The sequence below is a fragment of the Polypterus senegalus genome, chromosome 3, assembly GCF_016835505.1.
Source record: "Polypterus senegalus isolate Bchr_013 chromosome 3, ASM1683550v1, whole genome shotgun sequence".
Classification (NCBI taxonomy): domain Eukaryota; kingdom Metazoa; phylum Chordata; class Cladistia; order Polypteriformes; family Polypteridae; genus Polypterus; species Polypterus senegalus.
The window spans coordinates 259,065,622-259,137,710 of NC_053156.1; the positions used below are offsets into that span (position 1 = coordinate 259,065,622).

Sequence of the window (72,089 nt, forward strand, 5' to 3'; positions counted from 1 at the left end):
AAAACAGTCCAACAAAGCTAACCATTCCTATCCACTTAAGTTTCTCTATTATAAAAGGAAATCCTTGGACAAGACTTTCTCTGAGGTAATTTCAACTCCCGCAACAGATTTCAGGAGATTTCAGAGAATTTCAGGTCCCGCGAGACAAGACTTTTTGCCAAGAGATTTTGACAACTCCCGCCCTCCTCTCAAACATTTACAACCATGCCCATGGTCCAATCACTTCTCATTCGTGTGCAAGCTATTGTCAGACACAGTTACTGCGCTGTTAAATCCAAATAAAAGACAAGAGTAGAAGACAAAGTAGGACGTTGTAAAGAAGTTCAAAAACTTTTGCGTGACACATATGCAGAGCAGGTTAGAGTTTATGAAAGTAATCAAATTTGAAAGTCTCAAAAAAATAATAATAAAGATTGCATTAGCGCTAACAAATGGAAATTATTACTCTGTGAAATAACGGATCAGTGAAAAGAAATTGAATACAGTATATGGACATAGGTGAGATGACTGAAGTAAGTAGTTATTGTTCGGCTTTAAACTTTAAGTTGGAGACTTGTAGATCATCTAATTTGTGTTGCCATCAGGTAAAAGTAGTGTTTCTTCCCAATGAAGAGGGCTATCGGCAAGAATTAAAAGATTTGTAGTTTGGTGAAAGTGAAATACACATATGCGAGCCGCAGAGACACAAAGTGGCTGGTGTATACTGCAGGCCAGGGGGTTGGCAAGCGAAGTGAGCAGGGGGCGAAGTCTAGTTTTGAAGGTTCCTAAACTCCTACTGTCTACCACACTACTTGGTTGATTATTCCATATGTTTATGTTCTCTGTGTAAAGAAAACCTCCAAATGTGTATGCTAAATTTACACTCTTAACAAGTTTCCAACTGTGTCCCCTTGTTCTTGATGAACTCATTTTAATATAAGTCTCAATTCACTGTACTAATTCCTGTTATAATTTTAAACACTTCAGTTGTGTCACCTCTTAATCTTCTTTTGCTTAAACTGTAAAGGCTCAGCTCTTTTAATCTCTCCTCATAATTCATCCCCTGTAGGCCTGGAATCAGCTAAGTTGCTTTTCTCTGGACCTTTTCTAGCACTGCTATGTCCATTTTGTAGCCTGGAGACCAAAACTGCACACAGTACTGCAGATGCGGCTTCTGAACACTGTCTGGAAGTTGATAGTGATGAATCTATCAGACCTCCCATTGTGTATTCAAACCTATCATTTCTGCTTCCTACATGTAATACTGTACATTTATTGAAGTTAAATTTATTCTGCCACAAATCTGCCCAAGCATGTATGCTGTCTTAGTTCTATGTAATGATTGAATGGATTCCAGACTATCTGCCAATCCACCTAACTTATTATCATCTGCAATGTTAACCAGCTTGTTATTTATATTCATATCAAAATTATTTATAAAAATTAAAAATAGCAACAGCTCAAACACTGAAACCTGAAAGTCACCCAATTCTGGTATGGTTCCTCCGACCAAAGCTCTGGGAGTGGTACACTTGTATGTGAAAGATACATCCTGTATGTGCACGCCATTCTCTTAAATAGAAAGGAACTGCAGCCTGGATGAAAGTACCTAAGGTTCCGCTGGAACATTAGAGGGTAGGTGACAATTCAGACATGTGGGCCATCTGATTCTAAACTTGGGGAGATGCTGAGGTCAAGAGAAAGGGCAGCATTTTTTTGGAATCTGTATGGATGATTTGTAATCAAAATAAGATAAGGTTATACCAGTGGCCACTAGGGAGAAATCTGGGGCCTCATGTATAAACAGTGCTTACGCACAGAAATGTTGCGTAAGAAGTTTTCCACGTTCAAATCATGATGTATAAAACCTACACTTGGCCTAAAGCCACGCACTTTACACGGTACCTCATACCTTGTCGTACGCAAGTTCTCCCCTCGGTTTTGCAGACTGGCGGCACCCAGCATCAAAGCAGTGCTACTGTTCCTGTGTGGTTACTCTTTTGTTTTCCTGATGCGGCTTTATAAATACACTGAAACTAACTGCATATTGTTAATTAGTGTAATGCATCTGATTGTAATTAACTTGTAACAATATAATGGTCCAGGGAATAGCCATAGTATTCCAAATACCATAACTGCTTTAGCATTGTTACTCTCACTGCACCTTCTTCTTCTTCTTCTTTTAGTTGCCACAGTGGATCATCTTTTTCCATATTACTCTCACTGCACCACTCAGAGTATTTATATCACTGTATCTGACTGGGGAATCACAGCAGCAGCTGATCGAAAAGAGAATTATCGGTATACAGCATCAAGCACGCGCTGTCTCAGCCATGGCAAAACGTTTCAAAGCCTTTTCTGTACAGACCTCATGTTTCAGAAACATTTTCATCCCAAGAACTTTAAACGCACTTAATCAATTGCTCCTTGTAGAACTGTTTGTACTTATAAGTACAATCACCCCACTGTAAACTTGAACTACATTTATAATATCGCACAACCTGAGCCACTTTATAAAGCGCGTATTTACATATGATGACGATATCATTTTTAAGGTGAAATGCAGCAAAATATGTTTATTATATTATACAGATAAAACTTTAACTTCATTTAAATAATCTATATTCTTCACTGGGACTGGCGTGAAGGATAGAATAATTAAACATGTTCTACGAAGATATTTCAACGTTCCTTAAACGTTTTGAAGAATCGGCGCTCTAAGGTTACAGATGGCTTAACGTCTATTACAGAGCGGATTGTGTGGCTATTAGTTACTTGGAGAAAGAAAAGCAAGGACTGCAGGGGCGGACACGCCAATATACAGTATATTGAATATAAAACAGAAAGAGAAAATAATGACACAGCTAAAAATGCAGCGGCAAACTTCGACAAAAGTTAAATGCTTGTGTCATGAGCACGAAGCGGCTATGCAGTGTCTGCAACGGACGTGGCAATCCACCGTGCATAAGATACCATATTGACATTGGTGGGTGAAGGGGCCACCGATTCTTTCTCTGCCCAGGGCTGCCAGAAGCCTAGAGCCACCCATGAGTACTGCTGCAATAAATAATTTCATTGAAGGTCGCGCATAATCACTGTGCCGTGAAACCCATGTTTAATAACGTGCTTTAACTCCTATCATCATGAAAATTATATCACGTATACATCTCAGTATTTTAGTTATTCAGAGAGCTGTAATATCACAAATGTAATGGATTTTGTGTCCTGTCGGAGGAAGAGAGCCGGTTTAAGAAGCAAGTAGTTATTCACACACATAGAGCACATAGAAGATCACATACAAAACAAAGCATTCAACGTGCTACTTTAATTACGATGAGATTTGAGAAACTGGTTAATTAAATGATTTTAAGATGAAGTTTATGATGTTCTACTTTAAGGACAAAATAAACTACGTGATTAAAGTGGAAATTTCGAGATTGAAGTTGACATTTCGTGCTTTTTCCCCACTGTGTGCCTTTTTTTTTCTCTGTACCCTAATAAGCTTTCATATGACACTCCGACAGTGGGCTACGACTTGCCTTTTCACGGCGACTTTGATATCTGACAACTTCTCTTTTATTTCCGGTACTGTGCGACTTTGTGAACGTGAGCTTTCAAGTTTCTCCGACACGCTATATCACTCAATCAACTTCCTTTTGTTTGTTATACCATGGTTTAAATAAACAAATAGTATGTTTTTCCTTTGCCTGCACTTGGTATTCGCTGAAATTCTTATATTTTCCCCTGTGCTTTTTTTATTGTCTTTTCACAGAAGGCTGAACTTAAGGGCGATTTATATTGATTTGCATATTCAAAGAGGCGTAATTCTGGGAGGAGTTGGGGCGGGGCAGAAGGCACGTGCATGAGCGTTACTTTTCACGCTGACCGGAATTTATGTAGCAGAAGAATGCAGAAGTTGGAGTACGCACAGATTCCTGCATCTGGATTTTTCTGTGCGTAAGCACATTTTGGCTTTTCTGCTTACGTCATGTTACAGTGCGAATTCTACGCATGGCGTTATACATGAGGCCCCTGGTCTGCTGTTTCTGGAGTGAAATCTGAGTCACACCTGACTCTTAAAGTAATGATTAGGGTCGGCTGGAAGTTACCCTAGAAGGTGATTTAAGGCTCATTGAAAAATTGAGTCTAGTGTGTGGAAGTGTATTGATGTAATGATTCATCAAACTAATCAAAGGAAGGAACAAAGGAAAGAAGAAAGTGTGAGAGGTATAAGATTACATGTTGTCCTGTATTGGTTTACACAAAATCTCTCATCATCATGTATTTTATCAGTTAAAGTCCAGATAATTTATAAGTCTTTCTGGTTACATACATTTTAGCCTCAGTTACCTGGTAAACTTGACAAATTCACCTACCCAGCTTACCCTTCCTTACTTTTTCTACAGCCTTCTCTTCCAACAGATAATTAAATTCTTTACCATTTTATTATGTTATCATTTCATATTTACCTACATTTAATTTATTACCAAAGTGTTACACATGCAAGTTCAATATACGTCAAGGATTACCATTACCATCAAAGCTCTAAAGCACCTGTTTTATTAGGTGAACTACTGATATCAATGTCTAAACTGAATGATGTTTAAACATGTGCAGGTTTCAATCTATAAATAGAAAGACATATGTTTGTTTTTATTTTTCAGTATTTTCTACTGTAGTTCTCCTTGTGATTTATGAACCCCAGGGGAAACACTTCTCTTTCTGTGTGCACTGGGAGTCTCTTTTACTCTAGCAGTAGTGCTGATCTGAGAGAATGCATTCCACCCGTCATTCTGCTTTTCTGCTTGGAATGACTCTGTGGTATCAAAAAAGTAATGACACTCTTTGACATGCATTCAAACATAGTAAGTAATGTGGCATTCATTGTATTAATACCTGCTGCTATATAATAGTTTTCCCAAAATACTCATCCTTTGGAATCCGCTCTGCTGAGCACCCATGTTCATATTATTCTTGGATACGCTGTAAAAAACTGTTGTGATTTATTTTTTCCTCGGGCTTCTCACCTTCACTGTGTTCTATAAATAAATCCTATTTTAAACTAATTATTGTTTCCTGCAGCACAAATTGCAAATGAGTTAGATGAAAGGAGGTGCAGCAGAACTGATCAATTAGTGAGTGTTGGTATCAGGAGCAAATTGCTTTGTAAGCACAAGGCAGGATGCAGATGACTTAAACTATTGCATTTTTAGCAAATAAACAATTTTCGGATGGAATAAATGACTCTGGAAAAATAAATGTTATTTTGATATAGTCTTGCAACTGTTCTGAAAATGATTTAATATCTTATGTTTAAACAGGTGTAGATTTTTTTTTTTTTTCAGAAAGTGTAGTTGTGTTCTTTTCTGACTAAATGATTATTTTTACAAAATAATAACAATTTAAATCTAATCCTTAAGTTTATCAAAGGAAAAGTCATTTGTTTCCTGAACCTGCTTACTCCAATACAGGGTCATAAGGAACTGGGGCCTACCCTGGTAGCACTGGCTATAAGGCAGAAGCCAACCCAGATAGCCGTTGTATCACTGAGCAAATTCGTTCACACTGTCATTTACTCATACTGCTCAACTTAGCCTGTATATATTTGGGATGAAACAACATGACCAGAATAGGCACCAGTCTTCCCACCTTACAGGACCTGTACTATTCCAAAGTCTTGAGACGGGCAGGGAAAATCATCACCGACCCCTCAACTTCAGGTCACAATCTCTTTGAACTTCTCCCATCTGCCAGACGTCAAGACTAAACCAGAGGATCTTAATGTTCAATCTTCAGGACCCCTTTGGATGCAGATTTTTGATCCAACCAGTTAGTCATTGTTTCTTTTAATTGATTTCATTGTTTAATTTGCTGACCCATTTGTTTCCTTTTATTTTGCATTTAAAAATGTGCAGTAGCATCAGATTTACACTTATAGGAAATTAAGCCAAATTTGTATGTTTTCTATATACTTTAAATGCTTACTTTGTCTTTTTTAATTCACCTTTTCTGTGGAGATTGCGTCTCTAATTGTATCTGAATACAGAAAATTAATGAAGAGCAGAGCAGACACCAGTTCAAATGATTCAGCTACTTCAGTGTTACCCAATTGTTTGCTTATTAATACATAATTGTATAAATAACCAAAAAAAGAATTAATTCTTACCCATCAAACATAGACATTTCAGTATAATTCAGTAAAAATAACCGGTTTATAATTTTTGGATAGTTGCAAAAAACATAGACGTTTGGAAATACAGTAATGGCTTGATTAATTGTGAATTTCCCCTTGGGATTAATAAAGTATCTATCTATCTATCTATCTATCTATCTATCTATCTATCTATCTATCTATCTATCTATCTATCTATCTATCTATCTATCTATCTACCTATCTAATTGAAGTAGGAGCTGAAGTAGTTTGGGACAAAAAGCTGCAGCCACTGGGAGCCCCAAGGCCTAAACATTGAGAACAACTGAACTAAACTTCTGCAGAACAAGTAGATACAACAGTTTCTTTCCAAAAGACTCAACTCATAAACAGTTAATCTGGCTGTCCTTGTCCAGTTTGGGTCAACCTTCCCCTTTCTGGGCATCCAGAGTTGGGACCAGAGCCAGCATCACATCTGACGCCTTTCCAGTCGCTCCCCTAGTGCCTTACCCCACAGGGTCCTCTGTGGGGTGTAGCCAGATGTGTGGCCTGGAGAGGCTCAGTTGGCATGCACTACCCTCAGAACAGTCACAAACCGCCTTCCCCTACCACTCCTCTGTCAGTTATGGGGCACCTACTGTACAGTACCTGTCTGCTTCAGTAGTGTGGTTTCAATGCCATAGAAACAGAAAGTAGGGGGCACAATGGCAGGTCTGGTGCCTCACTATAAGGAGACCATGGTTCACATCATGGATCCTCCCTGTGTCAAGTTTCCTCTGGGTGCTCTGGTTTCCACCCATTGTCCAATGATATGTAGGTTAGATGAACTGGCGACACTAAATTGGTCTTACTGTGTTTCGGGTGTGGGTGTGTTCTCCCTGTGATGGACTGGCACCCTGTCCCTGGTTTGTTTCTTCCTGGTGCCCTATTCCAGCTCGGATAGGCTCCAGCACTCCCTGGACTGGATTATGTGGGACAGAAAATGACATGGTATTGTTCAGTCTGGGCACCCCCCTCCCTCAGTATTTTGCTGATGTGCAATTCAGTTTTTATTTCAGTACTTCTTGCACTTCCCTGCTCTTTGACGGCATACTTTATATTCTTTGTCTTATATTTATCTCAAGTGTTTACTTATCAATTGTGTGCATGTAAGTGTACTTGGAGAGCCAATAATTGTTATGCTGATTCTGAAATTAGATGAATACGTACACCAAGAACACACAGAGTTCATAGACAATGTCTAAAGTGGAATTTGGACCCTGGACCCCAGAGCTGGGAGGCCACATGACTATCCATTGTGTAACTGTCATAGAGGTTCTCTTATCTGTTAATCTGAGAGAGGGATTCACACTTTTTAGTCAGGTTATTTTTTTATTATTATTATTTTTTATGATTACATACAGTGCTTTAGGCTGAAACATTTTAATGCTAGACACAGTAGGATTGCAAAATCTTCACACAGCTTCCTCAAAGCCAAATCATTAAGTGATATTAACAAAGGGTAAGCTAAGCAGCTTAATAAATAATCAATCATTTAATATTTAATATTCTAGAATTAAAAATGTGTTTAAAGTGCAGCGAGTTTTCATTCCTTGCATCTTACGCCGCCTTCACTCACTGGGGAAGAGGATGCAGTGCGTGTCACAGCAAGCTGTAAAGCCAAGACATTTTTGTCACCAGTCCAGAAGCTCATGCGTTTTTGATGGTTGACATATACACTGTCAGGACCTGGCACTGTTTCAGAGTGTTTTTGACTTTCTTTTTATTAATTTTTGACTTGCCCCCTGCCCCTTCTTTGCTTCTTAGTGGATCACATATGCATCGGCATATGACATTTACAGGTGGCATCCTGTCTAGCAGTAAATAATGTTGAACTTTTATTATTGCTGGGAAAACATGGTCATTCTGCTTTTTGTGTGATAGGAAGAGAGAATAAAGACATTGAAAAGGGATATTCAAAAAATAAACAGAAAAAAGAACAGAAAAATGGTATTACAGGCCTCAAATTTAGAACTCAGTACATGCTCCAGGAATTTTTTTACTGCAAGAACCTTTTTGTCAAGAAAGTTAAAAAAAAAAAAAAGATGAGCATAGGACATTCAGCCCAACAATGTTTACCAGTCCTATCCACCTAATTGCTCCAAAATATTAAGAGGAGTTTTTAAGGTAAAGTGCTACTCTCCACCACACTTCTGGATAACTTGTTTCATGTATCTGTGAAACTTCCTAAAGCTGGTGTGAAATTTTTCCATAACAACTTTCCAACAGTGCCCCCGTGTTCTTGCTGCACTCATTTTAAAATCAGTCTTGATCCACTGTACTAATTTCTTTCATAATTTTAAACACTTCAAACATGTTTCCTCTTAATCTCTGTTTTCTTAAACTGAAAGGGATCAACTTCTGTAATCTTTCTTCATTACTCTTACCCTGTAGTCCTAACCTAGTCGCTCTTCTCTGGACTTTCTCTAGCACTGCTGTGTCTTCTTTGTAAAACTGCAAACAGTACTCTAGGTGAGGCCTCACTAGTGAGTTATAAAGTTTAGCAAAACCTACTTTGACTTTAATAACCTATTTTGACTTTTATCTGTTAATTCACAAAATGATATCATTTTGAAAAATCAAGAAGTTAAATCTGTTGTTTGTTCTCTTTAGAATTTTTTCATTGTCATTGTGTTGTCATTTGTTTGCTGTCTTTGTGGGAGCACCATGATTTTGTGTCTCTGGATTTTATGGGTGTTGCCATTTTGTTGCCCAGTCATCATAATACTGCATGTGAGGCATGCTATAAGGATGATAGTTAAGATGGTAGCTCACATAATCGGGTGTCCAAACTTTAAGCTTCTCTCTCTCAATAACATAAAAACATTGTCTTATTAATAGTATATGCAGCACATGTTTTTTTTCTTTCTGTCTGTGATTTCAGGCATTTGTTTTAGCTTTGGTGCCTTGGTTATTTTGACTTCAGCTATTGACCTCAGTTATCTGACAATTCCTTAGAAAACACATTTAAATTTATTTGCATCTCTGCTGGTCAAAAATGTATTTGCAACACTTTTATGCTATTTGACGTGTTATTTGACAGACATTTTTGTTTGTTTTTACATTTTCCTGCAGGGCATTGCTGCTCTTCTTTTGACTTTGAAACCTGCAGATTTACCTGTTTAATAATTGAGATCTGACTTTGTAGTAGAACATTTTACACTGAAGTACAAACAAAGCAATTTTCAAAAAACAGCATATCTTCTCTTTCATTTTTTTTTAATTTTATCAGTCTGGTAAATTATAAGCCTTGCACATGTCAAGCTGTGCATCTGCAACAAAGTAAAGGGTTTTCTTGTTAGGGTACTATCACTCATATAAGGCACACTAAAAGGTATAGAAAGATGTCTTTAAATATGAAGTACCAGAACAAAAAATAAAACACATATGTACAAGGATAATTTCAAATCTTTATGTAGTCAATGGGCCACAAATACAAATCTCAGTATTGTTACCCTGCTCTCACAATTGTTAAAATCAGCATAGGTTAGAAAAAAGCAGTGAATGTATTAAACAGAAATCTTTGAAGGCAGAAAACCTTTATTATTATTATTATTATTATTTTAATTTTATTAATTTTATTGTAATCATTCCATACAAATAGATACATTTTTAAAAAAAAAATAGGATGAAAACAAATTAACCCCTACCCCTAAGAAAAAGATCATGGCCAATGGAGTAAAACTTAAATCTTGTAAACATACCTAAATTGATTAGTTTAAAAGGGCAATAGAGATGAATGGAGAAGAAAAAGAAATGTGGAAAGAACAGCTTCCTCTGTGCTTTAAGAGCTTATTCGAAAATATTATTGATTAGATCCTGCCAGGTTTTGAAAAAAATCTGTACCAATCCTCTAACTGAGAATTAGATTTTTTCCAATTTTAAATAGTATAAAACATTGGTTTCCCACTGACTTAAAAGAGGAGAGCTAGGAGTCTTCCAGTTTAGCAAAATAAGTCTGCGTGCCAATACTGTATTGAATGCAACCACAGTTTGTTTGTCTTTCTTCCCTTTAAGCCCATCTGCTCAAACACAGCTGTTAATGGGTTAGGAGGGATTGTGACACCAAGGCTGTCTGAAAGGCACTTAAATATTTTGGTCCAGAATGATGTTAATTTGGTGCAGACCCAGTGAAGCTGGGACTTGATTGCAGTGTTTGCAGGTTGGATCTTGACCTGAGAAGAGTTTGGACAGTTTTAAGCAAGACAGATGTGCTCGATATATAATTTTCAGTTGAATAATTGTATGCTTTGCGCATATGGAGCTTGAGTGAATTTTCTGCATTGCTACCTTCCACTCTTTTTCTGATATATTGATTAAGAGATCTTTTTCCCATTGTCATCTTGAATATTTGAAAGGGAGGGACTGTAAAATGATTTTATATATTGCAGACTAAGTCCTTGAAATTGAGCAATATTTTTTCCAGCACGGAGGGGGGTGCAAGATGAGGAAAATCGGGCAGGTTCTGTTTAACAAAGTTCCTAATTTGAAGATAGTGAAAGAAATGTGTAGCTGGAAAGTTAAATTTGGATTGTAATTGTTCATAGGATGCAAAGATGTTGTCTATATAAAGATCTCTAAGCAATTTAATTCCAAATTTTTTCCAGATATTAAAAACTGCATATGTTTGCAAGGGTTGAAAGAGGTGGTTCTCTTGCAGAGGTGCCACAGATAAAAGATTCTCCATCTTAAAATGCTTTCTACATTGGTTCCATATTCTGAGTAAGTGAAGCACAATTGGGTTATTTGTATGTTGGCGATAACTTAAATTTGTTGGGGCACAGAGCAGGGAATATAAAGAAGTACTGCAGGATTTTACTTCCATTGCGGACCAAGCCTGTGTATGTTCATCTATTTGTGTCCAGGTTTTTATAGCTTGTATGTTTGCTGCCCAGTAATAAAACTGAAAGTTAGGTAGAGCCATGCCACTTTCTGCCTTAGGTCTTTGTAGGGTCACTCTTTGGATACGTGGATGTTTTGAGTTCCAAATAAATGAGGTTATTGTTGAATCTAATTGCTTAAAAAATGATTTATTAATGTATATTGGAATGTTTTGAAATAAAAAAGAAGCTTAGGAAGAATACTCATCTTAACAACGTTAATTTTTCCAGCTAGAGTGAGATGAAGGGTTGACCATCTATATAAGTCTTGCTTAATTTTGTCCTTTCAGACAGCAAAATTTTGTTGATAAAGAGCTTTGTGTTTACTTGTAATGTTAACCCCTAGGTATTTAAACTGATCTGCAATGATAAAAGGTAGGGTGTTAAATCTAATATTATATGCTTGAGAATTCACTGGAAAGAGTACACTTTTATTCAAATTAATTCTGAGACCAGAGATCTTTTGAAATTCTGTGAGTGCTGTTAAGACTGCAGGCACAAAATTTTGTGGGTCTGATATATACAGTACCATATCGTCTGCATATAGAGAAATTTTCTGTTCCAGTCCCTCTCTGATAATCCCTTCAGTGGTTCAATGGCGATTGCAAATAGCAGTGGTGACAAGGGGCATCCTTGTCTGGTACCACGTTCTACTTTAAAGTAGTCTGCACAAATGTTGTTAATACAAACTGAAGCTTCTGGATTGGTATACAGTAGTTTGATCCATGCACAAATGTTTGGGCCAAACCCAAATTTCTCTAAATGTAGTGAAAAGGTATTTCCATTCAATCATGTCAAATGTTTTTTCTGCATCCAATGATAATAATATTTCTGGGGTGTTTGACTTACTGGTGAGTATATTACATTAAACAGATGTCAAAGATTGGAAGATAAGTGTCGACCCTTGATAAATCCAGTTTGATCTTGTGATATAATCGAACGCAGCACTTTCTCCATCCTTCTAGCTATGATTTTTGAGAGTATTTTAACATCATTATTCAAAAGTGAAATTGGTCTGTATGATGCACATTGTAATAAGTCCTTATTTTGTTTAGGAAAACGGTGATTAATGCTTGGCGAAAAGTTTGAGGTAGAATTTGATTGTCTCTAGCTTCTGTAAATGTTGCTAATAAGAGGGGAGCTAGCTGAGTGGAGAATTTCTTATACAATTCTACAGGGTAGCCATCAGGGCCTGCTGCTTTCCTACCTTGAAGTAACTTTATGGCATCTAGTAATTCTGATAGCGCCAAAGGTTTATTGAGTTCCTCCGCACTAAAAGTATCTATTTGTTGTATTTGTAATGTATCCAGAAATGCATTAGATTGTGTGTTGTCTTCTTTAAACTTAGATCATAAGGATTTATAGCAGCCTCTAAATGTGTACATTATATTTTTATGGTCAATGATTTCATCTCCATTCGTGTTGGTGATTACTGGGATTGCATTGCGAACTTCTTGCTTATGGATTTGTTGAGCTAAAAGCTTATTAGTTTTCTCTCTGTGTTCATAGTAATGATGTCTTGATTTATAAATTAGTTGTTCAGTTTCTGTAGTTGTCAAGAGGTTGAGTTGTGAATACAGAGCCTGCCTTTTCCTATGTAGAGCCTCACTTGGATGCCCGGCATGTTCTTTTATTTTAGTAATTTCGCTTCTTAGCTCTGAAACTTTCTAGGTTTCACATGTATTCTTGTGGGAAAGATATGAAATAATCTGTCCTCTTAAGAAGGCCTTTAGAGTTTCCCAGAGTATTCCTGCAGAGACCTCTGAGGATATATTTGTCTCTAGGAAGAAGCTGATTTGTTTGGATATAAATTCTGTACAGTTCTTGTCTGCTAATAGAAGCGGGCTAAGATGGCATCTGCAAGGTGAGTGTGTGGGGCATAATGACTTTAGCTCCAAGATCAGAGGTGCACGGTCGGAAATAACAATAGAGTCGTACTTGCAAGATTTAATTGTAGGCAAGAAATTATCTATACTAATAAAAGGCAAAGCCCTCACTCACTCACTCACTCACTCACTCACTCACTCACTGACTCACTCACTGACTCATCACTAATTCTCCAACTTCCCGTGTGGGTGGAAGGCTGAAATTTGGCAGGTTCATTCCTTACAGCTTCCTTACAAAAGTTGGGCAGGTTTTATATCGAAATTCTACGCGTAATGGTCATAACTGGAAGCTGTTTTTCTCCATTTACTGTAATGGAGATGAGCTTGAACGCCGTGGGGGCGGAGTTTCGTGTGACATCATCACACCTTCACGTAATCACGCAGTACATAGAAAACCAGGAAGACCTCAAAAAGCGCTGAAGAAAACATGCATTATATAATTGAGAAGGCAGCGAAACAATAAGAAGCGAGCGAAAGTGACATATACAACCATATTCATGAGTTCTGCTACTGAAACAAAGCACGATGTAAACCTACACTTTAAATTAAGTTCATAGACAGGCTACGCTGGCGTTTGTAATTTAGTGCCTGCCCATATAAGGCCGTCCGTCAGCGGCAATCCAATAGCAAACTCCCACTAAATATTCACGGGTGAAGGACTGTGCTTATGGAGAGGAAGATGAGATGGTCAGGGTGGTGTTTGACACAAACTCAGCGAAACTGCGAGAGAAAGTTTTAAGTGCCAGGACTAAGGTAACATTAAATACAGCCACGGACATAGCACGAGATGGCACCAGCACAGCTGGGAACCTTCGATGCATGTACACCGAAGGCTCACGGAACTGACGAGTGCACAGATAAAAGGCAACAGTTCCAAAGAGCGCTGAACAAAACCAATTACACAATTGAAAAGGCAGCAAAAATATGAAGCGTCTGATAAGCATATTCATAAATCCAGCTACTGCGGAAACAAAGCACACGGTGGAAAAAGTCAATGTCCCGCTAAAGGAAGACAGTGTAAAAAAAAAAAACGTGCATGCAGTGTGTCAGGTCTCAGATAAAGAAGAAGACGAGCTGTTTATTGATGCAGTAAGAAACGAATCGATGAAAGAAACCTGTCATCTTTACAACGATTGACAAACACGGAATGTAACTTGAACACAACACATCCTACAAATACGAACCTGATTGAAAGAAATAATGATAATCAAATCCTTGATGACAGCAACACTCAGTAACACTCACAAAACAAATACTGTATATTGACAGTCATGTTACGCTATTTTTAAAATGTTCCCTTTTCTTTTCTAGCTTTTTAACACACTACTTCTCGCATGCGATACGCGGTATATATATATATATGTATATATATATCCCGATCTACATACTCGAATAATGGATACTTTATTCGCCATCAATGATTGTTTTGGTAAAGCCATACTCAGTGTATTCATTAGATGAACGGTAAAAAAGTAAGAGCGAGGGGAGGATGCAGGCTGTAGTGCGCGCCAACTCTATCTGAATTGCGCGATCACATTTCAAAAAATATATCTTTTCAAGTTCTATTTAGTCCATATTTGTCAAACTCAAGGGCCACGGGCCACATCCGCCCCGCGTAATTATATCCGGCCCGCGAGATCATTTTATATACTGTATTATTGTTATTAATGGCCCAGGTATATGAAGCGCTGGTAACACAATAAACTACAGATCCCATAATGCAGCGCTTCAGCTGCCTTGCCAACACTTACCGTTAATCAAGTCTAGCTTATGATGCTGCAAGTTATTGCGGCTAGCTCACACGATGCTGAGAGAAAAGTTGATTCTGAAAATAGAGCCTTTAAAACCGATGGGAGGCTGAGTATATGTTTACTGAACCCGTGTGTCTCATTTGTGGAGCTAATGTGGCTGTAATTACAGAATTTAATCTAAGACGGCACTATGAGACAAAACATCAGGGTAACCTAACCTGAATGCAATGCAGAAGATACAGAAAGCAGAATAATTAAATAAGAATCTGACACTTCAGCGGACGTTTTACCGTGCACAATCACAAAGTGATTTCAAGTGAAGCTGCTTTTATGGGAGACACAAATGCACCAGTGCACCTTGCCCCACTTTCCCTGTTGCCAAGTAATGTTAAACCAAGTCGTCACTACGGTGTTCCCAAATACGCACTTTGCTGATAAACTGAGCGCACTGAGTTTGCACGGCGCTTTGGTGACTTTGAAGAACAAAAAGTCCGTCTACATGCGGCTCGAACCTTGTGCATGTTTGGTAGCACATATCTGTGTGAGAAGCTCTTCTCAGTGATAAAGACTAACAAAACAGCACACAGGAGTCGCCTCACTGATGAGCACCTGCAATCCATCCTGAGAATCTCCACAACACAGAACCTCACACCAAACATAAACGAACCTGTTGCCAAAAAGATGCCAGGCGTCCAGCTCTAAAATGACATATGAGCAAAGACAACTGAATGATTTGATTTGTTATTGCTGAAAGGAACACATTTTATTTATATTTCCAGGTTTTGTTATGCAGCATGTTCATATTTGAATTTGTATAATTTTGACAGGATATATTTTTATGGAGAGCAAAATCTTTTGGGATATTTAAAATCTAAGTTTATTTTTTATATAAAATTACATAAGAGTAAAGAAATTTGAATGTTTGTTCTTTTAATGTTTACTTTATTTCTAACTTGTATAATTTAGACAGGATATATTTTTATGGAGAGCAAAATATTATAAGTTGTTTAAGGTTTGAGTTGATTTATTCAGGAATAATATTCCTGTCTGTATTACCATTCCTACCAAAGATATTTCTGTCGACTAAATAAAAATTCCTTCTATTTAAAATTTAAATAGAACTTGAACAAATACTGATAGTTCATAATATCCACGCAGACTTGCACGTAAGAGCGGGAGTTATCCATTTTAACAAGCAGCGTATTGCACTGATACGAAATAGTTGTGTGTGTATATATGTGTGTGTATGTATGTAGATATATATGTATGTATATATGTGTATATGTATATATATATGTTTATGTGTGTGTGTAAAAATATATATATATATATATATATATATATATATGACAACAACACTCATCACTCACAACAGTGACAAAACAATTACATTGACAATCATGTTACGTTATTTTCAAAATGTTTCCTTTTCTTTTTCATTGCTTCTTTAACACACTACTTCTCCGCTGCGAAGCGCGGGTATTTTGCTAGTTATCTATAAAGAAATAATCAATTCTTGAGTAGCAATGATGTATTGTGAGTAGAACGAATATGTTCTTGAGTTTGGATTTAGAAACCTCCAGGGGTCTGATAAGTTGTGGTCAGTTACAAACTGTGTAATTGTCTTAGCTGTGTTAGATGTCAACCCCCTGTGACAGGAGTCCTATCTAAGAGTGGGTTTAAAACACAATTAACATCCCTAGCCATTTGAATTTTATGAGTGTTCACATTTGTAATGGATGCAAATACATTTTACATGAATTCCTTATCGTCGACATTAGGTGCATAAAAATTTATCAAAATTACTTTACAATTAAATAAGTTGCCCATGACAATCATGTATCTCCCTTCAGGATCAGATACTACATCTGATGCTACAAATGAGGCTGTTCTATGTATGAAAATTCCCACTCCTCTAGTTTTCTTTGTAAAGCTGGAATGGAACATTTGGCCAGTCCAGTCTTTTTGCAGCTGAAACTGATGCTTGCTTAGTATGTGGGTCTCCTGTAAAAATACTATTTTAGTGTTTAAACCTGTTAGGTGAGAGAATACTTTCTTTCTCTTTAATTCGTGATTCAGGCCTTTAACATTCCAGCTCACACAATTAACTGTCCCATCATGGATTCATTGGTTCTGAATTTCTAATGTAATTTTGTAGTCTTAACTGGAAGTGAGACAGCTTTAACCTTAATTTCCAATTTCCCCACGAGTTATTGCCATGCAGCCTTTTGCTACGTTGATAGTTGTAATTATAAGGTTAAAAGGATAGATTAGATATTGCCTGCTCTCTTCCCCCCTTATGATCCCCCCACTCCCCCCCATTTTGCCTCCCCACGTGAATGCTGGACCTCACTTTACAGAGACCCCGTCCCTTGACCTACTGAGACTGAGCACATCCAAAACAAATCAATCCCCCCAGCAGCGGCGTTTGAGGATTAAAAGTAGAGATATCTATTGCCAATAAAGTCTAAATACAATATGCCTAAATATAATCTTTAACAAACTATAAGCATAAAATATAATCTTCAGCAATCTTAAAGTATTAAGATAATAAAACCCAGTGAATGGTGTTAAAAAGTGGCCCATGATAAGCATAGTAAATTCAAATGCAATAATAATGGTAACAATAAACCAAGGGTATGATATTAAACAGTTTCCTTTAGGGCAGTAAAAAAAAATATTAATTTCTTCAACACACACATCTATAACTGTAAGTAAAACATAAACAGAAAGCGTCTGAGTAATGAAAAGGATATATAATTATAATACCCATATCATTACAAGTGTAGTAGACAGCAGGTGATATCTACAGTACTTGCCATGCCATGACAGGATGCAACTCACTATTGTGTTTCAAGAAAGTATTAGGATCAGCTTTCTTAATTCCTTTTCTGCTTCCTCCTTGCTGGAGAAAACATGGTATTGACCTTGAAAATCACTTTCAGTTTGTCAGGATACAAGAGGCTGTATTTGATATCGGCTTGCCGTAACCACTGTTTAATGTTGTAGAAGGCTGCATGTTTAGCAGCATTTGCGGGAGAGAAATCCGGGAAAATACGAATGTGGTTATTTTCAAATACAATCTCTTGCTTGTGTCTGAGAAGTGCTATCACATCTATCTTACATACTGTTGTAATCTCTTGAAGAGGGCAATAAAAGACCTAGGTCTAAAGGTATTTGATCCGCGTATGCCATAAGCTGCTGCTATCTCGGTATCTGATTTAAATTCTTCTCCAATTATTTTAGAGAATAGTTCAACTGCGAATTTCACTGGGTTTGGACTTTCACGATTCTCAGGTAGACCTTCGATTCTAATATTATTCCCTCTGCATCCATCTTCCAGAGCAGCATGTCTGCCTCCGAGTTTCTTGCATTCAGAATTTTCAGCTGTAGCTTTTCCATCGGCGTTAGATGCCAATTGTTCTGCTGTTTCAATTTGGGCTGTGAATGTCTGCTTAACGTCATCTAGTTGATCAGCAAGTTTATTCAGTTTAGACGTATTTTCTTGGATGTGTTCCTCAATTTTCCCCAGCAAACCTTTAAAGGTTGCGTCAAAGCGATGTATAGATGCATTTCCAGGACTTTATTATCTTTCTTCATATTTTTCTGAATGTCTTTCTTAAGCTCACTTATGGCCGTGGCCATGGCCGATGTTGTGATCATTTCCTTCAGTTCGGAGAAATCGTTTCGGCTTTCGTGCTCCGCAGATGGAGTGGCAACCCTGGTTACAGCTGATGTTTCAGGCTCACGAGGAATGAATGAAAGCATGGACAGCAAGGCCATTTCTGGCTTCAAGTGATCTACAGGAATCGGTGAGCTCTTGTGACCTACATCACTTGCACCTTCGCTCCCATTTTTGTTCTCGACTGGAGAATTTGCAGTACAGCGGGGTCCTGGGAAGTTTGTGCATTTGCCTGCCTATTCCAGGTCAGTCTCTGAAAGGCCATACCTCACACTTGGGCTTGATGTCTGTCTAGTCTTGGATGTAGCTTTAAGTTTCCTTTCCGGTTCTTTCTGACCCCCTTTCTTGTTACTCATGTTTATATATTGTAGTGGAGACCCCTCCGGTCAGGTAAATACAGGATACCTTAAAATAATAAGAAATAAATGAAAAAAATAAAGCCGCTGCTAACGGAGCTCCACTTCAGACGTCCATCTCCCGTAACAAACGAGACCAACACCAAAACCAAAACCTTTATTAAAAGAAGTTCCTGCCTGAAACCAAAAGATCGGCTTAACACATTCCTACATTTGGAAGTTTACCTGAATGGTGTACTGGCTGTATCAAAGGACTGGAGAAAAAAGAAGGTTCCACTCAGCAAATAGCCTCAATAATCCTGCCAACTACATCATTTATAGATGTAAGGGGGCATTCTCGAACCATCCACAAGCCCAAATAATGACTAAGAATGCCAAAACTATGACATAACAGGCGTTATTAATATAAAAGATAGAAAGCAGAACAGGGAGAACACAAAATACAACAAAAGGGTATGCTTCACAGGCCTAACTACACAAAATAGAGTTGTAGCTGGGGTGGCTGGTCCAATAGAACATTATGGTGCATAAACACTACCTACTCAGAAAATACATCGGCTATGCTCTGACATCTCTTCTCTCCACTGAGCTATTCTTAGTTCCCACTTTCAAGTTCAGTGGCATGATACAAATGACCTTTTAGCTCCTGTCCACAAACTACTTCCCTGCATGCTACTGAATTGCTTTCAGGGTGTTGGATACGGGATAGAAATCCTTCTGTTTGTTGAACGGTCCTCCCAACAATCTAGCTGAGCCCAATCATACAGTACTGTCTTCAGCACTGGAGAGAACTCCTAATATTTCATTGAGTTTCAAGTGTCTTTTACAATATTTGCCTCTAAGCACATATTTAATTTTTTGAAATAACTACAAATTTACACATAACTTTGGTTCATATTTATATACTTATATAAAAGTATTAAGTGTGGTAATTTAATTTAATTCCCAGAACAGCTGTATAATGTCGCCCATGCTACAAAGTGCTACTGAAATGTTGGCATTGTTGAAAGTGGAATATGGTGAGGATACGAAAAAATCATGTAGAAGTAGAGGTTCAAGGATTGACAAGAAGATGTGAACGACAAAGTCATAAGTTGATTATCCATCATGACAATGCCCCAAGCAATTAAAGCTTAGCGTTCGCGAGTTCCTGGCTAAAAAGTCCATTACCAAATTGCATTATTCCCCCTATTCACTTGATTTAGCTCCCTTGTGATTTCTGGCTCTTCCCAAAAATAAAAACATCCTATCCATGAAAGGACAAAAATATTTAGACATTTCTGACATCCAGCATAATGTGACGAAGGAACTCAAGGGGTATTCCAGAAACAGAGTTCCAGATGGTAGGAGACTCGGGATAAGCAAAAATAAATTCTAGGTATATGGCAGCCTGGTTTCAACACATACATTGCCCCAGAAGTGATGCCAGGCTAGGGTATTAATCTGTCCACCTTCTTTTTAGGCCTGTTGAACTTTGAGGTAAATATTAAACAGGTGTGAGAAAGAGAGACCACTGTATAAGAAGAGTGTTTGATGGAAGGGAGGTAAAGAGACTGCGTTGCTATACATTGCTACTGTGGGAATGTGGACCAGTCACCCCATGCAGCTGGGCACCACTGTACATTTGGGTATTTCATATGGGCGACCAGTCTTATAACCAACCAGTGTTATAAAACGCACCTCCTTTACCCTTATTTTATTTACAGTATACCTTGTGATAGTCCCCTATTGTTAGAAGGCAGAATATGATTTTTCAGATTTTATCCTGCGGTCATTTGTTAGTATAATTTCTATGAAACAGGTGATGAATGGTCTCCAAAAAATTTCAAAATATATAAACATGTTAATCTCCACAAACATTAATCAAAGTAATTTTTTTGTCTTTTTTTTGCAGTTTTGTGTTACAAGCAGTCTGAGGAAGTCCTTACAACAGTGAGCTCATCAAAAGTATAGCAGCTTTCAATGCAGCATGACTGTTACTGTGTGTCATAAGTGACCTGTTTTAATAAGGGATTTAAAACGTGACTTCGTTTTGTCAGCTTCAGCAGTGGGTATTCTAAAAGGGTGTGCCGTGTACCAAGTGAACAATTCAACACCAATGCTGTGACAATATAAATCCATTAAATATGCCTTTTATAGCTGCAATTGGCATAAAACCGTCCAGCAGAACATGTTCTGGTACATTAACTCTTCTTCAGATTGTCTGTATCTTGCTGCCATTAGCACCTGAATTAGGACTAAAAAAAGAAAAAGTGGGAATGAAAAATCTGTTTGCAGTTGCTGTTTAGAATTGCTGTGCCTATAACTTACATCAACATTTGCCAATTAAATTACATTATTTCTGCTTATGTTCTGAATTTAAACAATATATTGCAGCTTAATTCGATTTTCTTTCAATTTATAGATTTTTCATGAAACATTACAGAGGCAGCACTCTTCTTTCTGCAAGGATCTCCTGTAGCCAAACAGTTTTTTTATAAGTTAATGAAACATTATTTGCTAATCATGAAAACTCAAATGGATTTATGTCAAAAGTGTGCTATTTAAGCTTTAAAAAAATGTTATGCTTGCTAGGACAGCGGATCGTTCAGCTATTAAATTAGGCATACAAGTAATGTTGGCAAATCGCCTTCCTATGAGAGCAAAGTTCTCTTAAGGTGAAAATGAGTTTATGCATTTTGCTTTTATAACCAATTCTGGCAGGAAAAAAAGTCCAAATTGGTTAAATTAGCTGATAGTTAAAGTGTCCCAGTATCTGGTCCTGCATTTTTTTAAAAAGTGGTTAGACTCTCCAATTTAACTTAATTTGTTGACAAATTGTTTAAGATTCTCACGACCCTTGGTGTAATAATTCTGTTTCTCTATTTTGATGAATTCTGCTGGGTCAGCTTTACTGGTTCCTTTGAGAATTCTGAAGGCCTGAATTGGGTTTTCTCAGAACTAAAGAGGTTCAATTCCCTTAACCTTTCAGAGCAGGGTCTGCCCTTAGATGCACTTGGATTCTCTTCTCTGAACTGTGTCTGATTTATTGTGTTGATCAGAAGTGCATACATTAGACCAGATGAAAGTAGTACATATAGAAAGCAACTGTCAAATTAATGATTGATGACTTTAAGCCCCACCCCAAATATGATTGATGACTTTAAGCCCCGCCCCAAATATAGAAATATGATTTATGAAAATATGATTTAAGCAAATATGAAAATATAAAAATATAATTTATGAAAATATTAACTATACCCCGCCCCTGGGAGGTTGGACCACCGTTATAATTGATCATCTATAAACCCCACCTTGGGTCTTTCGTAAACCGGACACTTATCACTCCCCATTAACAATACTCACGCCCCCGAGGTACGCCTTTATCTCTCTATCCGCCTATAGGGTTAGGGAGAGGCGTATCGCTCCACCCCTTCCCAACCCCGACTGTGGGAGGAGACGAAAGAGTTCTTGTATAAAATTCTAGTCAATTAGTGAAAATGCCACGACACACAAAAGCAAACAGAATGGACGGTCTTGTGAACGCTCCTAAGAAACTGAAAGCAAACAGGGCGTCCAGTAAACGCTACGGAGTTACGGAACCACGCTTCAGCTCTGTCTGGTACGATTCTAACTGTGCTTTGTGCCGCGTAGAGGTAAAAAGAAATACTGAGGGACAGCTCACGATCACCGTTTCCAAGAAGGAGCCTATCCTTCCCGAATATAACGAGGCCGGTCACGAAGAGGAGGAGGAAGATAAAGAAAATGTGATAAAGGAGCGAGTTAGTGAAATAAATCTATACTAATAAAAGGCAAAGCTCTCACTCACTCACTCACTGACTCACTCACTCACTCACTCACTGACTCATCACTAATTCTCCAACTTCCCGTGTGGGTGGAAGGCTGAAATTTGGCAGGTTCATTCCTTACAGCTTCCTTACAAAAGCTGGGCAGGTTTTATATCGAAATTCTACGCGTAATGGTCATAACTGGAAGCAGTTTTTCTCCATTTACTGTAATGGAGATGAGCTTCAACGCCGTGGGGGAGTTTCGTGTGACACGTAATCACACAGTACATAGAAAACCAGGAAGACCTCAAAAAAGCGCTGAAGAAAACATGCATTATATAATTGAGAAGGCAACGAAACAATAAGAAGCGAGCGAGTGACATATACAACCATATTCATGAGTTCTGCTACTTCGGAAACAAAGCACGATGTAAACCTACACTTTAAATTAAGTTCATAGACAGGTTACGCTGGCTTGTAATTTAGTGCCTGCCCATATAAGGGTCCGTCCAGCGGCAATCCAATAGCAAACTGCCACGGTAAATATTCACGGGCTAAGGACTGTGCTTATGGAGAGGAAGATGAGATGGTCAGGGTGGTGTTTGACACAAACTCAGCGAAACTGCGAGAGAAAGTTTTAAGTGCCAGGACTAAGGTAACATTAAATACAGCCACGGACATAGCGAGATGGCACCAGCACAGCTGGGAACCTTCGATGCATGTACACCGAGCGGCTCACGGAACTGACGAGTGCACAGATAAAAGGCAACAGTTCTAAAGAGCGCTGAACAAAAACCGAATTACACAATTGAAAAGGCAGCAAAAAATTTGAAGCATCTGATAAGCATATTCATAAATCCAACTACTGCGGAAACAAAGCACACGGTGGAAAAAGTCAATGTCCCGCTAAATGAAGACAGTGTAAAAAACCCGTGCATGCAGTGTGTCAGGTCTCAGATAAAGAAAAGACGAGCTGTTTATTGATGCAGTAAGAAACGAATCGATGAAAGAAACCTGTCATTTTACAACGATTGACAAACACGGAATGTAACTTGAACACAACACATCCTACAAATACGAACCTGATTGAAAGAAATAATGATAATCAAATCCTTGATGACAGCAACACTCAGTAACACTCACAAAACAAATACTGTATATTGACAGTCATGTTACGCTATTTTTAAAATGTTCCCTTTTCTTTTCTAGCTTTTTAACACACTACTCTATGCGATACGCTGGTATATATATATGTATATATATATCCCGATCTACATATTCAATAATGGATACTTTATTCGCCATCAATGATTGTTTTGGTAAAGCCATACTCAGTGTATTCATTAGATGAATGGTAAAAAAGTAAGAGCGAGGGAGGATGAGGCTGTAGTAGTGGCCAACTCTATCTGAATTGCGCGATCACATTTCAAAAATATATCTTTTCAAGTTCTATTTAGTCCATATTTGTCAAACTCAAGGGCCAAGGGCCACATCCGACCTGGCGTGTAATTATATCCGCCCCGAGATCATTTTATATACTGTAATATTGTTATTAATGGCCCGGTATATGAAGCGCTGGTACCACAATAAACTACAGATCCCATAATGCAGCGCTTCAGCTGTGAAGTGATTTCAAGTGAAGCTACTTTATGGGAGACACAAAGCACCAGTGCAACTTGCCCTACTTTCCCTGTTGCCAAGTAATCTTGAACCAAGTCGTCACTACGGTGTTCCCAAATACGCACTTTGCTGATAAACTGAGCGCACTGAGTTTGCACGCCGCTTTGGTGACTTTGAAGAACAAAAAAAGTCCGTCTACATGCGGCTCGAACCTTGTGCATGTTTGGTAGCACATATCTGTGTGAGAAGCTCTTCTCAGTGATAAAGACTAACAAAACAGCACACAGGAGTCGCCTCACTGATGAGCACCTGCAATCCATCCTGAGAATCTCCACAACACAGAACCTCACACCAAACATAAACGAATTTGTTGCCAAAAAAAGATGCCAGGCGTCCAGCTCTAAAATGACATATGAGCAAAGACAACTGAATGATTTGATTTGTTATTGCTGAAAGGAACACATTTTATTTATATTTCCAGGTTTTGTTATGCAGCATGTTCATATTTGAATTTGTATAATTTTGACAGGATATATTTTTATGGAGAGCAAAATCTTTTGGGATATTTAAAATCTAAGTTTATTTTTATATAAAATTACATAAGAGTAAAGAAATTTGAATGTTTTTTCTTTTAATGTTTACTTTATTTCTAACTTGTATAATTTAGACAGGATATATTTTTATGGAGAGCAAAATATTATAAGTTATTTAAGGTTTGAGTTGATTTATTCAGGAATAATATTCCTGTCTGTTTTACCATTCCTACCAAAGATATTTCTGTCGACTAAATAAAAATTCCTTCTATTTAAAATTTAAATAGAACTTGAACAAATACGATAGTTCATAATATCCATGCAGACTTGCACGTAAGAGCGGGAGTTATCCGTTTTAACAAGCAGCGTATTGCACTGATAATGAAATAGCTGTGAGTGTATATATGTAGATATGTATGTATATGTATATATGTTTATATATGTGTGTATGTATGTATATGTATGTGTATATATGTAGATATATATATGTATGTATATATGTGTATATGTATAGATATGTATTTATATATGTTTATGTGTGTGTGTGTAAATATATATATATATATGACAACAACACTCATCACTCACAACAGTGACAAAACAATTACATTGACAATCATGTTACGTTATTTTCAAAATGTTTCCTTTTCTTTTCATTGCTTCTTTAACACACTACTTCTCCGCTGCGAAGCGCGGGTATTTTGCTAGTTTTTCTATAAAAGACTGGAGTTTTTTTAAAGCTCTTATGCCAAATATTGATGAAGCCATTTATCAAGGAAAACTGTCCAACCAGATGAAAAGAATTAAAAGAAAATTGGAGGAGGAGTTTAGCATGTTGAATAATTCATGCTCGGAGGAGGAGGAAGAAAACTGGGAGTCAGCCGCCCCCTAAGTGAGCGGAGATAAATACAGAGGTCTTTTCCATAGTCTACATTAACTTAAAACCCTATCGAGATGTCTTCAACTAACTACCCTTCCGAAGCTGGTGCTAGCTGGGCCAGTCGTCTCCCTGTTCTCTCGGCCTCTGAGGTGGCAGAAATCCTCGACATTGTTATGAGCTCCGAAAAACCAAGCTCCGGGGGTATGGAACATACGTCCGCTGCTGACTACCTGTTTTGGCCAGCTAACCTTCAAACCAACACCGCCTACTCTACTCCCGATGATATGATCGACCCTAACCTACAGCCCGGCTACTCTGCAGCAGACCAGATGCTGACAGACGATGTGTTTTGGGCCGGTAACAACCAGCACCCCACCGGCTACGTTCCTGATCAGGCCTGTTGGTCTATGGAACAGACAGCGGCAGTCAACGGCCTGTTTTGGCCCGACGACATCGTACCTAACTCCGGGTACTCTGCTCCTAACAACTCTCCTTCAGACCCACCATCTTGGCCGGATCTTCTGATGTCCTCAAATGACCAGATCTATTGGCCCGAACCTCAGTTACCCGCCCCTGATGATATGTATTGGCTGGATAGTCTCCTGGAGAACCATACAGTACCTGACTTTTTTGTCCCTGCTGAGGATGCTCTGGGGAGCCTAACGGGCGCTGAGGAGATGCAGACCATGCATCAAGAAGAGACTGTGGACGACTTGGTAGAGGCTCTGGCCGCTTGGAAGACATCGTCCCAGGATTCTGATTATGAGGGCATGGACATTGAACAAACTGACGGGCCCCTGGGTGAAACACTTCGAAAGACTCTGAAACTGATCAAGAGTCTGATTATGGCTCTACTGGACATAATAGTCGATCGGGACATCGGGACCTAAAAAGCACCTGTCAAGGTTGTTTCATAGACCACCCCAGCCAGACGCAGCATACGTGTCTGTTTGAGCCTGACTCTGTTTATCGGGTTGGCCGCTTTCAAGAGGTTCTGACTGTTTTCCGCAAACCATGGCTCAGGAGTCTGGTCATAAAGACTCTGGGATCTTTCCGCCTTTTCACAAGGTTCATTCATTTGTTCAAAATGCTGTAGATGAACTGGAAAATTAACATTCTATTAGCAAGGCTATTGTACAAGCCTTTCACAACATGAACGATCCCTCTTACTCAAAAATCCATGAAATAGCCGATGCTTTCTTTAAAAGGCATTTTTCTGTACCTGACATGACCGATGCACCTTTGGGGTTTTACGGGGAGTACGACATAGAAAAATCAGACGAAGTCTCTGAACTCAATGTGCCGGTGCTATGAAATGTTTTAATAATGTTTTTAATACTGTTGTTTTGAAATTTTAATAATGTTTTGAAAATTACCAATAAAGCCTCATTTGATTTTTAAACCATTGACATTTTTCTTTCACCGTCGGCGATGAAGGGTTACTTGAAAAGTTTATTATAACCCGGCAAATCCTGGTAGCTTTGGGGGAAAAGACTCTTTGAAAAGAGCTCTTGAGGTTTCGGGTCAGAAAAGTAATGACCAACAGGTGTCGGATTGGTTATCCGGTCAATATGCTTATACAATTCACAAACCCGCTAGAAGGCATTTTAGGAGAAATAAGGCTTACAGTATGTATCCAATATAGACTCGCAATGGCAGATGGATTTAGCGGACATGAGAAATGTGTCCGAGCATAATCTGGGTTATAAATATTTGTTAACATGTATCGACGTACTTTCTAAGTACGCGTGGGTACAACCCCTGAAGAACAAAACGGGTAAGGAAGTGACAAGAGCCTTCCAAGACATTCTGAGTGCCGGGCGTACTCCAAAGATGCTCCAGACCGATAAGGGGAAAGAGTTTTTCAACCGAGATTTTCAAAAGCTGTTAAAGAAGATCGGAATAAAACATTTCACCACAGGAAACTAATTAAAGGCCTCCGTGGTGGAGAGATTTAACCGGACACTAAAATCTAAAATGTGGAAATATTTCAGCGCTTATAACACGAGAACCTACATCGATAAATTGCCGGATCTAGTATATGGTGAAGAGATTGTAGGATCCTTTTATGACCCTGAATTACAGAAAATTAAATCAGATCCACAGACGTTTACAGGATCGAAAAAATACTGGCTAGGAAAATTAAGAATAAAAAATGACTCATTTTAGTCAAATGGCTCGGCTGGCCAGAAGAATTTAACAGCTGGATACCGGAGAGCCAGGCCCTAGATCAGGGGTCCTCAATCCCAGTCCTGGAGAGCCACAGTGGCTGCAGGTTTTTGTTCTGACCTGGTTGCTTAATAATAAAGCAATTCTTGCCAATAAAGCACTAACAAGCTATGAAATTAAATTAACTCTGCTATGTCAGGTCATTCTCATATCCTAGATTTTCTTTCCCTTTCTATTATGCAAATGATTAGAAGGCTAAAATGGATGAGTAATTCTCAGTCCTTCACTTTTCTCTTAATTTTTCTTCCAAGTATTTAATTAAACCCAATAGTGCAGATAAATACACACAGGTGTAAATGTAAATAAGCTAAATGGAGAAATGCTGCTCTCTCTTGTCATTTGCATGTTATTGATAATAAGGAGCAATTAAAATAGCTGTTTAAGACAAAATTAAGCAATAAGGGCTCAAAATCACTAAAGTGAAGCAGAAGTGTTACTTTAGCAATAAGTGCTTTTTATTAAGCAACTGGGTTTGAGCAAAAACCCTGCAGCCACTGCGGCTCTCCAGGACCGTGATTGAGGACCCCTGCCCTAGATCTATACTAATAAAAGGCAAAGCCCTCACTGACTCACTCACTCACTGACTCACTCACTGACTCACTCATCACTAATTCTCCAACTTCCCGTGTAGGTAGAAGGCTGACATTTGGCAGGCTTATTCCTTACAGCTTACTTACAAAAGTTAAGCAGGTTTCATTTCGAAATTCTACACGTAACGGTCATAACGGTCGACAACGTCCGCCATGTTGAACTTTCTTATTTATGGCCCCATCTTCACGAAATTTGGTAGGTGGCTTCCCTGCGCTAACCAAAACCAATGTAACGTATTTATTTCGGTGGTATGACGCCACTGTCGGCCGCCATATTGAACTTTCCAACGTCACTAATTCTCCAACTTCCCGTAGGTAGAAGACTGAAATTTGGCAGGCTCATTCCTTACAGCTTACTTACAAAAGTTAAGCAGGTTTCATTTCGAAATTCTACGCATAACGGTCAACAACGTCCGCCATGTTGAACTTTCTTATTCATGGCCCCATCTTCACGAAATTTGGTAGGCGGCTTCTCTGCGCTAACCGAAACTAATGTACGTACTTATTTTGGTGGTATGACGCCACTGTCAGCCTCCATATTGAACTTTCCAACATCACTAATTCTCCAACTTCCCGCATAGGTAGAAGGCTGAAATTTGGTACTTATTTCGGTGGTATGATGCCACTGTCGGCCGCCATATTAAACTTTTCAATGGTCTTTGTTACTTATGGGCCCATCTTCAAGACATTTGGTACGCGGGTTCACAACGCTAACTGAATCCTACTTACGTACATATATACGTCCATAGCTTGCAGCTCGGTCACCGTGTGAGGCAGTGTTGGGTCCCCCATCCCAACGCCTCCTACATTGTTGGCTGCCTACCTATATAAGGCCGTCCGTCGCTCCAGTCTCTACATTCTCTTCCTTGCTTCGCCACGGGATTCATGTCTCCCTGCTGATAACTACAGCATTTTTATTTAATCCACGGCTTCTACGCTGTTTTATTGTTAATTTATTACGATTATAGTTATTGTTTAGGTATTTTAGACTTACTTTACATTGTTCAGGTACCCATTTCCTTTATCATTCCAACCGTACACCCATTAACATGTCTATCGAGGTGATCACCATCGATCAAAGAACTGTTACTTACCGAGTGGTTTCCATGCCCAGAGATGGCACCTGCCTTTTCCATTTTCTTTGTTACATATTACACGGCCATATCAGGCTCATTCTTGATATCCAGAGGAACATTGGGTCTTATGTATTGAATGACTGGGACAGGTTCAAGGTGTGGACTGATGACGGTTCAGGAGATAATTATACTACACAGGAGCACTAAAAGAGTGAAATGCTTAAGCCCTTCACCTATGCATCTGCATGTGAGTTGATGGCTGCCGCTGAATTGTTTGGTTGTTGCTTCAAGTGTACCGAAATGGCCAAATATTTTACACCTTTCGACAACCGCCAATGCCTCTTAAACATCTTAGATTGACAGGTGATGATTTCAGTAGTGGACACTTTGATGTTTATGAATGTTTAAACTCTCAAAAGCTGGATGTGAAGTTATCGATGAAACTGGTTGTATACTTATAGCGCTTGACAGATGCCGAATGTCACTTCAACACAATTCCTACAAATACTTTCATAATTGAAGCAAACCATGAAACTCAAACCTATTATGACAGCAGCAATACAAGCTGTGAGATTTGAAACAAGATTACTGTTCACATGGCCAACTGTACGTTCAATGCTCAAGAGTAAGCTCAGCGCACAGCTTGGTCATATTACAACCGGAGGGCCGAACTCACAATGTGGTATACAAAGAGATCCTTAACAAATAATTATTGGTATATTTTCCCTCAGTTTAAAAAGGTTTAATTTTCTTCTTAATAAAAATTTTAAGGCAGTACTTCGCCGCTGTGAAGCGTGGGTATTTTGCTAGTGTTCAATAAAATCCACAGTGCTCCTAATCAACTCTTCATTCTCTAGCGGTATACGATGGAGTGCAAAGTTTTTTTGTGACTCTACCGAGCAACACTTCCTCAGACATTTTCCCTAACAACACAATTTCCAATTTCATGACGAAGCTTGCTAAACCCATAGAATTAGAAGGTTCTTGGGAAGTCGGTCTAGCCGAAATTCAGTACCCACATACGTGGAATACCACAGACAAAACGGATAACGAATTCTACGTTTCAGCTCCGGGGGTAAAAAAACCATTACTACATTCCATGCGGATATTACGAAGGTATTCATGACCTACTGTCTTTTATGAATTCGACAACCTTAAGCCTGCCCACTTTGACAGATGTTGCAGCTGGATTTGTCCCTTCTGAGAACCCTGCGAAATTCAGTTATAATGCTGTGGAAAGAAGAGTCTACGTGGTACCGGGTGAAAAGGATGAAACTATACACTTAAAAGGACAGCTGGGTCAAATATTAGGAGCGCATCCTGATCAGACTCGGGGGTTTAACTTATAAGGCTCCTTTCCCCGCCGACATCAGGGCCGGCTTTTACACTTTGTACATGTACGTGGATATGGTATCTCATCAGAGAGTCGGAGACAGCTACGTACCCTTTTGAGGTGTGTTCATATAGAGGATCAGGCGAATAAAATTACAACCATCACATATAACAAACCGCATTATGCCCCAGCCAGCAAGAATCATTTTGACACAGTGACTATTGAAATAAAGACGGACCAGAACAAAAAGTGCCATTTCAGTTTGGTAAGGTGATAGTGAAGTTGCATTTCAGACCCGTCAGACATTGTATGCATGACTGAAACAATGAGGTCTTACCAGGATCTGACACCTTACATCCAATATTATCAGACCCAAGCGGGTAATGGCTTACCGGGATTCTCTGGATCTCCTGTAATGTATGGTGGGGGGACTGGAGGTATATTTTGAGGATTGTTTAGAAGAACTTTACCTCTCCTGAAAAAAGGCTTTGACATCGCAAAACCACATATCAAATCCGCAGCTAAAAATATTGTAAAAGATGTGATCACAGGGGCTATATCCAGTGCTGCAGGTGGAGTCCTAGAAAAGCAGGAGGGAGCGGGCTTGATGGTCATGAGAAAGACAAAACGCAAGAGACCACCTGGGTCGCATCAGGCCCCGCCAGCTAAAAAGGCAAAGCACACTATTTTTACAGCATTATCTAAACGTCGTCAGAAGAGGAACAAGACTAAAGCAAGCAAAAAGAAGAGAGACATTTTTTAAGAGAAGATGACTTTCGTACACAGAATGTCCGAAGAGTGTGTCAAATCTGAACTGGATCTGTTTACGATGCCTTTCACTCAAATGAGTGCAGATAAAAGTATATACGTTGAAGTCCCACCACTCTCAGCCCTCTCTGAAGTAGCTCCGCTAGAATTTCTCATAGCTGGAAATGGGGAAGATTACCTGGACTTGAATAACACTCTTCTTCACCTAAGGGGAAAGATAGTGAATGCTGACGGGACTAACATACCTGCTGGGGCAAAGGTCAGATTTGTCAACTACCCTATAGCCAGTTTGGTTTCCGAAGTTGATGTCACCCTGGAGGACCGTCTAATATCGCAGAGTTCAAATTGTTATCCTTACGAGCGGTCTTAGAAGGCCTGCTAAATTACAGCCAAGAGACTCTTCATTCTCAGTTTGCTACAGGACTTTTTTTACAAAGATACACTTAACAAATTGGAAGAGACAGACCCCGACGGAGAAAATATTGGTTTTAATAACAGAAGTGCCTATACAGCCGGCAACAGGACTGTTGAACTTCTGGGGCACATACATACAGATCTCTTTTTCCAGGAAAAACTACTATTGAACGGCCTAGATGTGAAGATTAAAATGGTTCGGAACAAAGATGAATTCTGCTTAATGTCCGATGCGAACGTTACAGAGTAATCATAACATCAGCCTCCCTGTTTGTAAAAAGTAAAAGTTTCACCGCCGTGAAATTAGGACACGCTCATGCCCTTATATCAGCCAATGCTAAATACCCTGTGGAAAGGGTGAATATGAAAGTATTCAGTATGCCCGCGGGAATCCGAGTATGCAATCAAGAAAACCTGTTTCTGGGTCAACTACCAAAGTATGTGGTGATTGGCAAGGTGGATAATGAGGCCTTTTCGGGGTCTTATACACGGAACCCGTTCACAACGATGTAGAGTTCCTGGCTCTGTACATGGACGGTGAACAGATTCCTGCCAAACCTTTTCAACCAGACTTTGTAAGCGGCAATAGTGCTAGAGAATATTATAACCTGGTATTGGCCACTGGTAAGCATTTGAAGGATGAAGCTCTGGCTATCAGCCGTTCAGAGTTCTCGCAAGGATATACTCTATTTGCTTTTGATCTAATCCCCAATCAAGAATGTGGCGATCATTTTTCATTAGTTAAATCTGGAAACATGACATTTGAATTACGCTTCCGCGTTCCTCTCCCTTGGACCGCCAATCTAATAGTATATGCGGTCTTTGACAACATCATTGAAATCAACCAGAGACGTAATGTTCTGTATGACTACTAATAAACACCATGAATACAAAACAATTAACAGAACTACTGTCCCAAGACCCCTACACCGAAAGATATTTCCGCGGTGTGCTGGTGTGTGATCAACTACCGGAAAAAAATAACTGCTTGCCGGCCATGTTTGTAGTGAATACTCACCATCAAACCCAACCCAGAGAACACTGGCTGGGGATTTACCTCACAGAAGACGGAAATGGGGAGTTTTTTGATTCCTATGGAAATCCTCCAGACTTTATCTACTTCCCGAAAGACATTTACCATTTCTTAAGCAAAAACTGTAAACAAATCATTTACAATAACCGACAGCTTCAAAGTTGGTTCTCGGACAAATATGGTCAACACTGCCTCTTCTATCTGCATCAGAGAGTAAAAGGTCTCCCGTACACCTCTGTAATAAAAAAGTATTCTGAGGACGTGAACAGTAATGACTCTATGGTCTCTAAATTTGTTTGTTCCTGGCTTCCTTCACCGGGACTCTGTTTTTATCAGTACCCTTGTGTGCAAAGATCAGAGACCTATAAATATTTCAATAGATAGTTAAAGGATGATGACACTCTGTAATGAGATAAAATTGTATTTAATAAACAAATAATTTTACAAATTGATAAGCAATCCATTCCAGTCTTTTTTTTCTCGGTTTCAGTTGGTAGGGGCTAACTTCTGTTTGATGAGCAGGGAGGAGGGCGGCGGGTGGCTTAAAATTTTCAAGGAGTTCTCTCATTTCATCATTAGGTACGACAAAATGGAATGTTCAAACCGGCCATGGTGTTTACAAATTCTTCCACCCCCGCGGTCTCCTATGTTCGGGTATTGTATGAGAAGCGGTCAGATTACGGACCAAATCCACCATGTTGGATCCGACCAAAGGTTTACCTTCTAACAACAGCTCTCCACGATTATTCAAAAACGCGTGATGGGGATTAACGGACAAGAGTAACGGAGTAAGGCCTTGAGAGGCTTTAGGTTTCTGCTTATTCTGGCCGACATGCTGACAGAATATGTAACTTTGACTCAGAACACCTTCTTTTATCTTTTCACGGTGTACACGACTGGCCAGTCGGGCGGAAACAGACATGTTCTTAAATGCAGTTCGTCTGGGGTCTGTGCCTTTAAATCCACTAAGAGATAACCGTACGGTAGTTTTGTAGCATCTTCGAAAGCCTCCAAAAAGAACTTAACACGCCTCGGATACATTTGGCGGGCCAAGGTAGTAATCTGCAATTTGTCCCTGGGGTTTTTAAAAAGAGTAATATAATTGGCGTTAAGATTAATCGTTCAGCTTTTCTTTCTTTGAAAGAATAAATTTTGAACCAAGTAAATGATAGACAGATTCCGATGATTAGTATATTTTGTGAAAGCTTTTTCTATTTCCTGGCTTTCGCTAGCTGATTCCATCAGATCATCTATAATGATGAAATTTATTTTCTCAGGAGGGAGAAGTTCGTCGTTGCATAAAGACTTTGGGAGCCCCTAAAATTAAAATAAATTTTAATTGCTGAAATTTAGCCGACAACTCGTCGTACATTTTCTGCCAGCAACTATAAAACCAAATTATATTTTGAAAAGGTTGAGACACAACGTGGTTCGAATGTTCCAATAATTTTTTCACATAATAGGATTTACCGGAACAAGAAGGTGACGAGATAATTTTAGCAAAGGGGTGTTGAAGGCGGGCGTCAAAATCTCTTTTAGTAGCTATAAGGTCTTGTATTGTAATCTTTTAGGAGAACCCTCTTGTTATAAACCAATCTGAATTTCTTCCTGAGTGGTCTGTTTTCTAAAGTGAAACGTTTTTCATTTCGATGGATCTGCTTACCGTGAACCAGTAAATCTTGAGAAGGGGCTTCATGAGACGTCACAAAATTTTGAACTAGATTGGTTAGTGACTCGAGGTTTATAATTTTACCAGTTCCGTGATTGATGGTGACACCTTTTACCTTCATACATGTTTTGCCTTGTGCCGTTTTATACCCAGGTGTCTTTAGACCGCCTGAAGCAAATTCAGTAATATAATCACCAGGATTTAACTCACTGGTAAGCTCTCCTAAATAGTCACCCAGAGGAGAATTGTACTGACCAGGCTGAGAAGTAAAAATGACCGAGTCGGTGTCGTGGTACAACACGCTTTCTCCCAGACTGTCCATTAAATCGTACAACTGTAACCGGGCATAGGCCATGGTGAAAGCAGCAATGACAACATTAACGCTACCAGGTAGGGTATACTTTTCATCGGTGTACTTCCATTGTATTTGAGCAATCTCATTGCCGATAAATTCAAATACACCTCCTCGTTAGACTCTAGTTCATAGGCGTCGGCGAAATTTAAGGGGTGTCTTATTTCAGTGTGATTAAAAGCAGGTCTGTCGATCTGCTGAAAAACGCCCTGACCGTCATTACTAGAGACAGCAGATGAGGATGAAGGTTTAGATACCACAGAACCACCGGACATGACTGGCGCGATTGAAGAGGTTGAAGGGGGAGCTGCAAATGGCTGTGCAATAGGGACTGAGGAAGCCGTGACTGAAACAGGGGACAAGACTGAAGCAAGGGGAGCAGAAGTGGTAGCTACAGGGACTGAAACAGAGGAGACAGGGCCTGAAGATACAGGGACTGAAACAGAGGAGACAGAGCTTGAAGATACAGGGACTGGAACAGAGGAGACAGTGACTGGAACAGAGGGGGCATAGAGGCCTACTGAATTTAGAGGGAGCAGAAGTGGGAGCTGCAGGGACAGAAACAGAGGAGACAGTGACTGGAGCAGAGATTGCCGAGACAGAAGTGGCCATACTGTGAGAGGGGGCAGCATTTACAGAACCCAACGTGTTTGTTGAACCATGACCCGTTTGAGCATTCACATTTTTGTTCAAAGTTTGCTGAACCCTTTCTAACAAGTTATTTAATGTTTGCATTTCATCGGGGGTGGCTACTGGACGTAGGGCTTCTAAAAGTCTGTCAAGCTCGTCAGAGTCGATGGGAGTGGTAACAGGTGAAGGAACTCTCATGGTCGCTATTATATTATTCATTTGGATCATGTTTTGATTTTGCCAATTAATATATTCCAATTCATTAAAATATCGGGGTGGTGGAGTAGGCATTTTTGGGGGCCGAATAGAATAACGAAGTTCATTCACCATATCATGCAATAACCCAGCATTTTGAGAACTGCTCCCAGCGTCCAAGTCCTCACTTGCACGCCTTTTCCTTCTTTGACCATCACCACTCATATGGCCTGAAATCATTTTTAGTTTTCTAAAATTGCGTACAATAAAATAACCTTTTCATGTATATCTGGAGAAAGGATTAAGAGTTTTGAACAACCAACAGCACTCGTTCGATTTCAGCCTTCAGCTCAGCAGCCTTAGCAGCGGGATCAAATCTTTCAGGTTCACCGATTATTTGGGCGCGAAGTCCGGGTGATGATGCAAACGGCGGTGAGTCCCCGAGTATCTGAGTCAGTAACCCTTGAGAGGCGGGTTCTGAAAAAAACAAGCAATACAAGTTTTCTTTAAAAATAAACATTTGCTGCACACTCGCACAAATAGTTCAACTTACCGGGCTGCGTAAATGAGATGTTCAATAGTAGACTGCCCGAGGGCCTTTGCGCCGATTCTAGATGCTGACTGGAAACTTCGGAAGAATAACCACTCTTTGGGGGCGTCGAGTATTCTGCTAAAAAGTACATATTTAACCCCAACGCTTTATTTTCTTCCCCACACACATGAACCCTCAGTTGAAAGCGATACTTACTGGTTTCTGGGGACTGTTTGTCTGAGGCAGGATTTTTATTCACAAAAAGACAATCTGTGGCAGCTATTAAATCCTCCAATTGCGAACTAGTTAGATTTAAAGAATCAAACAGTTCACCCTCCGATTCTAAAATATAAAAGACTAGATTTGTACGTACTTAAAGTCAATTACATTAAAAAGTAATCAGCCGGAACATTCTTATAAGTTTATGCATTTTCATTAAAAGTAATTAGTATGAGACGTACATTAACATTAAAAAGTAATAAGTTTGTACATACTTAGACATTAAAAGTATTAAAGCGGCGGGGTCTTATAAGCAACATTTCGATGCATAAAAGATTTTTCTGTATAATTAGCATGAAACGTACATTACCATTAAAAGTAATCAGCATGAAATGTATATTACCATTAAAAAGTAATATAATAAAAGTAATAATGACTTTTTGAGCAACCAACCGGTCAGAAATCGGATTTATAAAAGAACATCATTTCATCAGTTTGAAGAGGGACGATCATTAACGGTACATATTTCGATAATCTACACTTACCCTCAACCACAAAAGTATTTTTTGCCATGCCAGCCATTGCGAAAGACAAAAGTGAAAACGCCTACCTTATGGAAAGCTCTTGGAGACACTTGGAATGCTGGAAAAGATTGTGTGGCAGGACAGGGCTAAGAAGAACACTTTATGCAGCACCTAGGGTTCCGTACCGCCTTGGAAGGGCGAAGTGAAACACGCGGGACGCCTCTGAGGGGTGGTGACCCTTTCTAGCGGCAAAGAAGCCTCATTCAAACGCACACAGCTGTAAGGTTCACATCTAAGGAAATACTTTATGTTTTACCGAGAGATCGTCGTGCTAAGCGCAGACGTCTTTTATATGTGGAGCCATTTCTTAGATCATCACGTGTATTTTAAAGTTAATATACTGTAAATGTGAAACGAGATCAATTTTGACATTTACACGATTAACGCGGCTAAAATAAAGTATTGGAAAAAGCCGTTTCTTAGAATGCCACGTGTATTTTTAAGGGTTAATATACTGTAAATGTGAAGTAAAGTCTATTTTGACATTTACACGATTAACGCGGCTAAAATATCGTCTAAAGAGCCGGGTTTGTACTCGGTATATAGACAGCGAGAACCGTTTTAATAACTTTTCTTGCGAGCTTGTAAAGATCATTGTGAATATAAGAGAGTCGTTAGTGGAAAATATTTCATTTAATAATTTTGTTCGTAGACCATAGGGATGTAAAAAGTCTTGTGATTAAGTTCGCAGAGCCAGTGCTGAAAAGCGTGTTAAGAATTTTAGAAAAAATCAGGAGTGTATATTTTCTTAATTGCTTTGATTCGGGGTGAGAATAAGTATTTTACTTTATGATATAAAAAATAGAACACGTTTAAATTAGATTAAGACTTTTGTTAATTGATAACATGAAAACAGAAAGGCGGCGACTCCCTGTGAGAACATAACTGTTGCAACGTCTGGGTATCTTATCGCTGAGGTATAAAACAGCAGGTACGCATTTTAGATTATTATCATGTAATCAGAAAGGCACTGCATGGTAATTAAATTAAAGAGACAGGCTGTGATCGATCATATTTGGTGCATTCCGATGGGGAAAGTAATTGAAAAACAAGTCTTTTAGCTTAATTGTTTTGAAACAGTGAAATTTACAAAGAGGCGCGCAGGCATTATGAGTGGCTATGTATTTTCTTCCTTTTGATTCTAGTGCAACTTATAATGTTTTTAGAAAATTGTATATTTGTATTCTTACTATTAGTTTATAACTTAGAGCAGGGTGGGGGGGTGAAAATAGTTTTAGTTATAGCTGTGCAGGAAAGATAGGTGCTTATAAAATAAAGACGCGTGTCGTGATCTTATAATTTAGCGCGGGGGGTATTGAAAATCGTTTTAGTTATGGCTATGCCGGAAAGATAAGTGCTTATAAAATAAAGACACGTGTCATGAACTTAGAGCAGGGAGTCAATATCTTATATCGTTTTTAGAAAATTGTATATTTATTTACTTACTATTAGTTTATAACTTAGAGCGGGGGAGTGAATTTCGTTTTATTTATGGCTGTGCAGGAAAGATAAGTGCTTATAAAATAAAGACGCGTGTCGTGAACTTATAACTTAGAGCAGGGAGTCAATATCTTATATCGTTTTTAGAAAATTGTATATTTATTTTCTTACTATTAGTTTATAACTTAGAGCGGGGGAGTAAATTTCGTTTTAGTTATGGCTATGCAAGAAAGATAAGTGCTTATAAAATAAACATACGTGCCGTGATCTTATAACTTAGAGCGGGGGTGAAAATCCTTTTATTTATGGCTATGCCGGAAAGATAAGGGCTTATAAAATAAAGACACGTGTCGTGAACTTATAACTTAGAGCAGGGAGTCAATATCTTATATCGTTTTTAGAAAATTTTATATTTTCTTACTATTAGTTTATAACTTAGAGCGATGAGTAAATATCTTATAATTCATATTAACGTAATTCATATTTTTATAGTTTCATATTTACATAAATTATATTTTCATGTTTCCACATAATTATATTTTCATATTTTCATAAATCATATTTCATATTTTCATAAATCATATTTTGGAGCGGGCTTAAAGTCATCAATCATATTTGGGGCGGGGCTTAAAGTCATCAATCATCCATTTGACAGTTGCTTTCTGTATGTACTACTGATGAGTATAAAGTTCTTTCAGTTTTATTCATCTATTAAATTTCTTTAATTGCTTCTGCTCATTTCCTGAAAGAAGCAAGTGTAGTGTCAATTTAAAACCTTAAATTCAATTCAGGCTTTTCCTATAGGTCAGTATGACCTTCCCTTTTGGTCTAATTTTTTTTTGCTTTAGGGATCTAGAAGCAACTTCCACTTGTGTATATTTATTTATTGTAGTTCTTGTACCTGTGATTATCTCAGTGTTATTCCCTCACAACACGTGCAGTTTCGTCTGACAATAATAAACAGAACATTTTGCGATATCCTTGTGTTTTGTATTATTCTGATGTGGCAAGATGCCTAGAAAATGCTTTCCTTCTTATTCCTGGTAAACTGTAGCTCTGATTTATTAGATTGACTGGACCTGCACATGAGAGTAATGACTTCCTATGAAGTCAGTAGATGGATTGGGAGAGCATGGGGGATCATGATGTCGCTGGAAAGGGGTGTGTGGCGCTCCCATTATTTATGCAAAGGAGTCCTGGTGCTTCCTGTCTTGCTATATGGTTGCGAGACATGGATGCTATCCAGTAACCTGAGATGAAGACAAGACTCCTTTGGTACTGTGTCTATCCAGAAAATCCTTGGGTACTGTTGGTTTGACTTTGTGTCAAATGAGTGGTTGCTCATGGAGTCCCGAATGAGGCACATTGCCTGCATTGTGAGGGAGCGTCAGTTACGGCACTACAGGCATGTGGCGTGTTTCCCCAAGGGTGATCCGGCTCTTAAGATCCTCATTGTTGGGGACCCGAGTGGCTGGACCAGGCTAAGAGGTCACCCATGTAACACCTGGCTGCGGCAGATAGAGGGTCATTTCCGGAGGGTGGGACTGGACCGTGCATCTGCCAGGGGGGTTGCCAATCGGAATCCTGAGTTGTTTCGTCATGTAGTGGGTGCGGCAACGCACTGTACAAGTGCATGCTCCCCGACTTGACTTGATATGGACCTGCCACACAGTTTTAAAATGTCTACTCTATTCCTCTATAAGAACGGCGCTCATCCAAGGAAAGTGTGTCATACTTGGGTACAAAAAAACAACCCGCTATATCCTAACACAGGGTCACAATGGAGCCAATCCCAGCCAACACAGAGCGCAAGGCAGGGACAAATTCCAGGTAAGGCACCAGCCCACTGCAGGGCACACACACACACGGGACAATTTAGGATCGCCAGTGCACCTAACCTGCATGTCTTTGGACTGTGGGAGGAAACCGGAGCAAACTCACGCAGACATGGGGAGAACATGCAAACTCCATGCAGGGAGGACCTGGGAAGCGAACCCGGGTCTCCTTACTGCGAGGCAGCAGAACTACCACTGTGCCACCCTACTTAAAATTCACCATTATCATAACTGCATGTTTGTTTTCTGTCATTGTTTTGAAGGCTGTCTAATAATGACACATTTTACCATGAACTAAATAATTTTATCATTATATTCTGTTAATATATATGTGTATATTTTTAAATGTACGTTACATAATTCTAATTGTCTTTTTTATTATTATTTACATGTTTGCCAGTTTATCTTAGCTATTGATAGCACTACCATTACTGCTGCTCAGAAAAATCCCAAGGCAGGTGCGTACGTTGTATCACATAGCAGAAAATGTCATGATGCAGCATTAACATTTGTTTATATGTATATTTATGTCCATTTAGAGGTTTTTAATCATTCAGATTCTACTTCAGATATTATTTTCACATTTTACCTTTTAATCCAAAGGTTAATTTTTAAAAACATTTTTGTTTTCTTTATTTACACCACACTATTTTTAAGGTTACTTGACCTCACTCTTCAGACCAATGACATAATGGAGGTATGAGTTATTATCCTTCAGTGCATGAAAAACCTTTTGATCTTTAGATTAATTTATAGTAATTAATTAAGTAAATTTCCAAGTAGGCCCTAAGACTAGGATTTTGTGTTCGGCCTCTTCTGAATCCGGCAATTGCCCTTATTTTGGTTGATCATTCCTGTTTTAGATTATGCAGTATTTTGACCCTCATTTGCCTTTTGATCATGATTTTTTATTTCTTAATCTAATTTCTTAGTTGCTTTAGTGCTCACAATAATCCTCAGCACCCTGTAAGTCACCACACATGGCAGCCATCACTCTAAAAATGATACTTTGAATATCAATTGAACCTTGTTACATACAAAAGAAAGACTTGTTTGTAAGAGAAGACTAGCATCTCAAGTAATTTAATTTAATCTGAGAAATAGTTTGGGCTCTCAGTTTCTTGCACATTCTATTGGGTTTAACTGAATGCCCTGTTAACAATGACACGATTGTGTGATTTTCGTGTTTAACACACTATCCTATATGGTTAATACAAAGTACTTGCTTTGTCTGTGACAATCATATGCCTGTCTTTAAAATGTTCTAAAAAGTTGTGACAATGTGCTCACAGAACAATGACATTCTTATCTGCATGTCTTCCACTGACTAGTGACAGTCGTATAATATAAAGAGGAGGCACTAATTTTTACAACACCAAAATTAAAAATAATATCAGAAAATATTTAAATAAAAAAGACACACAGTAATACACATTAGCTAAACTCATGCAGTTGTCAGTACATTCAGCTGTTGAGTAGCCTTATGACCTGAGAGTAAAAACCACCTCTGATTTAGTAGAGCTGCTGTAACATATCCAGAACAGACAAAGGAAGTAAACAATATGATGGCTTAGGTTGTTATTGTTTGTTTCTTTCTAAGAGAGCATGTGTTTTATTTGTGGCAAACAGTTGTATGCCAGTAATATTCTGAGCCAACTTCCCCAGCTTCTGTTTGGATTTGTAGTCATATCAAGATGTTATGCAGCCAGTCAGCATGGACTCCATAAATGAGCAGGGATATCGATTCATGGGGTTTCTGCAGATATCTAAATAAGTAAAGGCATTAATGAGCCTTCTTGGTAATAGTGAAGCTATGTTGTGCCCATTTTAGATTTAGAGTTCCTCCACAGCATACCCTTTAAACTAGATCGGCATGTGGTCTACTTCCTGAAGTCTACTACCAGCTGGTTGGTTTTGCTGACATCAATGTAGAATGCTGGCCAGGAGCCACACAAGATGCATCAGAGTTTTGTATCAGTCAGGTGGTGTCCTACAGCATTCTAGGAAAATTTGTGACAACGCTAATGTAAATATTCCAGATACTAATCATTCTGTCATAATGACGAATCTGTAAGTTGTACCCACGACCACCATCTCACTGACATTGTTTGAATCTTTATGCCACCCATTAGTGAGGTAATCTACAGCTCTTTCACTTTTGTCGCTAGTACAGATATTGTGCGTTCCTTGCACAGTATATTTTGAGTAATTTCCTTCTCTCTTACTATAGCTTACTTATTTACTTTAGTTTTGTCATGCATTTAATGAGTATTTCATGTAGTACAACTTCTCTAAATTTACATTTTGAATGCCCAAATTATTTTATAATTTATTTTTATGGTTTCTGATCAGATCCCTATTTTAAACTGATGTTTTTCACCAAAACTTTAAGCAGCTACACCTCTTAAACAGAAGGTTTTTCGAGGCATGGGTTTCTTTCACTGGTGAGAGATTGTCACTTTCCACTGATCTTCTTGAAAACCTTTGAGAAATTGACAAAAGAGCTTGGTGAGACACTAGTGAGAAGAATGCTTATACTGTTTGTTATTGTGAAACCAGCCTGCAGTGTTGAATTCTGATCTACAACAACAACAATATTTATTTATATAGCACATTTTCATACAAAAAGTAGCTCAAAGTGCTTTACATACTGAAGAAAAGAAAAATAAAAGACAAAATAAGAAATTAATAAATAAGACAACATTAGTTAACATAGAAAAGGAGTAAGGTCCGATGACCAGGGTGGACAGAAAAAACAGAAAAAAACTCCAGACGGCTGGAGAAAAAAAATAAAATCTGCAGGGGTTCTAGGCCACGAGACCGCCCAGTCCCCTCTGGGCATTCTACCTAACAAAAATGAAATAGTCCTCTTTGTAGTTAGGGTTCTCACGGAGTCACTTGATGTTGATGGTCATACAGACTTCTGGCTTTTAATCCATCCATCATTGTTGGAACATCACGGTGCTTTGAGTAGATGGTGGTGGCGCAAGCGGAAAAGGAAACAGAAAAGAGAGTAGGGGTTAGTACAGATTTTAGAGCCACCATGAATAGTTATTATAATGAGTTGGAGATATAGAGTATCAGGATTTTGATTACAGTGAAATTATGAGAAAGCCATGTTAAAATAATGTGTTTTCAGCAGTTTTTTAAAGTGCTCCACCGTATCAGCCCGGCGAATTCCTATTGGCAGGCTATTCCAGATTTTAGGTGCATAACAGCAGAAGGCTGCCTCACCACTTTTAAGTTTTGTTCTTGGAATTCTAAGGAGATACTCATTTGAGGATCTGAGGTTATGATTTGTAATATAAGGTGTCAGACATTCCGATATATAAGATGGGGCAAGATTATTTAAGGCTTTATAAACCATGAGCAGAATTTTAAAGTCAATCCTGAATGACACAGGTAACCAGTGCAGCAACATCAAAACTGGAGAAATGTGCTCAGATTTTCTTTTCTTAGTTAGTATTCTAGCAGCTGCATTCTGCAGTAGTTGCAAACGATTTATGTCTTTTTTGGGTATTCCTGAGAGGAGTGCGTTACAGTAATCTAGTCGACTGAAAACAAACGCGTGAACTAATTTCTCAGCATCTTTCAGTGATATAAGAGGTCTAACTTTAGCTATGTTTCTTAAGCCTACCTAGTTTCTTACCCCTAAGCTTTTTACCACCGTCTTGACTTTTAGATAGATAGATAGATAGATACTTTATTAATCCCAAGGGGAAATTCACATAATCCAGCAGCAGTATACTGATACAAAGAAACAATATTAAATTAAATAGTAATAAAAATGAAAAAATAAAAAAGCAGACAACAACTTTGAGTAATGTTAGCATTTAATCCCCCGGGTGGAATTGAAGAGTCGCATAGTGTGGGGGAGGAACGATCTCCTCAGTCTGTCAGTGGAGCAGGACAGTGACAAAAGTCTGTCACTGAAGCTACTCCTCTGCCTGGAGATGACACTGTTCAGTGGATGCAGTGGATTCTTCATGATTGACAGGAGTTTGCTTAATGCCCGTCGCTCTTCCACAGATTTTAAACTGTCCAACTTTACTCCTACAATAGAGCCTGCCTTCTTAACAAGTTTGTCCAGACATGAGGCGTCTTTCATCTTTATGCTGCCACCCCAGCACACCACCGCATAGAAGAGGGCACTCGCCACAACAGGTAGAACATCTGCAGCATCTTACTGCAGATGTTGAAGGATGCCAACCTTCTCAGAAAGTATAGTCTGCTCTGACCTTTCTTACATAGAACATCAGTATTGGCAGTCCAGTCCAATTTGTCATCCAGCTGCACTCCCAGATATTTATAGGTCTGCACCCTCTGCACACAGTCACCTCTGATGATCACAGGGTCCATGAGGGGCCTGGGCCTCCTAAAATCCACCACCAGCTCCTTGGTTTTGCTGGTGTTAAGATGTAAGTGGTTTGAGTCGCACCATTTAACAAAGTCTTTGATTAGCTTCCTGTACTCCTCCTCCTGCCCACTCCTGATGCAGCCCACAATAGCAGTGTCATCAGCGAACTTTTGCACGTGGCAGGACTCTGAGTCATATTGGAAGTCTGATTTATATAGATTGAACAAGACCGGAGAAAGTACAGTCTCCTGCGGTGCCCCTGTATTGCTGAACACAATGTCAGACCTGCAGTTCCCAAGACGCACATATTGAGGTCTGACTGTAAGATAGTCCACAATCCATGCCACCAGGTGTGAGTCTACTCCCATCTCAGTCAGCTTGTCTCTAAAGAGCAGAGGTTGGATGGTGTTGAAGGCGCTAGAGAAGTCCAAAAACATAATTCTTACAGCACCACTGCCTCTGTCCAGGTGGGAGAGGGATCGGTGTAGCATATAGATGATGGCATCCACTGCTCCCACCTTCTCATGGTATGCGAACTGCAGAGGGTCGAGGGCGTGGCGGACCTGTGGCCCCAGGCGGTGAAGCAGCAGCTGCTCCATGGTCTTCATCAGATGTGACGTCAGAGCAACAGGCCGGAAGTCATTCAGCTCACTAGGACGTGATACCTTTGGGACAGGGGTGATAAAAGATGTTTTCCAAAGCCTTGGGACTCTCCCCTGTTCCAGGCTCAGGTTGAAGATGCGCTGTAGAGGACTCCCCAGTTCCAACACACATGCCTTCAGCAGTCGTGGCGATACACCATCTGGACCCGCTGCTTTGCTGGCACGAAGTCTTCTCAGCTCTCTGCTCACATGGGCTGCTGTAATTGTGGGTGGGGATGTCTCACCTATGCTGGTATCAGCAGAAGGATGGTTGGAGGATGCAGTATTCCGAGGTAAGAGTGGGTTACGGTGATCAAACCTATTAAAGAAGTTGTTCATTTGGTTTGCTCTCTCCACGTCTGTCTCGATGGTGGCACCCCACTTCAAGCTGCAGCCAGTGATAATCTTCATCCCATCCCACACTTCCTTCATGCTGTTGTTCTGCAACTTCTGCTCCAGCTTTCTCCTGTACTGCTCTTTCGCCACCCTAAACTGGACTCGGAGTTCCTTCTGCATGTGCTTGAGCTCATGCTGATCACCACCTTTAAAAGCCCTTTTCTTCTGGTTCAAAAGGCCCTTGATTTCACTTGTAATCCTAATGTATCCAGTTTATTTCTAATAGCCTCATTGTATCCATTATTGCCAATCACTAAGATTTCAGTTTTCTTTTTATTTAACTTGAGAAAGTTACTATTCATCCATTCTGAGATACAAGTCAGACATTGTGTTAGTGAATCAAGAGAATCGGGGTCATCAGGTGCTATTGATAAGTACAGCTGTGTGTCATCAGCATAGCTGTGGTAGCTCACGTTGTGCCCTGAGATAATCTGACCTAATGGAAGCATGTAGATTGAGAATAACAGCGGACCCAGGATAGAGCCTTGTGGAACACCATATTGGATATCATGTGTATCTATAGTCTATAAACAGTACCCTGGCATAGTAGTGGGTATTATCCAGGAAGGAGAGAATGGTATGATGTACAAAGGATATGACATGCATTGTGGAGTACTTGTGATGATAGCACAATGGGGGTGGTCTGAATTATGCTCAGTGAGAACCTAGTGAGCAGGAGTCTATCAAAATATTTCATCACAATGGGAGTTGATGTCACTGGTCAGTATTCATGAGACAGGCCACTTTTAGTCCATTCAGTATGAGAACAATCATTGTCTTTTTAACAGCAAAGCTTTGCATTACATCAGCAGCAACTAGGAGGTTAAACATCAGCTACTCTGGTCTCGTTTCATTTTGTAAATTTGCTAGTTTCAAACAGTTCTTTCTCAATGAGCAGAGAACCCCTCTTGATTAGATAAAACTATACAAATTTCAGCTGCCCAGCAGGTCACATAACACTTTAACTGACTTGCTTCCAGGAAAGGTCAATCATTTAAAGAAGGTGCCTTTCTTCAATATGTTTGTCTGGAAACAAGGAACCTTATTTTAGGCTAAAACAGAAGGATTTTTATTCAAGTAAGAATGAAGTGGACAACAGGACATGGAGAAAATGCAGTACAAAGTTCTTTAACATTTTCATACAGTACATTTTCAGACAACTACTTTCTGTAACATTTTTCTCTTATCAATAAAAAGTGCCCTCATCCTGAATTGGATTAAACATGTTAGAAAGATGGATGGATCTATAATAAGTAGTGTTTACATTTGCTGAAATTACTGGGTACAGTAATATATGGTTCCCTCCTTCCCACAGTTCATCTTTTTTGTTAATTTTCAGGCAGCACTGGTAATGCTGCTCACATTCTACTATCACCTTTTTTTCGTTGCCAAAACAGTACAGCTGACTGAGTTGCTCCTGCCATTGCTATGAATGTCACAATGTGCTATATGGCATGGTTAATTGATTCCAGCGGGATCAGAGGGTAAATCAGAAATAATGTCATGCAAAGGCTGCTGGGAATGCTTCATAAAAGCTTACACATAAATTCAATAATTATAAATAATACATTCCATATAAACACTCCTTATACTTCACGCTTAAGTAGAGCACATTTTAAGAATTATTGTGTAATATATAAAAAGGCAACATAAATAAACCCGTTAATGGCAAGTAAGGTATAAAGATCAATAAGTCCCAGAGACGAAGGACACCTTGGCACTACAGAGTGACTCACTAATTAAGTTAATGATTAGTAATGAGAAGTTATTTAAATCCTTTATAGTTTAGGGATTTTCTGCATTTTCCTAAGACACCTTCTGTAAAGGGTTCAGTAAACGAGCATGACTTATTTATTTATTCAAGACACTTCTCGAGAGGTACTGCATGAATTACTGCCACAAGCAAATTTTCTATTCCAAATTGACTAGCAAGTTGTAAATTAATGGTTTCACACAGTGGGAAATGTACAGTCAGTAAACGGATGGAAGGACATTTTGTACTTTAAATGCACTCTCAGAGTGTTTGTGCCTTTTTTTTAATTTATATGCAATTATTCTGTGTTTTTATGACTTCATGAAAGTGTGCTGATAGTTTTACGTAAATGAATTGAATATTATTACTATTATTTTTATTGTGAATTTGTCTGACACCTTTATCCAAGGAAACGTACAATATTAGGATATATTGCAATTGTTTACATACTTTTTTTTTTTGCAAATGGAGGACAGGCAGTTTAAGAGATTGCTCAGAGTCATAAAACGAGTTAAAGGATAACTTTGGGTATTTTTCAAGTCAAAAGTATTTCTTCACAATCATGGTATATTTAATATGCCACATAAAACTGAGTTCTAAAGTGAAGCATTTTGTTAATAAATTTTGAAAATACTTTGCCTGTACTTGTGCCTAAACCTTAACATCCAATTGTGATAGAAAAGCCTCAAAATGTACTTTTCTCATGTTATAAAATTAATTGGCACAAGTCTGCTCTTTTATCACTTAATGCTCTTTGTAACCAGTATATGTTTCCTTCCACTATCCAAAGATCAAAGACCCTCAAATATCTAGGGATGGATGTTTTTCCATCTTTATACTCCACAGTGACTTCTAACTATCAGCGAGGTTTACTGAGCATCTCTCACTGTGTTGTCCACTCTCCCACCATCCTTTTGTTCCAGACTGGCTATCCTTACAATATAGTTTTACACCTTAATTATGGTAGTGCCCTGCTATACTTTATGCTGCCAGCTGATATTGGTTTAATAGTAAGTCCTTATATTCTGTATTTTTATGGATCAAGAAAAGGCCAGCAGTTAAGCATCTTAGTTAGTTATAGGGCAAAGAGAGGAATATCTTTACCAGATATGGAATTATATCATGGGGCCTTGTATTGCGTCCTGTTTTAAACTTGCTTTTGCCTATTAATCTTTTTACTTGAATGTAGCTTTGCTGCTCCCAGATCCCCATCTACTCTGCATCTGACTTCACTAAAATTAAAATCTCAGAAAGTACACCTTGGTCTAATAGTTTCTTACACATTAAGTATTTGGTATAAGGTGGAAAGGTGCTTGGATCTTGCCCATCCTGGCATACTCAAAATAAAATTTTTCATTATCCAGCTCTATTTATTGGAAGTAACCTAGTGTCCTTCCCACAGTGGTCCAAGAGAGGCATCTCCACAATCTGAAATATCTTTGATGAATCTACTCTTCATACATCTATGACATTCCCTGTTTCTTGTTCTTTTTATCTCCAGTTTAGATCTGCCCTAGGGTTGCCAGATTAGAAAATTACAAATATGGGACACTCTTAAAATCTCTCTCTATATTACTATATATATAAATGTATACATGCCCCCTACACACTCAGACCAATATATTATATAAAAGTAGAGACATAAGTTAAAAACATAAAGCAAGGATTTTAATGGGTTATGTGGAAAACAAAAGTAAAATCATTTGAAAATTATTTAATACAAGCTAAAAAAAAATTCTGTAAAAGTGAAATCATTTGAAAATATGTATTTAATACAGACAACAGAGAAATATTATTATTATTTAATACAGGCAGTTAGTTAGACAAATAGTGGGCCGTGGCAAGTAGTAACAACACACTTTATGTTGCAATGCTGATGCAGAACTGCTCAGCAGCGAGGCTGGAGAGCAAACGGTAAGAGTGTCGCTTTCCTCAGCCAACCATAGCAACTGAACAAGTTGCAAATGGGCAGCAAATACTAGTTTCCTTGTTACGTTTGGGTTATTTTCATCAAGAGAATCTGAGAAAAGAAGTATAATTACTGATAAAGTTACAACTAAGTACCGTAAAAAGGTAGTAAAAATATATTTTTATTACAAAATTTGAAAATGAACTGAATAGGGACCTTGGGTGTCCCTAAAAGGTCAGTACGGGACAGGGGACAAAATGATCAAATATGGGACATGTCCCATAAATAAGGGACATCTGTCAACCCTAATCTGCCCTTAAAGTATATAAAATATCTTTATCTATTCAACTCCCCCACCCAAATGAACACAACTTTAATATCTCAGTCTACAAACCAGTGTCAGCCCAATATGCACTTCTGCTGGATACCTCACATCATGCTTTGCCTATTCATTCTATTTGACAAACTGATCTATCCATAGAACCTCATCTCCAACGATCTTTGTTATAAAAAAAACATTGCTATCTCAGGTAGAAACCCTAATCTCCAAATTATTCAAGTTAAATTTTTACATAGATTAATTAATTCTACAGTACTTTATATAAATGATTTATTATGGGCTTTGCTGCAAACTGTTCATGCCATTTATGTCAAACTAGAGCAGTAGGTACTTTTATTCATGAGAATGTCCCATCATAGCTACTTTTTGGTCCAAAGTTGCCTCTTTTCTGTCTTCCATTCTTGTTATTAATATTCCTCTGTTGCCTCATCATTTTCTTCTGCTTGATCTTTCCTCCCACTCACTGAATCCTCTCCAACAAAGGTTATTCTAATATTCTATTTTAATAACTTGTTGTAAGTCCACAGACTCCCTATCATTCTTATCTTTCAAAGCCTCTTTTCTTAACTTAACTCTGTTAGAGCTATCAGCAGTATGGACTAATTGGGGCATCTGGGGTTAACATTAGGAAGTGGAAGCACTGGGTAAAAATCATTCCTAACCAAGTTTCGAGTGGTCAACACCTTTGATCACAAAAGCACCTCTAGGGCTCTGAGGACATTATGAATTGGCTGCATCTCTCACTTGCCAGTCTACACATCTTTCTGTTTATACAATAGATAGATGGAAGTGCTGAAAAAAGGGTTGAGGGGTTACCAAGGGAGGGTGTTTATTTTATTATACAACTTTTTTTGTGCTCACTTTTCAGCTCCATATGTTTGCTTGACTCATTTAATAAATAAACAATCACAAAAAAATCCATCTGTTGAACAATAGTGTCATATCACAGTGTATTGTCCTCTTCTGTCTCAATTAACCTTTAAACTGAGGTAACCCATCACAAGTTTAAAATCATAACTTGTTACTTTTTCAAGAATACCCTGGAGCCGGTTTCAGAACTGTTCTTTTTTATCATTCGTGGCAATTTCAGATTAAATACAGCATGCTTTGGACTGACCTTGGCATCCCAGTTGACGAATCTTGCTGTGAAAATGTGGTGATTCACTGGATTCTATCCTATTAGTTTTTGCAGAACAGAGAATAGTTTTGCCTCCAATTGCAAAGTGTCCATGTCCAATTCACTGCATTCCATGGGTCCCTAAAATTTCCATTTGGTAATATGGCATTTCATAAAGTACATGCTCCAACTTTCCACTTGGAAAAAGCCAAATCTAGTGATAGTTTCAGAGAAGAAGAGGTCTTTGATATGCCTTTTCATCTTTGCCCATATATGTTTAAGTTTTAGGTTTTCGTCATTTCCGTAGCAATAAGATTTTTACAGGTGTGTATGTGATGACTCCATGCCCCATCTCTCCTAAAACTGAGCTTGGAATCTTCAAATCAAATTGCCCATGCGATGAATGCAGAATGAATTTCAGTGATAAGCAGTCTCTAAAAGTGGTCTTTCTTTGCCATCTATAACCATCATAGAGTAAACCATATTTTAGCAAGAACTACATGCACATTGTAATACTGGGCAGCTCAGTGGTTGGTACTGCTGCCTCATAAATCCTGCATCCTGGTTTGAAAACACTCCCTGGATGTTGTCTACACATTCTGTGCACGTTGATATGGTCTGTCCTCCTCTGTTGCTACTCTGTCTTTACTCTAGCATCCTCAAAGATGTGCTGGATATGTTAATTGATTGTAAATTTGCTCTTTGTGAGTATGGCTGTGACCTGCAATCGACTGGTGACCTAAAATCTGCTTCTTATTGCCCTACACCTGGACCCTGGACCCTGTAACACTAAATTGGATAAAGGGGGCTTCAGAATGAGATGTTACATTATCATATGCATATGATCAATTGATATGATCAAATAATTCTGCTATTTGAGAACCCTGTGTACAAATGAAACTTAAATACAAACATTAAAGTAGGCCTTAACTTTAGGAACTTCATAAAACATTCTTAGATTAAGTACAACTCATCGACACATCCTGGGGTTGTTTTGAAATAGGCATTGAGGATGCTTCTTTATATTTTTGTTCATTAGACTGATGCCTAAAATTTGGTGCAGGTAGTGAAAGATCTTTGTTTGGTTTATGTGATGTTATTATATTTCTTTCAATTTTGGAGAGTGCAGTTTTTGACAGAACGAAACATTAACTTTACCAACAGATAGCATATAGTTTAACAGGGGCTTTGAATCTAAGCACAGCATTACAGGGTTTAAATGCTCTTAACAAATATTTAAAAACAATGCAGTTCACAATGGATTCAGATGGTGCGTCAGTAATGGTTGGAGATGGCTGGCTGGATATCTTTCCAAAAACCCTTTTAGAATTTCCAATGGTGGAAAACGTTTGCAGCGTGTCTCACCTGGCCAAGCAAGTGGGCAATTATTGGAATTTTCATTGCAGCCTATAATACCAAATTGAGTGTTTGTGCAAAGCAACCAACGTGAATATCTCCATGAATAACTCAATAAGCTGTGAGTCAATAATCACAATGGCCAGTTATTTTCTTTTATGTTCCATTCATCCAATGCCGCTCTCAACAAGCATCAGCAATAGATCCTCATTTTAAGATGCTTCCTTTTTGTCTGATAAGGAACTGTGAAGAAACGTTTTCGAAAACTGATTAACATCACTTCTACACTTGAGCAGCTAAAGATATGCATAACTGCTAGGAAGACACTATAGTGTTCCCACTATATCTTTAATTTTGACTAATTCAAGATTATTTTAAATGTCCAATAGGGGAATAAATTTGGTTAACACTTTAGTTGAAGGGGGTCTACATGGAGATTCACACGAATAGGTTATTAAATAACATTTATTATTTAAGAAGCAGTGTTTGATAATTTTTAAATAATATTACTTGCATGATGATATAAACGTTTTACAAAGGAGATGCCATTGCATTGTATTAAAAGAAGTAGTACTCCCATAATATGTGTGGACTCTGATGTGAAGTTTGAATGAGTACAGTGCTGTGAAAAATTTTTTTTTTCCATGCATATGTTATGAAGTCACTATGTAGACACCCGTCAGATAAAGTGTTACTGAAATTTGTCACATTATATTAATGTTCTGTACGTATATTTAAGTGATCTCTAAAAAACCCACTACTTCAAATATATCAGTGCATGCTAATTCAGTCAACATAAAATCAATGTCGGGCAATGTGAATCAGAATCAAACCGAATCAGGACAATGATGCCAATAGCCAGCCCTAACATGTGACCACCTGCAATAGCAGCTGCTTGTTTGTTTGTCTTCATCATTGTTTACTATTATCTACCACTTTTTTATGGATATCAAAAATGTGAAGAAAAACTCATAATCACTCACACATGACAGCAACTGCTGTACTTGCACCCTTTGTCTACTAGAGCATTGGATCTAATCGCCGTACTGCCAGCAAAGCTATTGCGCAGATGTCAGGGGGAAAAAGATGCTCATCTTCACAATATGAGAAGGTACAGACCTTAACTGTCTTTGATTATCATTGGAAATGTAAGATCACTGGTGAATAAAATGGATGAGCTCTCAACACTGATCAGCAGTCTCATGTGCCTCACTGAAATGAGGCTTAGAGCTGAAACACAAGACTCCGTGGTTGCACTAGATGGATTTAAAATTGTACGTGTTTACAGAGGCAGGAGCAAATGTGGCAAGAAGAAAAGAGGTGGAATTGCCACTTAATTCTTCCAAAATAAAATCAAATCTAGTTTTGAAAGTCCCTAAAGTCCTACTGCCTACCACACTACTTGGTAGATTATTCCATGTGTCTATGATTCTCTGTGTGAAGAAAAATTTCCTAATCTTTGTGCGAAATTTAACCTCAAAATGTTTCCAACTGTGTCCCCGTGTTCTTGATGAACTAATTTTAAAATAACTGATTCGCTGTACTAATTCACTTCATAATTTCAAGCAAAGTCATGTCTCCTCTTAATCTTATTTTGCTTAGACTGAAAAGGAAGGTTGAGCTCTTTTAATATTTCTTCATAATTCATCCCCTGCAACCCTGGAATCAGCCTAGTTGCTCTTCTTTTGACCTTTTCTATCGCTGCTATGTCCTTTTTGTAGCCTGGAGACCAAAACTGTACGCAGTACTCCAGATAAAGCCTCACGAGTGCATTACAAAGCTTGAGCATAACCTCCTTGGACGTACCCTACACATCGTGCTAAATAACCTAAAATTCTGTTTACCTTCTTAATGAACAATGTCTGGAAGTTGATAGTGATGAATCCACTACTATGACTAAATCCTTCTCATAAGGTATACATTTGATTTTCAGACCTGTGTATTCAAACCTAACTTTTTTACTTCCTACATGTAATACTTTACATTTACTTACATTAAATTTCATCTGCCACAAATCTGGACAAGCCTGTAATCCATCCATCCATCCATCCATTATCCAACCCGCTATATCCTAACTACAGGGTCACAGGGGTCTACTGGAGCCAATCCCTGCTAACACAAGGCACAAGGCAGGAAACAAACCCCGGGCAGGGTACCAGCCCACCGCAGCCCTCTGTAATGATTCAACGTATTCTAGATTATCCACCTATCTTGGTATCATCTACAGACTTAACCAGCTTGTTATTTATATAATTGCCGGTCATAAAATTAGAATATCATGATAAAGTTGATTTATTTCAGTAATTCCTTTCAAAAATTAAAACTTGTATATTAGATTCATTCATTACACACAGACTGATGTATTTCAAATGTTTATTTCTTTTAATTTTGATGATTATAACTGACAACTAATGAAAGTCCCAAATTCAGTATCTCGGAAAATTAGAATATAAATTAAGACCAATGCAAAAAAAGGATTTTTAGTAATGTTGACCAACTGAAAGGTATGAACATGAAAAGTATGAGCATGTACAGCAATCAATATTTAGTTGGGGCTCCTTTGGCCTGGATTACTGCAGCAATGCGGCGTGGCATGGAGTCGATCAGTCTGTGACACTGCTCAGGTGTTATGAGTGGCCAAGTTGCTCTGATAGTGGCCTTCTGCTCTCCTGAATTGTTGGGTCTGGCGTATTGCATCTTCCTCTTCACAATACCCCATAGTTTTTCTATGGGGTTAAGGTCAGGTGAGTTTGCTGGCCAATGAAGAACAGGCATACCATGGTCCTTAAACCAAGTACTGGTAGCTTTGGCACTTTGTGCTGGTGCCAGGTCCTACTGGAAAATGAAATCTGCATCTCCATAAAGTTAGTCAGCAGCAGGAAGCATGAAGTGCTCTAAAACGTCCTGGTAGACGGCTGCGTTGACCTTGAACCTCAGAAAACATAATGGACCAACACCAGCAGATGACATGGCACCCCAAACCATAACTGACTGTGGAAACTTTACACTGGACCACAAGCAACGTGAATTCTGTGCCTCCTCTCTCTTCCTCCAGACTCTGGGACCTTGATTTCCAAAGGAAATGCAAAATTTACTTTCATCAGAGAACATAACTTTGGACCACTCATCAGCAGTTATGTCTTTAGCCCAGGTGAGACGCTTCTGACGCTGTCTCTTGTTCAAGAGTGGCTTGACACAAGGAATGCGACAGCTGAAACCCATGTCTTGCATAGTCTGTGTGTGGTGGTTCTTGAAGCACTGACTCCAGCTGCAGTCCACTCTTTGTGAATCTCCCCCACAGTTGTGAATGGGTTTGTTTCACAATCCTCTCCAGGGTGTGGTTATCCCTATTGCTTGTACACTTTTTTCTACCACATCTTGTCCTTCCCTTCACCTCTCTTTTAATGTGCTTGGACACAGAGCTCTGTGAACAGCCAGCCTCTTTAGCAATGACCTTTTGTGTCTTGCCCTCCTTGTGCAAGGTGTTAATGGTCGTCTTTTGGACAACTGTCAAGTCAGCAGTCTTCCCCATGATTGTGTAGCCTACAGAACTAGACTGAGAGACCATTTAAAGGCTTTTGTAGGTGTTTTGAGTTAATTAGCTGATTAGAGTGTGGCACCAGGTGTCTTCAATATTGAACCTTTTCACAATACTCTAATTTTCCGAGATACTGAATTTGGGTCTTTCATTAGTTGTCAGTTATAATCATCAAAATTAAAAGAAATAAACATTTGAAATACATCAGTCTGTGTGTAATGAATGAATCTAATGTACAAGTTTCACTTTTTGAATGGAATTACTAAAATAAATCAACTTTGTCATAATATTCTAATTTTATGACCGGCACCTGTATTCCTATTCAAATGAATATATATTAAAAATAACAGCAGCCCTAGCACTGACCCCTGGGTAACACCACTCTTAACGTCAGCCAATTGTGATAAGGTTCATTGCACCACCACCCTCTGCTTCCTATGTTTTAGCCAATTTTGCACCCATCAAAACAAACATCACCCTGAACTCCCACTTGTTTTAGTTTGATGCAGAACCACTTATGTAGCACCTTATCAAATGCTTTCTGAAAGCCCAGATAAATAATATCATATGCTCTATTTCATCCTTTTGTTGCTTCTTCATAGAATTCCGGGATGTTAGTAAAACAGGACCTTCCTCTTCTGCAACCATGCTGACTGTTCAGTAAAACTCCTGTACTTGCCACATGTTGCTCAATCTTATCCTTATAATAATTCCTTTCATTAATTTTCCTGTTATCCATATTAAGCTTATTGGCCTATAGTTGCTTGGATCTGCCCAGTTACCCTTTTTATATAATGGGATAATATTTGCTATTTTCCAGTCCTTTGGAATTTCCTCAATGCAGAGCAACTTCCTAAAAATATGCATTAAGAGTTTATATATGTACTCTATAACTTCCTTAAGAACCTCAGAGTAAATAGTATCTTATCCTTGTGATTTGCTTGATTTCAGCCTATTTAATCTGAGCTCTAATCTGAATACTTCTCCGTTTACAATTTCCAAATCACTCAGGACCTCCTTAGTTTTCCCTTTTACAACTGGAAGGTTACCTACTTCCTCACATGTGAAGACCTCAGAAAAATGTGAGTTTTGAGAATCTGCTATTTCACTGTCTGTATTTTTACATTTTCCTTTACTATTCCTAATACACTTCACCTCTTCCTTGACTTTTCTTTTACTACTAAAATACTGAAAGAAACTATTTGGGTCATCTTTCACCTTATCTGCTAAATTTCTCTCTAACTGACTTTTAGTCTCCTTAATATCCTTCTTAATGATTGCATTTATGTTGTCATATGCCCTAAGATTCACATTGGACTCCTTATAGAGGTGTTTTTTATTCTTTATTAACCCCTTGCATTTTTCTTTAAATTTACCATTAATTCCAAACTTAAGGATATACCTGTCCTATATTACATGTAAGATGTTTTTAAACCTATTCCACTGCTCCTTGACTCTTGTCTCCACACTTAAATGCTTATCCTACTCTATCCTGCTTGGACATTGCCACATCTGCTCAAAATTTGTTCTGCCAAAGTTATACTTAACAATTTTAGTCTTTGCATCCACACTCCGAACCACTGTGAACTGTATTATATTATGGTCACTTGATGCTAGTGGTTCAATCACCTCTACACCCTGTCACACATGTGCACATGGGAGGCAGCTAAAGGGCTTGAGTAAGGACAGTTCTGAGACATACCGGGATGTGGCAGAGTGCACTGACTCTTTTTCTCCCTTGTCTGTAGACCATTCACGGGAGATTCCACCTGGTCCTCTTGACGTCACTTCCAGGACTGAGCCAATGGAAGGAGACCTTTCCGGCTCCAGCCCCTGTGATGTCACATCCAGGCTCGCTCCAATGACAGAAGACCTACATGAGCCCGACCCCTTTGACTTCACTTCCTGTCTTCCCCTTTAATAGCCTCCACCTTTTCCCTATTCCCTCAGTTCTGTTTTGGACTCGGTTTTGTGCACATCAGTGCTGTATTTATTGAAAATTACTATTGCAGCTATAAAACCAGATTATACGGGTGGCTGCCCCAAACTGTTAATTGACTCTGTCTCGAGTTTGTGACAACCCTCAATTCTATCCTGATTATTACAAAAGACAGGCTTCCCCTGCATGGATGCTTTACCATACTGTGTTAAAAAACAGTCACTGATTACTTCTAAAAACTCCTGCTCTTCCACTCTGCTATTTGCAAGATCATCCCAGTTAATATTAAATAGTACTCCATGACTATAATAACCCTCTGTAAACTTGCCTTTTTAATACTACTAAAAATATGTGCTTTGAAATGACTGTCTGCATTTGGTGGATTACAACATACTCCTAATGCTTCCCAGTAGAAGCCACATGTCCTCACTAAGATGGGGCTCATTGTCCAACTGAATTATGTTGACATAAACAGCAATCCCCCCTCCTTTTCTGTTCTGTCTATCCTTCCTAAAAATATGTATCCCTCTATGTTATACTCATCCCCTTCTTTGTTATTTAGGCAGGTTCCTGTTATTGCTATAATTTCATAATAATGCTTCGATACATACAACTCCAGCACACTTATTTTATTTTTGATACTTCTAATATTTAGGCAAGATATTTTTAGTGTGTTTTTTGATTTACTTTTGCATTTAAGTGTTAGGTTAGAATTTACAATAATATGCATTTTTATTTTTACAGTATTGTTTGTTCTTTCATGCACAGTTCTAAACCTGGCCTGTCCTAAACTCCCTCCCCACCTTATAACCTAGTTTACAAAATCTTCAACTAACCTACTCATATGCCTCCCCAACACAATGGTGCCCCTCTGATTCAGATGTAACCTGTTGTGGCGAAAAAGGTCCCATCTCTTCCAAAAGGAGTCCCAAGGCTCCATAAACCTATACCATTCTATCCTACACCAATATTTCAGCCATGCATTAAGCCTTCTAATTTCCTCAGTCTTACCTGTAGTGGCGTGTGGCACAGGCAGAACTTCAGAGAAGACCACCTTGTCTGTTCTGCTCCTCAGCCTGGCATCTAACTCTTTAAATTTGGATTGCATATGACAGACTGACAGACTACCCTTATATGTATATGTCATTTGTTCCAACATGGACAATGACAACTGGATCCCACCCTGCTTTGGTCACTCTTATTCACCCTTCCAGAGAGGTCTCCCACCTGTACACCTGGAAAGCAACACACCACGCAACACTCTCCTTTCACTGGAGCAAACCTGAGCTTCAGTCCACCTGAGTCCGCAGCTATCACTACTTCCCTCTTTCTGAAAACTGGTTTTAAAGTGGCCCGTTGGGGATCCTCATGCCTACCTACCACCTCAGGAACTTCAGAGACACAATCCAGCTCTGCAAGGATCTGAAAAACAGTTTGACACTTCCAGTTCTAGGGCTGATACCCCTGGACTAATATGCACCCTTCACTTGGCACCCTGTGACTGAGACCTTTGGGGTGCACACTATCTCTCTAAAGGACACCTGGCCAGTTTCTGCCAATTCTCTACTACATTGCAGGCCAGCCAACATCTCCAGTTCAACAACCCTGAGCTTGAGGTGCGAGATCAGCTGGCATCTCCTGCAGATGTAGCTCTCATAGAAAACTGGCTCCTTAAATCCATCCTCTAAAAACTCCAACATCCAACAGGACTTGCATTGCACTGGCCTCATTATTAAAATTTGACTCCATTTGTATTCGGTCATGTTAATGAACCCTTACACTGTCACTATCTTAAATGGTCTACTTTTCAGACCGCTAAGGACTGCTAATTGTAGAAAAAATCTCTTATTAAATATCCACTGCCAGTTAATTTTCTACTGTCTTGTCTGCTCCTACAGCTGATTGTGCCTAATTGATGCCTTAACACTAGTTACCTGCCTATGTACAGTGGAGTCCATCTCTTTACTGCATTGAAATCAGCCTCTACCTTTTTATCATCACTAAGGAACCATTGTTTCTGTTACATATAAACAATTTGTCGCTACAACACTGGTTATTTACTTGCAGAGATGCCGGTGTCAGCTGTTGCTGCTTACTGTCCTGCCTCACCGATGCTAATTTCAATACAAATAACAAGTACAAGTAATGAGTAACATTTCCAAACACTCAGCTGCTTTTGCTCCTGTGTGGGTGAAAAAAAAGCAAAAAACCTTTCTAAAGGGAAAAGGCTTTAAAAATTCCTGCATGGCTCCTTAGAGGCAACCAAAACACAAAGTTTTTAGGAGCAAAATTTATCTTTTAATTAACTCTTTCAGGGCTGATGTCGACTTTTGTCAAAAGGAGGAGTTGACGATGGTAATCAACTGTAAACGGTGACAAAACTAGTTGGACTCTCGTTGACTGAAGGAATGTTAAATTCATTGATTTGATCGAGATTTCCTGCACTGACATGAGTAGCAAGGTGCAAACAACAGCAAAAATGGGACTGACGTCTGGCAAGAGATCAAAGCGAATGCGTAAAGCAAAATACTCCATGGACGACATTTTGCCTATTATCTCTGAACTGGACTATGACTTGTCGGACTTCGATTGTAATACAGATGATCGAAAACCAATGTGAGGTTCCAGCTTCAGCTGATTGGTCCCCAGCTAATCGTTATACTGACAATGGGGAGGGACTGCCACTTAACAATGATAAGAGGTAGAAACCAGATTGTAATGCACTGCGACCATGACCGCTGCTGCTTTCCCAGCCACGTGAAGACAGCCTGGCAGCAAGTCTGCCGCACATTCTTGGCAAACTGGCAGCCACAGCATGCAGCAACAGACATTTTACGTAGATTTCTGTGAAAAACCATTGCTTTTCAGAAACTGTTTTTTGCAAAAAAATATTCAGCCCTCAAAGAGTTCATTCTCACACCACAGAAAACACAAAAAATTACAGCCACTTTTCTTTCCTTTGCAAGGATGATATCAGCACATCAGTACATCTAAGTTTCCAATCAGCTTCTCCTTGGGACTTCTGAGAATTTTAAACATGTTTCAATTTCCTCCATCCTCACCAATGTTTACCAGTTTGTAGACTGTGAAACAAGAGAAAACAGGACCCTGGACTTGTTATATGCCAATGTTAAAGAGGTGTATAGCTCTGTTGCTTAGCCACCTTTAGGCCAATCGGACCATCATTTGGTACAGTTCATATCTGCATATAAACTCATTGTCCAGAGGCTGCCAGCCACCACCAAGACCAAGCAAAAAAAAGCCAATAGAGGCTGAGGAGGCTTCAAAGGGTGCCTTTGAGAACACTGACTGGAATATGCTTTTTAGTCACACAACCAGGACATTGAGGATTGAGTCACTGTATCACAGACTACATCAAATATTGTGTGAATAACACAATCTCTACACAGACAGTGTGTTGTTTTCCCAACAACATGCCATGGATAACAAAATAACTGAAAGCCCTACTGAATATAAAGAATAGCACCTTCAAGCCTGGAGATAAAGATAAAATCAAGTGGGTGCAGACAGGACTGAAGAAGCCCACTGCAGAGACAAACTCAAGCACAAGTTGCAACAAAACAACATGAAGAAAGTGTGTAATGGAATGAGAACTATCACTGGTTACAAACAGGCTGTAAAACTTGCAGAGAAACCTTCAACAGGTTTGACTCATTCTTGTTAGTACAGCCCTCCCCCAACACTGCTAGCTACAGTGTGCAAGCTGAGGTGGTTCCAGAAATTCAACTGCCACCTGCACCCCACATGACCTTCCCCTATAATGACATCACACCTGTAGTCTCCTGCTCCCCTCCACTTCCTGGAATGTGTATTTCTGATGCTCAAGTGAGGAGAGAGTTGTGAAAACTCTGCATAAACAGGGGGCAGGTGGAATCAGCCCCAGGATGGTAAACACATGTACCAGGGTCCTTCAGCACCTGTTCTCCTTTCCTTAATTTGCAGAATGTTTCCCCAGCTGTGTGGTCCCAGTGCCAAAGAAAGGACATTCAAGTGACCACATTTGCTCCTACTTCATACATCATGAAGATCTTTGAGAGGCTTATCCTAAAACAGCTATGACTTCTGGTCTCAGAACATCTGAGCCTTCTGCAGTTAGCCTATCAGGCACAGATAGATGTGGAGGATGCTATCATCTACATGCTTTACAGAACCTACTCCCACTTGGGCAAAGCTGGTACTACAGTCAGCCAGGATAATGTTCTTTGACTTTACCAGTGCTTTTAATACCATTCTACCTCAGCCACTGGGTAAAAAACGCAGTGCTTTGAATCTTGTTGCTCCCACAATCTCCCACAATGTATGCAAGACTAGGAGATATGTGCAGTATATTTGAACATTATATCATAGAAATTGTGATTTACCTCACAATCAACCACGAAAAAAATCACTTTTACACAACATTAAAAATCTATCATTCATTTAAAGACCTGACAGAGTGTGAATATGCATCACAAAAGTAAGCCATGTTTGCATTGAAGACACATGCACAACCCAGGCATCATTTTAATAAACCATGATTAATTAAATAAACAAAAATAATTAGTCACTTAGGCTTGTCAAAACAGTGCTAATGTATGATACAGGACATCTCAGTGCATGATTCAATAAAACTTTCCATACCACAGAAACCTCCAGGTTTGGATGCTCATTGAAATTCACACTCAGTGCAATGGCTGTAACACATCCTCTTCACTTGTGAATGTGACTGAAGCTGTGTTAAATCTTTGGTCCTGAATGAAATAGAATTCTGGCTCTGAGTAATAACTAAAATGCATTCAGATTTGAGCAGTAGCTGAAACCACAGGCTGACATGGTCGGCGACAGGCCCAGAAGGAAAATAACTGCAACTTGACAAGCTTCCACAGAAACTCAATTTGGCTGAGTGAAAACTATTTACAGAAGTTTGTAAAATAAAATTATACAGTACATTTATAGAATAATACAACTTCCTAGTCACAAACTTTACTGAGTATCTTTAGATAGTTTCACTTTTCCTAATTTTCCTTTAGTATAAAGACAATGCAATTATGCCAATTTATTTAAATTATAGTTGTAGTACCAGGCTGGCAATATACTATACATAAGACTGGGTGAAGGATTATTATCTGAAATGCTTATTTTATACTTAGGATTTTTTTTTTTCAGTACGATGATTGACTTTGTGGTCATGTCATCGGACTTGCGGCCACATGTCTTGGACACTCGGGTGAAGAGAGGAGCGGAGGTGTCAACTGATCACCACCTGGTGGTGAGTTGACTTCGATGGTGGGGGAGGATGCCGGTCAGGCCTGGTAGGCCCAAACGTATTGTGAGGGTCTGTTGGGAACGTCTGGCAGAGTCCCCTGTCAGAAGTAGCTTTAACTCCCACCTCCAGCAGAACTTCGACCATGTCCCGAGTCCCAAGGACATTGAGTCCGAATTGGCCATGTTCCATGCCTCTATTGTTGAGGCGGCTGACCGGAGTAGTGGCCGTAAGGTGGTTGGTGCCTGTCGTGGCGGCAGTCCCCAAACCTGTTTGTGGACACCGGCAGTGAGGGATGCCGTCAAGCTGAAGAAGGAGTCCTACCGGAACCTTTTGTCCTGTGGGACTCTGGAGGCAGCTGATAGGTACCGACAGGCCAAGCGGAATGCGGCTTCGGTGGTGGCTTCGGCAAAGACTCGGGCATGGGAGGAGTTTGGGGAGGCCATGGAGAACGACTTTCGGGCGGCTTCGAGGAGATTCTTGTCCACCGTCGGGCATCTCAGGAGGGGGAAGCAGTACAGTGTCAACACCGTATATGGTGGGGATGGTGCGCTGCTGACCACGTTGTGGGTCGGTGGGGGGAGTACTTCGAAGACCTCCTCAATCCCACTAACATGCCTTCCAATGAGGAAGCAGTGCCTGGGGACTCGGAAGTGGGCTTCCCCATCTCTGGGGCTGAGGTCACCGAGGTGGTCAAAAAACTCCTTGGTGGCAGGGCCCTGGAGGCGGATGAGAAACACCAGGAGTTCTTTAAGGCTCTGGATGTTGTAGGACTGTCTTGGTTGACACGTCTCTGCAACATCGCATGGACATCGGGGACAGTGCCTCTGGGTTGGCTGACCCTGGTGGTGGTCCCCCGCCTCCCTGTTAAAGTGTGTTTGGGGGTACTGGAGACCTCCCTGGTGAGGTGTTCCGGGCACGTCCAACCGGGATGAGGCCCTGGGGAAGACCCAGGACATGCTGGACGGACTATGTCGGGATTTTCCCAGACGAGCTAGAAGAAGTGGCCGGGGAGAGGGAAGTCTGGGCCTCTCTGCTCAAGCTGCTGCCCCTGCTACCCGACCTCGGATAAGAGAAAGAAGATGGATGGATGGATGGATGGATGAATTTTTTTTTTTTTGGAATTGCAAGAGTGATTCAGTGTTTGGTGCTACTGCCCCATGGGTTCTAATTCCATGACCAGCCATTGTCCATGTGGAGGTCAAACCTGCCAGATCCACACCCTCAAAGATGTACAGGTAAAGTGAACTGGCACCGTTTTGGCCAAGTGTAGACATGTATCCTGTCCAGAGTTGATTTCTGTCTTGAACCCAGTGCTACCCTCTGACCCTTAATGATTCCCCCCATGACCATGAATTGGAATAAGTGGGCTTGGGGACGTATGCTTATTGACACAACCAACATTTGTACACATAGTTTTGTGTAGCAGGCAGTAGAAATCACAGCTGTCAGCAGGATGGATTGTCTGAAAGCCAAAACGACACGGGTTGGTGTATGGACAGAAATTTGATTCAAACAGAATTACTGAATTACTTAAAGAAATGCTTCTAGTCATGTGCCAAGACTAACTGTGAAAAGGTTATTTTAATGCAAACACATACAAATATATAATTTGTATGATTGGTTGAATTACTGACTTGTTAATGAACAATTAGAAATTAAATTACATAGTTTTATGACTACTGTCCTCATTTGGTTTAGCATTCTAATTATGAAGAACTCCTTTTCTGTTCAGAGTGTTGACAGGCCAGTATTTATGGCCCATTTCTTGAAATATGGGGAAGAAAAAGGTTGTCTTAGTAGAGTTATCTGACCATACAATTACCAAAATATATAAGACCTGCCTGATGGTATCAAAACATTCACTAGTCTGCACTGCAGCAATATTCTTAATGTACAGTACAGTTCGTTCAATTTAATTTAGACAAAGCCCTTACTAAAAATCTCTTCCATGGTATTTACAGCTTGTGACAATTGAATCATGTTATTTGTTTTCTTATGTTCATTCAGCAAAATTCATGAAAGATATGTTACTTTTATCAGCATATATTAAGTACCTCAAGCATTACTTACACAGCTGTTTCTGAGATATGCAGAGTGAAACAATTCCTGTCACTTTGTTTCTCTGCATATGCTCCTAGAAATACAGCCTGTCTAAAGTACAAAATGACTTCAAGTCAGCTCATCATGCACGCAAAATGACAGGGAGAAAGGAAGAATACATGAAGCCATTTGTTATCAATAATTAGTTTATAGTGATACCGCTGTCTAAAATAAAAAAAAAAATTAAATAAAATGTGCTTTAAGGCCTATATATGCAGACGACTAAAGAAACCCCGGAACCTGATGGAATTTTACCAGTTGTGCTGAAAGAAATGAAAGACATCATTTATAAACCTTCATTTGGCATATTTCAGTGGTCATTGCAGAGGAAAGAAGTGTCAGATGACTGGAAAATTGCAAACATGAGAAGGGAGACAAAATGGTACCTGGTAATTACAGACCAATAAGTCTTACTGTACTTTTATATCATGCAAATCTATGGAAACATCATGCATAAAAATAGCATACTAAATAAAAGCAAGCATGGATTTATGAGAAGACGATCCTGACAATCTATTAGATTTTTTGAGCAGGCTATTAGAATAGTTGAGAAAAGCATAGCATAAAATATTATTAATTGACTTAGACTTTCAAAAAACTTTTCATGCAGTCTGTCTCCAAAGATGAATATTTAAACTAGAAGCTGTTGCCATTAGAGGTAACTTACTAAACTGGATCTCAAGTTGGTTAACCTGCTGGAAACAAAGGGTACAGGTAAGAGGAGAATGCTTTATGTTGGGTGATATTACCAGTGGAGTCAGTGCCAGTGCTAGGTTATTTTGTGCCCTAGGCCAAGCTTACTAGTGTGCCAACCAACTGTTTGTTAGCTAACCTTTGTGGCTGGGGCCCCCCCCCCACCTTATGATCTGTTCCGCAGGTGGCACTGGCACTGCCTGCAGGTTTCTCCCTTTGGACCACTAGTTTTTCAAATTTATATACATATGTAAATATACTGTACATACTGTAGATTCGGGAGTAGTTAGTAAATTGGTGAAATCTGCAGATGAGACTAGAATTGTAGAGACAGCAAATACTGAGGAGGCAGCAAAAAACATTAAATTCATAATTGGGCAAAGACTTAGAAAATGCAGTTTAACAATAAAAAGTGCAAAGTGCTACATGTGGGCAAAAGAAATGTCAATTATAAATATAAGATGGGACACACTGACCTACAGGAAACCGTCTGAAAAGGATTTAGGATTATACATTGACATATAGCTCTCATTGTCAGACACAATTAAAAAGGCAAATATAATATTAGGTTATACTGTAAAAGCTGGTAAATATAAATCAAGGGACATTATACTTAGACTATATACTGCACTTGTGAAACTGTATGTGGAGTCTTGTGTGCAGTTCAGGGGCCTCATGTATAAACAAAAGTGTTGCGTAAGAACGTTTCTACGTTAAAATCACGATGTATAAAACCTAAACTTGGCGTAAAGCCACGCACACTTCCATGGTAGCTCATACCCTGTCATATGCAAGTTCTCTGCTCGGTTTTGCAGACTGGCGGCACCCAGCGTCAAAGCAGTGCTACTGTTCCTGTGTGGTTATCCTTTCTTTTTTAGATCCACATCCCTGACGCGCTTTATAAATACACTGATACTAACTGCATATTATTTATTAGTTTAATGCATCTGATTGTAATTAACCTGTAGCAATATAATGGATTACAGAATGGTCAAACTATTCCAAATACTATAGCTGGTTTAGCGTTGTTACTCTCACTGCACCTCGGATCCCACATCGGATCATCTTTTTCCATATTACTCTAACTGCACCACTCGGAGTATTTTCTATCACTGTATCTGAGTGTCAATTACAGCTGTACAGCAGCTGATCGGATAGAGAATTATTGGTATATAGCATTAAGCACACGCTGCCTCAGCAATGCTGTCTATTGAACTGCTCTCATATGACAAACGCTTCAGAGCCTTTCCTGTACGGACCTCGCAGTTCAGAAACATCCCAAGAACTATAAATGCACTCAATCATTCCATCAAGTGCTCTTTGTAGAACTGTTTGTACGTATAAGTACAATCACCTCAATGTAAACTTGCACTACAGTCATAATATTGCACAACCTGAGTCACTTTATAAAGTGCGTATTTACATATGATGACGATATGATTTTTAAGATGAAATGCATCAAAATATGTTTGTTATATTATACAGATAAAACTTTAACTTTAACTACACTGTGCCGCAGTGCTAGCGAGCCGCTGGCACTCCGTTCATGGATTGTTCCTGCCTCGCACTGTATTCTTGCTGGTTCTGACACGACACTGGAAGGATAGATGGATAGAATAATTAAACACGTACTATGAAGATATTTTGATGTTCCTTAAAAGTTTTGAAGAATCGGCATTCTAAGCTTACAGATGGCTTAACGTCTATTACAGAGCTGATTGTGTGGCAATTGGGTATTTGGATAAGAAAAGTAAGGACAGGTATTGGGGGTTAGTACATTTGAAAGAGACAGTACTGCTACAATAAATTATTTCATCGAAGGTAGCACACGGCACAGCAAGCATCTTGCGTGAGACATGAACAATCACTGCACCACCGTGTTCCCATGTTTAATAACATGCTTTAACTCCTATCATCATGAAAATGATATCACGTATACATCTCAGTATTTTAGTTATTCAGAGAGCTGTAATATCATGAATGTAATAGATTCTGTGTCCTGTTGGAGGAAGAGAAAGCCCGGAAGCACGTAGTGATTCTCACACATAGAGCACATAGAAGATCAAATACAAAACAAAGCATTAATGTGCTACTTTAGTTACGATGGGATTGAGAAACTAGTAAATTAAACGTTTTTAAGATGAAGTTTATGATGTTCTACTTTAATGACAAAATAAACTATGTGATTAAAGTGGGAATTTTGAGATTAAAGTTGACATTTCATGCTTTTTTCCCCACTGTGTGCCTTTTTTTTCTCTGTACCCTAATAAACTTTAATATGACACTCAGACGGTGGGCTACGACTTGCCTTTTTAAGGTGACTTTGATATCTGACAACTTCTTTTTTATTTCGGCACTGTACGACTTTGTGAACTTGAGCTTTCGAGTTTCTCTGACACGCTATGTCACTCGATCAGGTTCCTTTTGTTGTTTATACCACTGTTTAAACCAACAAATAGTACATTTTTCTTTGCCTCCATTTGGTATTTGCTGAAATTCTTCTATTTTCCCTCTTGCTTTTCCCATTGTCTTTTTACAGAAGGCTGAGCTTAAGGGCTAATTATATTGATTTGCATATTCAAAGGGGCGTAATTCAGGGAGGAGTTGGGGCGGGACAGCACACGCGTTACTTTTCAAGCTGACCGGGAATTATGTAGCAGAAGAATGTGGAAGTTGGTGAACGCACAGATTCCTGCATCTGGATTTTTCTGTGCGTAAGCACATTTCAGCTTTTGTGCTTACAGTAAGTCATGTTAGAGTGCAAAATTTACACACGGCGTTATGCATGAGGCCCCAGGTCTGGTTTCTTCTTTGTAGATTGTGGGATTCTACACACTGGACTGGAGAAGCAAGTTCTTTGAGGGATTGGATGTCTTATTGCAATTTGAGATGCAGCTGCTCACATGGAGTTCAAATTTGAGAGCAAAAATTTTCGTTCCTGCCTGTTAGTTTGCCTCTACCAGTGAAGGGTGTTAAATTTGTTTCGAGTTATGTTATTATTCTGTATTATTGTGATGTTATTGAATGCAAAAAACATTCATTCTGGTTTAATGGTTTGCATTGCCAAGTAGTTTTCATGCATGCAAAGCGAAAAAGCTAAGCACACAACAGGACATATGGAATTATAATATGCAATGTGTACTTAACATGCAACACAAGTAAATTTACAGATGGAATTATTAAGGAGAAAAATAAGGAGAAGATTGAGCAGTGGGAGTTTTAAGGAACAGTCAGCATAGGTTCCAAAGAGGAAGGTCATGTTTTATTAATATGCTAGAATTTTATGGAGAACCAAGAAAAGAATATCATCAGTGTGGTGTATATGATATTATTTACCTTGATTTTCAGAAAGTATTTCATAAAGTCCTACATGAAAGGTTAGGCATTGAAGTAAAAGAAGTGGGAGTTCAGGGTATAGTGTGTACATCAGTGCAGCATTGGCTAAAATACAGGAAGCAGAGGGTGATGGTGCGAGGATCCTTATCAGAATTGGGTGATGGAAAAACTTGTGTAGCTCAGAGGTCACAGCTGGGAGGCACTGCTACTTTTAATCTATAAATGTTCTGGATAGGAACATAATCATCAAAATGGTCAAGTCTGCAGATGATACCAAGCTTGGCAGATTGGCAGATAATATAAAATCTGTTGAATCATTACTAAGGGATGTGTATAGCATACAGGCCTGGGTGGTGATGTAGCAGTTAAAATTTAACACAGGTAAATGTAAACTATTATGTGTAGGAAGTAACAATATTAGGTTTGAAAACACAATGGGAGGTATGATAATTGACAGATCACCTTATAAGACAGACATAGGAGTCATAGAGGACTCATCCCCATCAACATCCAGACAGCATTTAGAAGCCATTAAGAAGGCTAACAGAATGTTAAGTTATATAGCATGGCATGTAGAGTACAAGTCCAAGAAGGTTATGTTTAAGTAATATAACACACTGGTGAATCCAGGCTACAAAAAGGACAGAGCAGCACTGGAAAAAGTCCAATGAAGAGTGACTAGGCCCGTAGGGAGTGAGTTATGAAAGATAGTTAAAAAAAAAGCTGAGCCTTTTCAGTTTAAGCAAATGGAGTTTAAGAGGTAGCATGATTGAAGTGTTTAAAATTACGAAAGAAAATAGTACAATGGGTCGCAGCTGTTGCCTTAAAATGAGTTCATGAAGAATACATGGACACAGCTCAAAACTTATTAAGGGTAAATTTTGCACAAACATTAGGAAGTTTTTCTTAATGCACAGAACTATAGACATACAGAATTAGTTGCCCAGTAGAGTTGTGGACAGTATTACTCTTTGGACATTCAAAACTCAGCCTGATGTTATTTTAAATAATTAAGAAGATAGGACTGGCAAGCTATGTAGGGCTGAGAGGCCTGTTCTCTGTAACAGTTTTTCTAAAGTTCTAATGATAAAACTCATGTTTTGAGATTAATCACTACCCTCCTTTGGTGCACTCTTTTGTAGTGGTGCTTTTAGACATTCAGAAACAAACCACACTCATGTGTTACACAGACACAGCTGATAGAATCTGTGAACCCCAGAGCACTTGTTCGTATACCAAAACAGAGGTGATGTAACATTAAACTTATTGGCACTAATGCCTTATTTTCTGTAGACAGCCATAGAGCACACATCATTTTCCATCTGTAAAGAATATTTCCAATTTGAGTTTTAGAAAAATCTCATTGAATTAAAAACAAATTTAAGTTCTAATGCTTTAAAATAAAATATCACAGGAGACAAAGTTTCAATGTAGGATTTGTTACTCAGTACAATTAGCGAATTGGCTGGACAATGAATATTAATTCATTGAAAAATATTACTTGTACACAAATTATTTAATTTGGTATACGTACCTTCCTTTACAAAAGTCTGACAACTACTGGATCTATATAGATATGGAACATTAAGGAAGAAAACTCTTGTACTTACTCCATACATTTACTAAATGCAGTCAGTGTGTAATCTAAGCAGAAGCAAATCCTTGAGGATAAGGCAGTCCACACACTGCACACTCACCCACTCACACAGTCACTCATAGCAGGCTAATTTAATGCTGCCAGTTAACCTAATTCTTAAATCTTTGGGAGGAATGCCTGATTACTTGAAGGAAAAAAAAAGCACAGGCTGAACATAGCAACTCCATACAGACACTGTCCAGGCTACATAGAACAGAAATAACCACAATGCTGTCCTAAAGGAATAGGCTGGTGAAGTTTTTTTTTTTCTTTTTAGGCCTAAATAAAATATTGAATTCAATGCCAATAAACCAATTTCACTGTTTGTAGTAATACTATATTAGAATGGCAGGAAATGCATCCCATATGTTCTGATATACAATATATAATTTTAGTTTAAAGGCTCCTGAGAAATGAAAGTGAAATGTGAAAAAAATTGCAAATAATTCAGATATTTTTGATTTTATACTATTCATGATTTACAAGGTAAGCAAGCTGAAAATACAGTAAAGTATTAAAAAGTAGCATGAATTCAAGCCCTAGACAAGACAAATGTGTATTTAATTAAAGAGCAACAACTCATTTAAATTATTCATTTAAGCATAAAACTGAAACACCAGAGAACTGACTTAAAAAATGTTCTTCTTGTATTCTGGAAACAACATCCAGTCTTCTAATGATATGTCACTATGGCTAATGCACGTCTGCCAACCAGCCAGCAAAAAAGCTGCACATGTGTGGTAAATCTCCCATGTGTCTCAATCAATGGCAATAGGGTGGACCACTAAAAACAGACAAGTGAAACTAGCGGTATAAAACATCAAATACTTACACTTGCTTTATCCAATGTAATGTTGGAAGCACTGGATACATAGCAGAAACCAGCCCTGGACAGGGATTCCATTTTGAGTTGGTAGGTAGGGTCCTAGGATGACCCTTTTCTCTCCTTTATATTCATTATTAACAGAATGTTTCAAATCCCATACTCTTACCACACTCTCAGGTAGTGTAATTCTGTACTTCCCCCTTATTTTTACATCACCACAGACAACTTGAAAGAGTACCAAAACCAGCAGGAGAAAAAGTGACATTTTTATTTATTTACAATATTAAAAATAAAAACATTATAAATAGCGACATAAACAAAAAACAAATATAATGTGATTTTGCAAAATATGCAACCTGTTAGTGCTAGATATGTAGTTTCAAGCGGCACATAAATTTGTGGTTACACTCGATTTTCTTCTTATCCAGCTCATCACCTGCAGAGGACCAGACAGCATAGCCTG

The 72,089-nt window shown here is 38.9% G+C and overlaps 1 long non-coding RNA gene across 1 annotated transcript; it reads right to left on the bottom strand.

Moving 5' to 3' along the window:
• Positions 1-33,452: 33,452 nt before the first annotated feature.
• On the bottom strand, positions 33,453-37,298 carry LOC120526895. Its single transcript, XR_005633222.1, has 4 exons — positions 37,175-37,298; positions 36,562-36,687; positions 36,367-36,483; positions 33,453-36,290 (listed from the first exon to the last, which is right to left on the bottom strand). It is a non-coding gene; the product is annotated as an uncharacterized LOC120526895 (long non-coding RNA).
• Positions 37,299-72,089: the final 34,791 nt, after the last annotated feature.